Genomic DNA, 72,089 nt, shown 5'->3' with positions numbered 1-72,089 from the left:
GCTGTATTAAACAGGAACACAGGCCGCAATTGGCCCGCGGGCCGGACTTTGGACATGCCTGATTTATATAATCACACCTCGGATTCCTTCCCAGTCCTGGCATGAGCTGTATTTACATATCAACAGTTAACAGTTAATTATCTTGCAGAGCTAAACAATTGGAGTGAGCACACCCACCCCCAGAGCAACTCCCTTTTTTTAGCTGGCTGATAACAAGCAGTAGTTCAGCCTCTGCTTACATTTATATAGCTGTTAACAGTTATTTCTTCTGTCTCATAAATCTGTTCTCTTGAGTAACAGCCAATTAAATCATCCTCCCAAACATTTGAGACAAAGTCCCCCTGAATTGATGTTATCACATCATTATGTGGGTTCTTGCCAGTGCATGTGATACTTATTCTATGTGATACTTGTTCTTCACAAATCAGAGGAGAGAATCAATTTACATCTAAGCAAATACTGCAAACTATCCTAGCTCTGGTGGTTTTACAGCCCTTTTCTATGCAAAAGTCTATTGCTGTTTTTCATTTTCTCTCTGTTTTTGTTATTAGAAATGAGTCACCCTTCCTCATACAGAACATATATACACAAGGGCTGTCCAGATCTTTCAGCTATCTTGGAGTGAAATCTCAAGAAAATGCCTGTTCTTAGAAGAATTTAGCATAATCCCAACTGAAAAGAGAAGGATATGAAAAAAAAAGCAGGCGATTATATATTGCCACTGACCTGTATGTAGATGAAATGGGGATTGGTCGTAGTTGGGATTTAGAAATCTATCTGCTTTATTCAGAAGTGGGATGCAGGACCTATTCATAACTCGCTACAGCCACTGTTTCAGCTAACATGTTAAAGTAAAGGCCAAAACCCCTCCATGCCTCTTTTCCAATTTGGTAGGTCACAACTTCTATGGAAACATGGACCTGTGAGCTTCCCAAAGACTTCTCCAGTGCTTTCTCTGTGCCTTCCTAACTGATGTCACAGCAAAAACCCATTTTCTGATTCTCTGGGGTAGCAGAAGCCTCCCTCATAGACTCATAGACTTTAAGGTCAGAAGGGACCATTATGATCATCTAGTCTGACCCCCCTGCACAGTGTAGACCACAGAATCTCACCCACCCCTCCCAGAATAATCCTCTCACCTATATCTCAGATATTGAAGCCTTCAAATACTTTGAAGACCCCAAGATGCAGAGAATCCTCTAGCTGTGATCTGTACCCCATGCTACAGAGGAAGGCGAAAAACCTCCAGGGCCTCTGCCAATCTACCCTGGAGGAAAATTCCTTCCCGACCCCAAATATGGCGATCAGCTAAACCCTGAGCATGTGGGCAAGACTCATCAGCCAGACACCCAGAAAGTTCTCTATAGTAACTCCTATCATCCCTCCATTGACCTATTCCCACTGATAATGAATGGTCAATTAGTTACCAAGATCATGTTCTCTCATCAAACCATCCCCTTCATAAACCCATCTAGTTTAATCTTGAAACCAGATAGATCTTTTGCCCCCACTACTTCCCTTGAAAGGCCGTTCCAGAACCTCACTCCTCTAATGGTTAGAAACCTTCGTCTAATCTCAAGTCTAAATGTCCTACTAGCCAGCTTATATCCATTTGTTCTTGTGTCCACATTGGTATTAAGCTTAAATAATTCCTCTCCCTCCCTGGTATTTATCCCTCTAATATATTTAAAAAGTGCAATCATGTCCTGCCTCAGCCTTCTTTTGGTTAAGGTAAACAAGCCAAGCTCCTTGAGTCTCCTTTCATAAGACAGGTTTTCCATTCCTCGGATCATCCCAGTGGCCCTTCTTTGTACCTGTTCCAGTTTAAATTCATCCTTCTTAAACATGAGAGACCAGAACTGCACACAGTATTCCAAATGGGGTCTCACCAATGCCTTGTATAATGGCACTAACACCTCCTTATCCCTACTGGAAATACCTCGCCTAATACATCCCAATACCTCACCTAATACATCCCTCCCTCAGATAGCAGCTCCATTATAGAGCTACAACGCAAAGCTTAAGTGTATCCACAATAGAGTGAATACGACCCTATGTGCTCAGTTGCCTGTGACTGGGATGAATATATTCCCATGATCCAACAGGATGGTAATAGCCACTTACTTTTGTTAGCTCTATACTGGCTTGGAGAAGTACAACACAGACAAGTACAGAAAATATAAATTGTACTACGTGTGGGTAAGGAAAAAATGCAAAATCCAATGATTTGGCGTAAGTTTGTCTTGTTCTTCATTGCTAGAACCTGGATTCATTTTTCTTCCGAGACTCAACATTGGCTATATCCTGAGCTAGCACACTGTACGTCCAGCAGAATATCAATTACTGTATCTTTTAAATGGGGATTTCAGTAAGTCACAGTGCTACCATGTTCATAATGAAATATTAGATACGGGCCAAATATGCAAGTTCAATACTTACTTAGGCATAATTCATTTTCACATACTTACTTAAATTAGTATTTTACCTGATTAAAGAATTTAAAATTCAACCTTCTGGTTTTAAAAATCAGTGAGAGCCTGATTTCTCATTAACTCGTACCCAGTGAGATAGAAAATGGGTGAAAAGTGCTGTGATTCAAAATTCTGATGGAGTTCATGTTTCATTCTGGTTCCTACTTAAATCTCACAGAAATTTTCATAAGCAAGGGATGACAGTCAGCTCTGAAAGTATCATTTTGCCTTTAAAGTGCACCAGATAGGAAACATTTATTAAACATTTGTCTACACAGCTCCTTTTTGCGCAAAAGCCTCTTGCGCAAAAAGGGCTGATAATTAATTATGCAAATGAAGCATGGTGATATTCCACTCTGTGCTTCATTTGCATAAGCTTTCCCACAAGAAGGCTACAGTGTAGACATAGCCTAATTATCAGGGCTCGACAAATAATGCAATCTACTCGCCTGTGGCAAGTAGATTGCAACCTGGACGGGCCGGGTTTGGGCGATCTGCGCATGCGCAGATTGCCAGACAGAGCGGCTGGCGAGTGGGGCTCGCCGTGGTTCAGAGAGCCCTGCTAATTATACACCCACACAGGGATGGGCACTTCTGTGCCTTTTGAGGTACAATCTTCTATCTCCAAATTATAAACCTATTCCCTCTCTCCTACCATTGCCCGAAGTATGTCACCAGGGTGTGTCCAACCAAACATCTTTTAAAAACCCCTCAGCGAGGCATTATTTCTGCATTTATGTTTGGTAAAAAAAGGAAACAGATGACACAGATGATGAACTCTGTCCTTATAAATGGCCATTCCATGGTAATGATAGAAAGAAATACAGAATTACAAATGTTACACCTGAAAACATGGACTTTGAAACCTCCATGCAGGAGCTGAAGAAGTGTATGAGGATTTATCTGCATTTCTATGATACAACTGTGGAAATCTCCCTCAAAATTCTCTATCCCTTGTAACTAGCCTGCAAGTACAAATTTCTGCCTTCTGAGCAAGAGGTATATAGCTATATATGTATATCCCCTCATGCTACATAGAGACATACCCTCAGATCCTGTATGGGGGTAAGCCCTTATTTTGGGAAACCCAGAAGGGTTGCACTGAATATTATGAAATAAGAGAGCATGAAACAACAATATCTAGGAGCAGGAAAACTCTGATTTCAATACAAGCAGGCCACATTTATTAAGTTTAGAGAACAAATAGACTAGGGTGGAACTGCTGCTATCTGTCCCTAGCAGGTTCTGACATGGCATTCCCATGAGTCAGATGGGGTGGATGGACCTTAGAAACCATTACATCCTAAACCCACTTGTTATGGAAACAGTACAGCAAACTGAACCAAACTGATTTACATGGATTATGATCAAGGTGTATCAGGCCTAACAAATAGATATGATCATAGATTTCAGGTAACAGCTAAACACATTATATGTATTACAAACTGAAAGGTTAGAATTCTATTTGCTTCATACCAGACTAAACAAGTAGCTGAGGAATTAGAGAAGTTATTTTCCCTTGCTGCCATACAAGAGACAGATTGATTGGGTACAGGAGAGTTGATGGATGGAAGTTACAATTTCTTTTATTCTAGACATTCAAGTGAACAAGCAAAGCATAGAGTTGGGGTTGCTATAGCAATATGCAAGACAACAGTTACTTCAATGAACAGCTGGAAACTGATGTCTGAATAGGTTATCATAGCAAATTTTACTGCTGCCTATAATAAAGTATGTACAACTGATCTGTTTTCTGTACCAACACAAGCAGCAGAATAGGAAGGACAAATTTTATCCATATCTGGATGACAGATGAGATTCCTGAACATGATGGAACTCTGATAATGGGAAATGTGGTCAGAAGTCACCAGTGTGATGTCCAGACAGGTATCTTGCTCTGTCAAATTATGGTTCAGCTGCACACATGTGTCCCCCTGAGAGATTCCCAAAGACCCAAATCTGGATATGACGCAAAGGTATCAGGTATTGTTTATTATCAAACAAAGCACCATCTCCAGCTCCCTGGATAAGATGTCTACAGTTCTGCTAGTAAATGAGTGCCCCCTGACAATGGACTCAGGTCAGTCAGTAGTGGGATTTTCAACTGCTCTGTAGGCTGGGCAGATCCCCTCTGATACATCTTTATACTAGATACCACACATTACCTTGTACATGGTGGTTCAATCAAAACATCACTATCCATTATGCTGTCACCTTCACTCTATCCTGAACTTCGGTCAGTATGTTTCTGTATCCATGGGGAGTGTATTGCTACCAAGATTTTTCCTAACAATATGTTCTGGTACAACTCCTTTGGAAGGCATTTACAACTTGTGCCTAGTACCTATTAGGTAGGTCTGTTTCTACAATATCAGCCCTGTTCTTTCTTGATTCTCTGAGCAGGGCCTATGATGTACGGGCTTATGTTTTCAGACCTCTTCTTACTACAGGAGATACAAATACAAAGGTTGATAGTAAACATGCTAAGCAAATGAATAGTGTTGGACCACACTGAAGTGGGATGGCAAACAATAATAGAGAAAGGTTAAGAAATTTATGCCCCAGTCTGATTATTGGTGGTACTTTGTTTCCTCACAAAGACATGTGTGAGATTATAAAGACTCGACAAAAAGTCATATCAAAGACTAGATTAACTAGATCATCATCAGAAGCTTGATTAATGCTAAAGGTTCCATCAAAGATGAGGATGAAAAGAGTTGGGCCTTAGCTGCAAGAGCTGCACAGAAACTGATGAAACTATGGACTGAAAAACATTATATATAGTACCAAGGTGAAAATGTATCAAACCTGCATAATAACAGTATTACTCTCTTCTCTGGAAGCAGCTGCATCAAATCAAAGAGATATTAAAATGCTGGAGGAAGTAGAGATGAGAGTTCTGAAAGATGGCTAATGTAAAATGGAATGATCTAAAGATAAATGAAGAAAAAACAGGATGTAAAATGAGAGTGTGGGACTGGCAACAATCAAAAAGATTGCAATGGTGGAGATACTGCAGAAGACAAACAGATGATAGGATGCCAAGTTCTGTCTGATCTAAAGGCTGATCACCAGCTAGATGATAGGATTTTGTATGCAGAGACATGATCAGGCTAGAATTTTATGGAAGGAGGTACAAGTCATGAAGAGGAATGAATGCTGATACTGTACCGCTCAGAATGTCTGCAGAGGTGCACTGGGATGACAGAAATATTTAAAAATACGAATCTATTTTTAAGCAATTTACCTAGCCTGCTATAAGTAGATATAAAATCCTTGCCGTTTCTTCATTGGATCTTTGTCCTTTTTAGAACAATACTCAAGCCCCAAACCCTCCTTGAAATTCTGAAGTATCCAGATAAGATTTTTCTTTTCCAGCATCTAACTGGGACTGAGTTCCTTTCTGGGTATTCTGAAAGGTTGATGCACAGTAATTTTTCAGTTCAGTAGCAGGAATATTTTAGTTCCAATAAAAACTGAAGTAAACAAGTGACTGTATCATGACAGTAAAATATTCCAGAATATAAACAAAAAGGTGGTCATGTGCATAATATGAATAAAAAACCCCAAATACTATTTTCCTTGGAGTTTTATTTGAAGGGGCTCAGTTCTGCTTTCACAAATTCATTTTACACTCCTATGTCTTCTGTTCATATCAGTGAAATTATTACTTATCAATGTGTCCCAAAGCCTGCAGGTAACATTGTGATTAGCAGCAAAGATTACATACACAAAACAAAAAGACACACAACAAAATTTGCTCTTCCACACATATATGCATGCACACACACACACACACTCTTATTAACCAGCAGGAAATGAATTTGTATGGTGAAGAGGTAATTCTGACCATCCTAGCAGAAGTGTGTTTAAAATACTACAATTTGGAGAGAGTTGGTATTTTAAAACTAACACCATCAATTTCCTTAATACCAAGTATGGGACACATTTTTATTTAATTAAAACAACCCTATCAGGCAAGATGATATGTCTACAATTTTTAACATAATTGTTCCTCAATATAAACATCAAATACAGTGTTGAGGAAGTCAAAAATAAATAAAGCCTCAACCACAGCAGCATTTTATTGTTCATTGTAACAGTATATATGGATGATGATAGGAGTTATTAAATCCTCACAAAGCAATCAGTAGCATTGCTAGGTATGCTAGGTTCATATTCATAAAACTTGTGGCATGGAAATAAGGTACTTGAAAACCTCTACTTAAAAAAGACAGTATTTTAATCCATTTAAGTGTTTTGCCAATATCAACGAGGGACTTGTTTTCTGGCTGGTGTCTTGTGTGTGTTGTCATTTCATGCATGCTACAACTCAATCTTTATAGAAATGTTATTAAGGACATTATTAACCCACTGCTTAAAGACAGCACACAACTTGGTCAGATGAAAGAATGAGTAGGAATCATTCAAGCTGACCCATAGAAAGACTTTTTTTTGTCCAATATAATTTTAAAAAGAAAGTTAGGTTTGCTATTAGTGACTTTCCCTATCTCAAAAAATAGTCTTCTCACCAAAAAAGAGTTCAGCTACAAAGGGGCCCTAATTCTTCAGACTTTTCAAAAGACAGATGACATTTTTCTATCATATCTGCATATCACCACAACTAATGCTGTACTCAGGACTGCAGGAATGCAAAAGTAGATTGAAGTTTCCTTTACTGATGCTGAGCTCAATATATCTAGACTGGAGAACCCGTCCCTCCATTTACATTTTTCCTAAATATTCCAATAGGCACACTGATCTGCCACACACTGACATATTGTAAATAGGAATAATTCTAGTCATGCTAAAATATGTCCAGAAGCAGATTTTGGCTCAGAACAATTTGAAGATGAGAATGTAAATAGAGAATGTAAATCACAAAGTTGTGATTTGTCTTTTGCAAAATTATGTCTTTTCTAAATCTCTGATCAGACATCCAGTTTTGAAAGGAATGTATTGCTAGGCATAAAAGTACTTAGAAGTGTGTTTGTTGCTACAGTAACACTATAAAGTGTCACATTCACTGAACACATATGTCAATGGCAAATTTGGCCTCCAGAAGATATACACTATAAAAATAGACATTCAAGAATTCAATGAAAAAAATAAAAAATACAAGGCCAAGTTATCTAAAAGAGCACAAAAATCAGAAAGAGAACAACTTACTAAAGCACTCAAAGAATAACAAGAACATTGCCAGAGTTCTATGAATAGAATATTTCTGAATTAAATAAATTCTACAAACTAGAGGGAGAAGACACTTCGTAAAATCATTCCAAAGTCATAGTGAACAGGAAATCATAAACAGTTCTAGGCATTCTGAGTAGCTCTGTGGGAACAAAAATAGCATTAGGCGTAGAAGTAGAAATGTTAATTAATACTCTTTTAATATTGTAACTTCTTAAGCGCAGGAAGTAGAGAAATGAAGCCTTAGAAATGGCAAAGTCACTTTTTAAGCATCTTGGAGGACATCAAATCCCCTTTGTAATTTATCACATATATGTCAGGAGTTTCATACAAGTGCTGTTTCTATGAACATACTGTGTGCTAAATAGCTAAAAAGCTCCAAAAGTGTTAAATTATATTTCAGTGCATTACCTACCCGAATGAAGATAAAAATGGATTTTTTTAAAATGCAATTCTTCTGCTCCCTCTAGTGAGACCATGTACTTTATGTTGAGGACATCCAAGGACAGATATTATTGCTTCATTGGAGCAGAATTTTCTAGCATCATCCAAAAAAACACCCCTTTCATTAAATAATTTCCCACTTATTTTGCATTGTTATTCCTGCATTCTTAGGGAGAAAAGATGACTGTCATTCAAAGTGATATTAAGCCAAATGATTTCCTAAATCAATGACAACATATTGCAAGAAGAGAATTCTGTCACACTGTCACCAGTTTCTTTGTAAGACCAGACATTAGTGTACACAATAATTTCCATACCTTCCTCCCCTTCCACAATTTCCTTACATTATGCCACCAAAAGAGATATAAAGATCTTAGCCTGAGTCTATATACATAAATCTGTAGTAATGTTAAAAATGTCACTTGTAACAAGAGAGGGGAGAATGGTTCAGTTGCCATGAAAGATTCAATATTTACGCAGAGCTAAAATACAGTGGTATCAGAGATATTGCCATTAAAACTGAATTGATATCCTGTTTATGCTTATTTATTTTTCCATAACTGTTGTTCCATATGAGGCTAATAAAGGTCAGACAGTCCTTCATTGCGAGGTCTGCAGAGAAGTGTGTGTGTCTTGTACGGTACTAAGAACAGAGTCATTGCTCAAACGAAGGGTACGTCTAGACTACCGCGTTTTGTCGATGGAAGTTTTGTCGACAGATACTGTCGACAAAACTTCCGTCGACAAAGAGCGTCCAGACACATTGAGTTCTGTCGACAAAGCAAGCTGCTTTGTCGACAGAACTCCGTAGTCTGGACACAATGTTACAGGCAATAACACCTTCTGTCGACAGAGTTCTGTCGACAGAAGGTGTTATGCCTCGTAAAATGAGGTTTACCAGCGTCGACAAAACTGCTGAGTTCTGTCGACGTTATGTCGACAGAACTCAGCGGTAGTGTAGACGCTGGTATAGTTTTGTCAACAAAAGTCCACTTTTGTCGACAAAACTAGGTAGTCTAGACACACCCGAAGATAACATCAAAACCCCTTTTGGCTTCTAGCTAATCTACCATATTGATCTAGCACAGTAGTTCCCAGACTTTTTGGCATCACGCCCCTCCCCACGTCCCTCCCCAGACCCTCCCCACCCTACTTCTGCACCCAACCTCCCAGCTAGACCCTCCATTTCTACCCCTGCACCCATTTTGTCATCATGGGCATGTGGCTGGTGATGTGCAGTAAGGTCTGCGTTGAGCATAGCTGAGCCTCCCATTTTGAGTAATGGTAACAAGATAGTTAAAACTTAAGTACAGAGAACGCATATAACAGTTAGCCACTTAAGTTTGCCTTGTTTATTGGACTGCTACCAAATCAGTGTTAATGTAAAGCATAAACAGCAACAGCCAGCATTATATTATATTTGCGAATTGACCCTTATGCTTTTAAGTGCCTAGCTGTCTTTGTGGATCTGTATTATTCTTATTATTTCTTGGAGAGAGAGTTATTCTTTTTTGACATCGCTATCATAGTTTGTCTATTCCCAATTCTAATCTATGGTGACCCTTTCAGAGTGACTGACCTTTATTATCTTTCAGCTATAATTTCCTCTTTAGCGCAACTAAATATGAAAATGTAGTTGAAATTTACTGCAAATGGCATAAGGAGGTATGCATGCAGAAACAATCCATCCTAAGATTCCTCCTCCTATTAAGAATTTATTGGATTTTTTTTAAGATTCTAGGATTTCTATTAATGCATCACTTTCATGCTTAGTATCACTGATAATAGGTTTAGTCTAAGAAAGAAAAGCTGGATTCCTGTAAGACAAGGCTACCATCCCTGACATTTCATAATGAATTCATATTTAATATTGGCAACTGAGCAAATGAAACCCAGAACTGCATTACACATTTTTCATTTCATGCAGTAACTGATGTGGATGCCTGTAGCAGGAAGAGAGGAGAAATGGCTTGTTACTGCAGTTTCAATCATATTCAGTTGGTTGTGAGCCCTTTACATTTCAGGGAGACGGAGTGTGCAGAAGGATTTTTTGCACTAAAAACAGAATAGCTCAGTACTTGCAGCACATATTTGTACTGTTAGCTCTTTGCCTCACAGCCTTTGTTGAGGAAACAAACGTGGTAGAGGGGGATGTTAAAGGCCCTCAGAGGAGCCCCTTATTAAAATTCCACCACCCAATTGAAAGGTGAGATGGGATGATTTCTCTGTCTCCAATGCATGTCAGTTCACCCCCTCTTTGATGTTGCTAAATCATCCTCGTCAGCTTGCCAGAGATGAGTTATTCTTGGGAGTCATGAAAATACTTTAAAAGGAGCAAAATTTTTGCTTCTTGTCAAGAGAAGATTGCATCAAGTGACAAGAATTTCAAATAAGTTCACAGTGGAAGATATCCCTGGATTTCTATTCACTGTAGACATCCAGTTCACATCCTTTCAAATTATGCAAGTAGAAAACTGTGCAATCCTATCCATAAAATCCAGTTTTGAATAGCAGGAACACTTGGGTTATGTCTTCACTGCACAGCTATTTCACATCTACACAAGCTGCCCATTATTTCGAATTATTTTGTGAAATAACAGGCATGCTATTTTGGCATCTTGGTGACCGTCATTTCATGAGGGTTAAGAGGTGTCTTGAAATAGCACATTATTTTGAAATTTGGCACTGTAACAAATTTCAAAGTGAGCTATTTCAAAATAGATTTGAAATAAGATATGATATTTGTGTAGCGTAAATTGCGTATCTTGTTTCAAGTTTGGTTCTGTGTAGACACACCCTTGGTTACAGTTGATGTAAGAAAGTGACTCATTTTAATGAGACACCAAGAAATAGATTCTCAGTCACTCATCCCTATTCTGTGAAACTTATAATCCTCTAGGACACGGTGTTTATAGCAGGTTAGACAGTAGTGCATTGTGGGAGTCCCTTATTAAAATATTGACAGCATAGTAACAGGTAAAGAAACAACAGCTCCCCACCTTTACCTCTATTCCTCTCTGAGGGTACGTCTACACTGCATCCTTAGTTCGGACTAGGGATGCAAATGGAGACGACCGAAGTAGTTAATGAAACGGGGATTTAAATATCCCGTGCTTCATTAACATGATCTCGCTGGCACACTAGTTCGAATCACAGCTGATTCAAACCAGGAAGTGTGCGCCAGGACGCGTTAGTTCAGACTAAAGTCCTTATTAATGTTACTCCTCAAAAAATGAGGAGTAACTTTAGTTCAGACTAAGGGCTTTAGTCCGAATTAACGCGTCCTGGTGCACACTTCCTGGTTCAAATCAGCTGTGATTCGAACTAGCGCGCCGGCGAGATCATGTTAATGAAGCACGGGATATTTAAATCCCTGTTTCATTAACTACTTCGGTCGTCTCCATTTGCCTCCCTAGTCCGAACTTGGGATGCAGTATATACATACCCTGAAAGTGTCTCATTGGCAAAGTCCTTAAGCACAATTTTGATTCATCAAGATATTTTAGTCAGTGGAACTATTCAGATGTTGGAAGTTACATGATTGCTTAGGTACCTTGCTGATTAAGATCCAGAATGTAGACATAGTTTTCAAGTTATTAGAAAATTAGTATTTACATCCATTTTTCTGAAATGCAGTTTTTGATATTTTTAAGTGAAGTGTCAAAAATTGAAATAGATGCAATCTTTCAACTTGAGAAGTAGTTACAGTTTTGTTAGTTTACACAAATCATTGTGTTTACATAATTCTCTTTTATGAGAATTTGTGAAAATATATTAATTTGATGGGATATTTTCCATTTCTTTCCAGAGTTTCATTTATGTTTGACCAAATGCTTTTTCCTGGGTTTGTGGTGTGGAATCTGGATGTTTGACTAGGTTTACAACATTATTATCTCAGAGCACTATACCAGACATATTCAATGTACCTACTTATTCCTAACTCTTTTTATCCTAACTACTGAGCCACTTCAATGGAGATTTATACAAATGAAAAAAATCAAATTGCAATGAAAATTGAAATACAAGATTTAAACACAAAAGGAGGGGTCAAATAGCTCAATAATTCAAAAAAGCAATGAAAAATTCTAAAATCTTTCTTTTGAGAAAGAGAGTGTAATGATAATGGGAAATAGTTAACTTCCTTGGAAACTGATTTATAAACCATCAATTTACGTGAGTCACCTCTCTTTCTTGAGGCATGCTGCAGCACATCACCATCATTCACCAGGGAATAGTATTCCACTATTTAAAAATATAAATAAGAGGATAAAAATATATAATCTTCAAGCAAGATGAACAGTGGCTTGAGTGTTTTGTTGTCATAGAAGGTACTTAAACTTTGTTTTTGTCTTATGCAAGATAATATAATCATCTCACACAGGCACAGGTGTTTTTCAATGCATCTTCTTAACAACTCATAAGAACTCAGCTGCCACTATAACTTTAATCATTCCTTCTGACATTGAAGTCTCTTCTTTCATTCTGAATTGTTTTCCAAGGATGTTGAATATTTCTTAATACATCTGCCCTTGAACGTGAGATTTTTTGTAATAATCAGCCATTATTGTCAAGCAACATGTATGAAGCAACAGACAGGTAACTAATGCTAACTAACTAACTAATATGAAAAATGAAAATAAAAATATAGCAACAACTGTGTAAATGAAAAAAAAAACTTGGTACAAATTTCTCTTGATGACAACTAGTATCAGGCTAACTTTAGATGTCATCATCGGTTACTCCCTCATTCTCCAACAAAGTATATGGAGTATTATCTGCAAGGAGCCATGTGTTCAAAGATGTTACACATCAATTTGTTTAGGAAAAAGACTTATTGACTGATTTTGTTTTTTATAATGTACCAGAGGAGAAAAATAGGTTTAATATCAACAAATATGGTCTGTGGCTTTATGTATTGCCTATAAATAGAGTTTAAATAGAGTATGCAGCTGAAAATGTATTCCAGTAATTCCCGCAAATAGAGAAGCCATATGTTACATACTTTTAAAAGTTGTAGCTCTTGATTCATGTGAAAAAATGTGGATGAGTATGTGGCTCATAGCTTGGTTTTTACCTTTCTTTAACTGCTGAACAAGGTAACTCAGAATTAGCTGCTGTCTTCACCTTCACTTAAGAAAAAAATCCAAAGAAAGACTAATATCAAATATGTATTCTTGTCATGTAGTTCTATATGCACTGACTCTGCACTTCTTCAGTTTCAGCTATAATGAAAACTCATCAAGTTGTCATCTGGAACCATACAATACAAGTAAAAAAATATATTGCAGATTGCACTTTTGGAATACTGTATTTTTTAGTTTTTACTCTCTTGATTTCTGTTGCTTGATTCTGTTGTTTCTGAACAAAAAAAGTTAAATTTTCCACTCAAAATTTAACTTGAAGGAGAATACGTTCCCTATGTTTTTCACAGTTTCCCTAACACTGACAGCTTCATTGAGCTGTGTTTGCACACTTTTAGGAAAAAGTTTTTCACCAGTTATGATAATCCAGTGATATCTCAAATGCAGACAAAGCTCTGGTGACCTCTAGCATTCTTTAACTGTTTCAGCAACAAATAAGGTGGGGACAAAACCAAGCCACGAAATGGTCAGTAGCAAGCCTGATGAAATAAAGATGTTTTATATCATGTCCTAAAAGCAGCTATTAATGGTTGTATTCTAACCCTCAGCAGGAGGCTGCTGCAGCTAAAGCCTAGTTTTGACTGATTGTAGAGGTCAACCTTCTCTAGCCATTCCAAGCTATTAGGTAGATAATCCCCAAAATATAATATTGTTGACTACCAAAGGCCTACATCAGACAGATTATTACAAAGCTGTATTATACAAAGTTACTACAGTGATGCACAGAAGAATAGTATACTCAAATACAAGGCTATTATAGAACACCAAATAGCAGCAATAATAAAACCTAAAAGATTCATATACTAACAGATTTACTCTGCATTCCTCAGGTCTTCAATTAAGTATTTTTTTAAATAAAAGGAAAATATACACATTTTATGTAAATAATTGTATTTTGCAAAAAAGTGTTATATTTATTAAGTTAATCTTTATTTTGGATTTCTTAAAAAAGGGATTGTTAATATTTTTCCATTTATATTTTTTTTAGTATTTTTTTAAAATGAGAATTCCATCAAGTGTATTTTTCTTCATCCCTAAACCTCTGATCACTCACTATGTTTCAACAGAAAAGGGCTATAATCAATTTGGTTTCTAGCAACATTTTATTCTATTTTTCAAGCCATAAGCATTGAGTTAGCTGTGCTAAAACAGATCACTATTCCAGATTTCTTCATTTTATCCTTGTTCTGTAAGGTTTATTGAGAAGCAATCCTATTCAAGGCTCATCTTATTTTTTCTGGCTCATCTTGGTTCAGTCTTTTAACATTTTTGAGGACTGTACTTGATTTGGTGATTCTGTCTCCTTTCTGTTCAGTTTTATGAGAAGCAATACCGTTCCAGATGCAGCCTGTTTTCCTACCACAATCAAACCCTTACCAAGATGAACCAGAAAAAAAGATGAGCCTGGAATAGGATTACTTCTCAATAAACCTTATAGAACAAAGATATAATGAAGAAATTTGGAATAGTGCTCTGTTTTAGCACAGCTAACTCAAATACTTTCAGTTATAATAAGAGGGTGCAATGTACTGAATTTGACGGCCCTAGCTCTTACTGTTTAGGACATAAACTTAAAAAATAACAAATGGTCTGGTAGCACTTTATAGACTAACAAAACATATAGATTGTATCATGAGCTTTCGTGGGCACAGCTCACTTCTTCAGATAACTGGAGTTTTGAGTTTAGGATATGCAGACCCAAAATAGGTAGGGGAGAAGGGAGATCAAACAGATAAACTCTCTAAAATATATAGTAGATATTGAGATATTAGACAAATACGCCAGGTATAAATCCCATTTCTCATCTTTCTTAGACTTACTTGGCCAAATATTCTTTGGGAGGGGGTGAAGACAACTACTCAGAAGTCACTCTCTTTGACTTCTGTCATGTGTGGTAACTGCAAAGACCAAATAGGTGAGAATAGATAGATAATGCCTGTGATTTATATGTCAATGGTCTGATCCTGCAAACTTTTACTCATTGAAGCATTCCATCTTAGATTAATTTTAATTCCTGTTTTCCTCACTTATTTATTGAGCATGCCATGTTATAAATTATTGGATTTGTTTCCTCAGCTTCTACTCTACCCCAATTTAATGAGTCTCTCCACTAGCTGGAGGCTTTGTAGATTATGTTACATAATTTTCCATGTATTTCTCCATAATATTTTGTGTATTCTCTTTTTTAATAGATAAAGATTTTGTCCATAGCAGATTTTAAAAAGGTATAAGCTAAATTTAGAAATAAGGAAAGAACAGAGGTTAGACTTTACCTGAGGAATTTTTGCAACATGAAAAAGGTATTGCTTTGTCAAACCTTATTTTGAACAGCAGTGTCAAAAGATGATGCATAATTTCTGAAAAATCTTGTTCAAGTAAACCTGAAAACTGTCAAATAAAAGAGGAAGAGGTAATGGAGCTTGAAGGTAACCTCAACACTGGAATTGCTAATTCTTTCTTTTGTTTTTCCTCAGAGACATTTTCCCCAGAATATCTGAGTTAGTTTGTACTAGAGGATTCTCAGGCTATAGGAACTACCTAGAGAAGATGGACTAAAAATGTTACTACATATTTAATATATATTACTTATATAATAAAACATTATTGTGCAGTATTACACTCTTACCTAACTCAACTGAAGCCAAATATCTGTCCTACCACCTCAATTTATTCAGGCTCAGAAATACTATTTCAGATTTAAATAAATGTAGAAAGAGGTCACATTGGACCCAGGATACCACTGATTCAAAATTCACAGGAGCATTTCACAAAACAGGGAAACATATTTCACACACAGTAATCTGCTGGGAACCAACAAGATAACTAATGCAACCATTTCTGTTGATTTTAAATGTAAAAGCCAAAGAAGAATAACAGGATACCATTAATTTGTGGCAAAATCAGGTCCAAGCTGCATACAACAATACTAAGCAAAGTACAATGAAAGTCTGTTAGGGTGTGTCTAGACTACAGAGTTTTGTCGACAAAACTATACCTGCGTCCACACTACCGCTGAGTTCTGTCGACATAACGTTGACAGAACTCAGCAGTTTTGTCGACGTATGTAAACCTCATTTTACGAGGAATAACACCTTCTGTCGACAGAGTTTCTGTCGACAGAAGGTGTTATTGAATGGAAACTGTCCTTTGCGTCCAGACTACCATGTCGACAAAAGCAGCTTGCTTTGTCGACAGAACTCAATGTAGTCTGGACGCGCTTTGTCGACAGTATCTGTCGACAAAACTTCTGTCGACAGAAGCCTGTAGTCTAGACGTACCCTTAGACTTAGCTGAGAGAGAAAAAAACTTTTTTGGATAGTTGATTCCAACATGGTACAAAATAAAGCCTCAGTTGGACATCTTTATTCTTGTGGCTAATCTCAGTTTATATGGACATATTACCATGAGTTAGGGTTGTAGGATTAGAATCTTAAGCTCTACTTAATGGCATTCTAGAGTTTGAAGCTGGAAATAATTTTTAGGTGTATCCTGTCTGCAGAAAAACACATACACACACACCACTGTAATATCCCAAACCAATAATATATTCTCAGAGGGATGGCTTATTTTTCAGCCATTGTGTTTTCATGATACTGAGATCACTAAGTTTGAATTTTTTTAAAATAAGCCATTTAACAAAACACAACAGGTCTTGAAAAAATGTTTTATAACCATTAAAAACACCAGTCTGCATCTCAAAGCCTGAAAAAGAGCTAAATGAATTTTACTACACATCTGAAAACCAAGAGATAACCCTTGTTTGGGCTGAACACACAAAAAACCTAATTTCAGCAATATTTTTTTTCTTATTATATGTTCTAAGTGCCTGTAATGAGAGCTTATTTGAAACTGCCACCTGAGCCATAAAGAATAATGTTGCAAGAGAAACACTACAATAAGAGAGAGGTGTCTGAGACTACAGGAAAGGGTTATGATCTTAATCAATCACAAGTTCAAAGCTTTATTGTTTAATGAAGTCACCAGAATCCAGGTGTAATAATGTATAATACAGCCTTGTTTACAATTTTCTATTTCATTTGTAGAGAAAAAATCCACAGCATGCATATAAGCTTCTATTTCATTTCTCTGTCTCACTTGAACCTTACCCTGCTTCCCAAGGGTGGACTTTCAGTAAATTCATCTCAAATGGTGATATTTTTAAATGGATTAAGTTATTGAGTGAACTCTTCTCATTTCTCTAAAGTACACATTATATGATATAATGATAAACATGTAATCAGAACCACAGATTAGGAAGTTTGATTTGCATTTAAATAATGAAAAATATTTAAATAATGAAATATTTTATAGGTTTGTAGATACCGTGTATATTTTGGTCTAAAAAGTGTAATTATACCTATATGCAGATGTTACATGCATTCGCATGCTCAAACACAGGCAAATACAAGCAGTTTAATACTTTTGCAAGAAGCTAACAGTATTGTGAGGCTGTACGAACTTCTACATCATATGTTTCATATGCAGTAATAAAGGAGAGGTAACCCATACACAACATATCCCAGAGAGTATCATGGGGAGGGACTCTGTTGCTAGGACTGATTTATTTTTCTTGTATGTGATTGGGATCTATATCACTTTGAGGTCCTGTCTATCTTAGCAGTCTGACATCCCAAATCCTGTGTCCTAACAGCAGCCCACAGCAACATTGCCACTCAGTACGAGGCTAAAACCAGTGTTCCTGAAGCAGATTACTGGCAGAAAAAGGAAAGCCATTCAGCTCCTATTGGTTGGCTGTAGATTAAGCATTATTATCCCCTTAATACAAATGGGGAAACAGAGGCACTGAGGGATGAAGTAACTTTTGTACAAGATCATACAGCAAGACAGTGATGGTGCTGGGAATAGATTATAAAGCAAGAAGGGACCCTTTTGATCACCTAGTAAGACCAATTGCAATAACAGACCATACATTCCTGTTGGAACTAGAGCATATCTTTTAGAAAACATTCAAACTCCATTTAAAATAAAATCCAAGTTTCCTGCCTCCCAGTCTGGTACTCCCTCTATTCAATCACACAAGTTACTGAAATCACTTAATCACTTTAGATGCATTTGAATAAATAAAAAGCGCCCAATGAGAGTAGACGTCAGCATGTTAGTGTTGTGTAAATGTGTTTCCTTTCATTTAAACAGTGAATAAGTTGTCTCTTGAAAAATAAGTTGTTGTATTTCAGTCATCATAAGTCCACTTTAAGATGTGAGAACTCTATTTCAGTCTCTCCCTGATATTTCTATTAAAGTCAATAGAAAAGTGATATACAGTTGGAAATTCAGGATCCAAATTCCAACTGAAAGTGCTGAAGCAAACAGGACTGCTCATGTGAGAAAGAGCTAGCCACAAGAAGGAAAGTTTGCAGGAGTGGAGCCACTTTGGAATGTCTTGCAAATGTAACAAGAATCTCCTGCAATTTCTGAGAACACTGAGCACCGTATAGGAGTGGCCCAGCACTTCACTGGATTGGACTCTTTCTTTTCTCACGGGATTGCTTACTTCATGTATATTAACAGCAACAAAGGCATAACTGGGGCAGAGCAGGAAGTTATTTGAAAATAGCTCTGAGTACACAGTATTGACAAGGAAGAGGATCTAATTGTTCCAGAAGGAAATTGGGAGTTTGCAGATACATTCTATTCTTAGGGCTGGTCTACACTGTAAACTTACATCGGCACAGCATTGTCTTTCAAGGGCTTGAAAAGTCATTAGCCCTGAGCAACATCAATAAACCAGGGGAGAAGTGGATTAACTACAGCCATGCGAAAATCTGTCCTGTCACTGTAGTGAGTATCTTTACTGCAGTGCTGCAGATGTCCCACTGTAACATTTAAAGTGTAAATACAGCTCTGCTACATGCCATTGATGGAATTGCTGCCTCTCTGTGATACAGTTTCTCCATCTGCAAAATGGTGATGTCAATGCTTCCCTACCTCATGCAGTGTTATGAGGTTTAATAAATTGTCAAGAACTTTAAGATCTTCGGATCATAGAATCATAGAATAATAGGACTAGAAGGGACCTCGAGAGGTCATCGAGTCCAGCCCCCTGCCCTCAAGGCAGGACCAAGCTCTGTCTACACCATCCCTGACAGATGTCTATCTAACCTGTTCTTAAATATCTCCAGAGAGGGAGATTCCACCACCTCTCTTGGCAATTTATTCCAATATTTGACCACCCTGACAGTTAGGAATTTTTTCCTAATGTCCAATCTAAACCTCCCTTGCTGCACTTTAAGCCCATTACTCCTTGTCCTGTCCTCAGAAACCAAGAGGAACAAATTTTCTCCTTCCTCCTTGTGACACCCTTTTAGATATTTGAAAACCGCTATCATGTCCCCCCTTAATCTTCTTTTTTCCAAACTAAACAAGCCCAGTTCATGAAGCCTGGCTTCATAGGTCATGTTCTCTAAACCTTTAATCATTCTTGACACTCTTCTCTGTACCCTTTCCAATTTCTCCACATCTTTCTTGAAATGTGGCGCCCAGAACTGGACACAGTACTCCAGCTGAGGCCTAACTAGTGCAGAGTAGAACGGCAGAATGACTTCACGAGTTTTGCTTACAACACACCTGTTGATTCAACCTAGAATCATATTTGCTTTTTTTGCAACAGCATCACACTGTTGACTCATATTCAACTTGTGGTCCACTAAGACCCCTAGATCCCTTTCCGCCATGCTCCTTCCTAGACAGTCGCTTCCCATCTTGTATGTATGGAACTGATTGTTCCTCCCTAAGTGGAGCACTTTGCATTTCTCTTTATTAAAGATGAAGCTACACAACTAAAACTTAAAAATTGTAATGCTTAAGGATGGGGAAACTCTGTGACGGATAATAAAGGGAGATTCTTACAATAGATATTCTATGTTTGGTTTCCAAAGAATTCATAGGGAAATCCCTCAAAGGTCCATCTGGCCCAGTATCCTGTCTACCAACATTGGCCAATACCAGATGCCCCAGAGGGAAGAACCCAACAGGTAATCATCACATGATCCCTCTCCTGCAATCCGTCTCCAAACATCTCCCTCTCCATGCTCATAAGGCTGGTGCCAATATGAAATATTTACCTTGAACTTTTGCTGAAATGAGGTGGCAAATAGAATACCAAATATGCCTTTTGGTTGTGAACATTACCCAAACCAACCTCTGTAGCAAGGAAATAGGACAGGTGAAGGGACTTTGGAACAAAATCTCTGTTTCCAATTTTATGACAACTGATTACAAAGATTTCCATTTGCTTTTCTGAGTAACGATAGCACAAAAATTAAAATTAAAATTAAAATGCCAAGGACATATGTGAATTATCTGTTGAGGCACCACAAAAGCTGTTTGTTCATAAAAGTAAGAAAAACCAAAACCAAAAGTCATGCTTGTTTTGATTAATCATCTTCTAACAAAAAGGTTATGGAGGATGTTCTGTTTGAGACGATCTGGTACATCTTATGTTTTCTGAAATATTCTACATTTTTCCTGTTAATTTCATGAAACAGTGGTTCTTAGCTCTTTTTAATGTGACAAAATAGGTATAACGCCAACCCTTCACAGAATAAAAGAACCAGGATAACAAAATAGTCATTGAAATTACTCCTAGCGAACGAAAAAAATTGAGAGCTCAAAAGTTTTTCTTGTTTATTTTTATCTGTTTCATGAGAAGGACATAATCTGACACCAAGCCAGGTCCCTTGTTAATAAAATGTAAATAGTTTAGCCTTGGATTTACTCTTTTGAACTCATGTCCCTAAAATGATATGTCATGTTTTTTCTGAAGTTGCTCCAGCAAGCCAGACACATCCATTATTGTGTCATGAAATAAGTCTCTCAATGGACCCACCCAGGCAATACAATTGTTTCAGGTAAAAAACCCACAATGTTTCAATGTGGACATTTGACAGTCCAGCATGTGTCTAAATATAAAGTAAGCCAGAATTCCACATAATGTCTCCCTAAAGAATCACGACTAAAGATAAAAGTCCATGTTCAAAACCTCCTCTTTTATCTATTTCTATCGTAGCTAACAGATACCTCTGAAAATTTCACTGTGCTTAAGTTCCCTTAGCTTATTTCTCTGAAATCCACATCATAAGAAATACCTGCCGGTAATAAAAACTGAATTGTGATAAAATTCCCTTTTGGCTTGATGCTCCACATTGTGTGAGACAAGAAAGACCCCCGCAGAGACTAGACAGAGAGCTCTGATTTGGCTGCATTACTCCCTAAAGCAAGTGAACTGTCAAAGTAGGGCAACAAAACTAAAGTGTATATGCTGCAAAACAAGCATGAATAATCACTTGCATGTGCGCTTTCACATACAAAGTGTTTTGTACCAATAAATATAAACTGAATACATGATAGAAGTTCCTGATCCCGTAGGCTCTTGAACAGAGTAATCTGAACCTGAAGCTAGACATAATTTATGCTAAAGTCTTGCTCAGGGAATATAATTAGTCTAGAAAGTAGGTAACTAATATGTTTATTAAGAATAATAAAGGGGAATTATGTAATACATTGGAAAATAGTGACAATAGATTAAATGCATGAATTTTAAAATGTGTCAGTTTGAGACTCTGAAGTGACTAGAGGAGATGGGAGTACTTCTGAATATAAATACCATGTAAACAGGTTTAAACTAATCAATATACACACTGAGGTGTCTGTACTCCTGTTTCAGTATTGTGGAGCCAATTATTATAATTAAATAGGGAAACCATTTTTTAAATGTTTCATTTTTGTAAATATTAGGTTCAAAGCCAGAAGGTGCTTGATCTCCTGTGTAACACAGGCCATTGAATTTATCCAGTAAAGTCAAAGAAGTTATTCTTCCTACATGCATAATCATTTTGTGATGTTACCATCCCACCAGGCTTCTTGCTTCATACTCATTCTACCTGGATTGCTGGGTAAATTCAAACAGGACTACGTTAACTTGAATAGCTTTTATTTCATGTGCACAGTGTCTACATGGGGGCAGTAGAAGCATAATATGTAGCATAGAGCCCGTATCAGTTCACACTCCTCTATTTTGCACTTGCAATACTGTATTTTTTCCTCAATGCAGATGTGGCATACACAACCTGTTATGACCAGAACTTTCCTGGGGCCAGGTTTGTTTACAAGAGGATTTAAAAGAACATAAGCCCTAAATAATTTTAGTTCCTTGTGACCCCACCCTCTTTATGAAATAGACCCCAAGATCCTTATTTAGTTTTCTTTGCAAGCTATAAAAGCATGCTTGAGTAAGGACTTCATAAATATGAAGGGGAAAAAATAAAGAATATTACCCTACATTTGGGTTGCTTTATAACCATTTCATCAAGAGGATGGCCATGATTAGCCAAAATTGTGTTATATCCTGTTTTAAAATATTACCTAAATAGTTTTGTTTCAGTTCTTTTCAAGATGACTAAAGATGAAGGGAGTCGTCAGTTGGTACTATTTGTTAAAAGAGACTACAGTAGCTGACTGTCATTCCACTGTGCTAGAAAAAAGATGCCATCTTGAATGTTTGGGCCATTTCTTTTCCCGATGCAGATGTGGCATACACAACCTATCTTGACCAGAACTTTCCTTGGGCAAGGTTTGTTTACAAGGAGGTTTGAAAGTTCATAAACATGTCAGTTTTTGTTCTTTAATAAAGCTGCAGTTTTTCTAAAAACTTGTCATAGCTTTTACTGGTGATCTTGGAGGAACTATGCCTTTTAAAAATGATGAAATGAACATCGACAAGTTGAATGTGTTCTTTTAATAGATGTGGCAGAGCAGAAGTGATATAGAAATACAGATACAGAAATATATAACCTTGTAATTGTAGATCCCCTATAACACAAATAAGGAGCAAAACAATAAGAAAATAAAATGGGGATTGGAGAAAAGATAAATAAGATTTTGAGGTGTTTGGCAAATTTTGTCAATGCAGTGTTCAACACAACAAACTTTCAGCTCTTCAAAGATCTCAGAGAGATAGCTGAAAAGTTGGACAATAAGTACCACATCTATTTTTTTTAAGTCTCTATTAAAATTACGTGGAGTTCTGAACACTCCCTCTAGGAACATAAGTATTGGTGTCAAGTGTTTCTCAGTTGCTTATATGTCCTTCAGTGGGATATGACCAAAGTCACAGCAGATATATTTCATCTGGTTTATAGATCACACTTAACTTGCAAGACAGAGCATAGATACGTCTGCTCAGACACTTCTCAGCTCATTTCTCAGAGAGACAAAATGATGTCATATAGTCTGAGTTTCTCAGATTAAATTTAGTAAAGAAAAAAATCTCTTTGCTCTGAAACAAATCATCTTTTTCCTCCTAGCTACATCCTTAAGCCCCTCTTTCCTGTGACTGAAATGCAAGAAATGCAATTAAGGTTCACACTGGGCACTAAGTTTCTGGTTTGTAATCGGCTCTTTAGAGTCACATATTTGGTTCAGTGGGCAAATAATACTTATTAAGTAATGTAGGTATTTGATGGCAAGGACTGCTTATTTGGAAGGCATAACATCTTTTCAAATGGAACCGGTATCTCTAGATTAAGACGAAGTCCTCAGACATAAACATTTCAATATCTTTTCTATTTGAAAACTGACTTCCCACTCTGTGAATTAAATATCCATATGTTCTTATTAGCCACTGAGTTTTCCTCTCTTCTCTTTCTTAAAGGGAAGCAGTTTCTATTATCAGTAATACAGAATAGATTTTTTTCATCCATTTTATCTTTGTACAATAGTAATGTATTTTCTATGGCTTCAACATTCTGCTCTATAGCTTATGCTTTAGCACAGCAATGTCTTAATAGGGTCCTGAATCTATAGGGTTGTATCTTGGATTCTAGTTCATTGATAATATTAGTTCTAGCATTCTAGGCTGCTGCAAAGGCCCATAGTGTACAAGTTCAGTGAAGAAGGTTATAGTAGGCTGTTCAAACTACAGCCATCTATCATAGAATCATAGGACTGAAAGGAACCTCAAGAAGTCATCAAGTCCAGTCCCTTGCACTCGTTACATGACCAAGCACCATTATGACTACCTTTGCCTTTCTCAGTTTTGTGCAGTCTCATCTTGACTAGAACTGAGAATTAGGGGCCATGGGATTTTGCCACTCCCTTGGGTAGAAGAAGAGAAAAGGAACTCCATGTGCTTTGTCTTTCATTTGCAGGGCTAGATTGAAGTTAGTTCTAGAAGGCAAGGAAATCATGAATAAATGAACAGACTTGAGTTGCAAAGAATAAATATTGCCACATACAGGGAGTTAGTCAGAGGATGTCTCCGGGATAATTCTGTCTTTTTGCTATTTGCTAGTTTTGAAGAGTAAGAAGAAAGCACTTTCTGTACTGGGAACTTTCATCCAATTTGTTAGGAATCTGGGCTGGTTTGCAGTGTTTGAAGTCTAGGCTCAATTGCTCACTATCTGGACAAGATTCCCCCTAAGCTAGGTGGATTAGCCAAATTTCAATCAGGGCTCTTTGAAGTGAGACCAGTACAGGTTTTCTGAATAATTAGAGGTGGCTGAGTAAGAGGGGATAAGTCACCCATTCCAGTTGTGTGAGTGTCCCAAGCTTTAAGAAGCATATGCGATTCCAGAGGCTGATATGAATGTTGCTGAAGAGATAAAAGCAGCTGAGCAATTTAGGCTGTGTCTAGACTTCAAGCTTTTTTTGGAAGAAGCTTTTCTAGAAGAGATCTTCCTGAAAAGCTTATTTCAAAAGAGAGCATCCACACTGCAAAAGCACAAGAAAAAAGAGAGATGCTTTTCTGAAAGATAGTGACCACATTGATTGAATGCTATCTCACATTTAAGTTGTAATTAGTATGGACAGAGTGGCCAACAAGGCACCTGTATTATTTCCTGAAGGCTTCTTCTTGCAAAAGAACTCCATCTTCTGCATCCACACGCCTTTTTCCAAAATAGCTTTTTTGGAAAAAGTCCTCTCTCTCTTAGAAAGAGGTTTCCCGCTGTTTGAAAAAACCCTGCATTCTTTCGACTTTCTGTTGAAGAACGCAATAGCAGTGTGGATGTAAGTATAGTTTTTCTGGAAAAACACTGCATTGTAGGCTTACCCTGAGAGAGAGAGCCAGCTCAGGAAAGGAAGGTTGGGATTTTTCAACAACTTGAATGAATTCTAGAGTCCACACTGTGAGGAAAATAGCATATCACCAACACCACTACTAGCTCTGCTTGTGTCTGTATCTGTGAGGACCCAGCCCAGACAGACATCCTTATTTTGACCACCCAGGCCAGCCTAACTTTGATACTTGGAAAGATATTGTCACAAATTAACTATCAATTTGTAAACATTTAGAGGATAATAGTGTTATAAGTAATATTCTATATGAATTTGTCATGGCAAACACTGAATTTCCTTCTTTGACAGGGTTACTGGCCTACTGATCAAGGTAGAGCAATAGTTGTGGTTTATCTTGATTTTAGCAAGGCTGTTGACAGCACTACACGATACTCTCATACACAAACCAGAGAAATGTGGTCTAAATGAAAGTATTATAATAGTTGGGAGCACAACTGTTTGAAAAACAGTATGCAGATAGCTAATTAAAGACTCACTGCCAAACAGGGAGGACATGCCTACAAAGGTCCTGCAGGGTCTGTCCTGGATCTGGAACTATTTAAGCACTGGAATAAATTGCCTAGGAAATTCCTGGAATCGCCATCACTGGAGCTATTTAAGAGCAGGGTAGACAGACATCTATCAGGGATGATCTAGATGGTGCTTGGTCCTGCTGTGTGGACAAGACTGGACTTGATGACTTCCCGAGGTCCCTAATAGTCAACAATGTGATGCAATTGTGGGAAAAAATTGCATATTGTGGCATATATTAACACAAGCGTTGTATATAAGCCATGGAGGTAAATTTTCCTGGTGAGGCCTCAACTAGAATATTATGTCCAGTTTTGGGTGCCACAAAGAAAAATGTGAACAAACTGGAGATTCCAAAGGAAAGCAACAAAACTGATTTGATGTTTTAAAAACTAGTCAGACTGTAAACAAGTCAAATACAAGACTATGTAGCACTTTAAAGACTAACAAGATGGTTTATTAGATGATGAGCTTTCGTGGGCCAGACCCACTTCCTCAGATCAAATGGGTCTGGCCCATGAAACCTCATCATCTAATAAACCATCTTGTTAGTCTTTGAAGTGCTACATTGTCTTGTATTTTGCTTCAGCTACACCAGACTAACACGGCTACATTTCTATCACTGTAAACAAGTCAGTCCTTATTCTTCTCTTTGTTAATGTAATAGATTGTCTTGTAGTGACAGATTCAAGAAACTCAGTTTTGTGATCCTCTATTCATTATCGTGTATCTTCTCTGAACTCTCTCCAATTTATCAACAGGCTTCTTGAAATGTAGACCAGACTTAGACTCAGTGCCAAATATGGAGGCAAAATAATCTCTCTATACTCCAGCTCTGTATTCTCCTGTTTATGCATCCCAGGATCACATTATCCCTTTGGGCCACAGCTTCACAGTGGAAGCTCACATTCAGCTAGTTAGCCACCGTTAACCCCATAACTTTTTAGTCACTGCTTCCCAGACTAGACTCCCCCTATCCTGTAAACGGGGTCAACATTCTTTGTTCCTCAATGACATTCAGCCATTTCAAAACTCTGTTTGCTTGTGCTCAGTTCACCAAGCAGTACAAACCCCCAGACCTGTCATCTTCATAATTTACCTCTCCTCCAGTTTTGGGTTGTCTGAATATTTTATGGTTTCTTCTAGGTCAGTGCTTAAAACTGACTAAGAACCAATCCCAGGAAGCTCCCAATATGAACATACCCTTCTAGTGATGATTTCCCATTTATAAGTACATTTTGACTCCTATCAGCCCAGGTTTTAATCCATTTAACATAGTAGATGTAATATATTTTCACTTCAGAAAAGCTTTTGATATCACATTTTACAAAAATGTGCTCCCCATATTAACTCTAATTGGCTTAGATAATAATGCTATGTATATTCTATATTATATAGTATCATGAGCTTTCATGGGCAAAGTCCACTTCCTCAGTTGACCTTGAGTAGAAAAAAATTAAAAAGAAAAGAAAAAGTTAGTCTGTATCATAAGAATAAATTTTATTATAATAATGCTTATATAGACATTTTACTTTGATATCATTTGAGGGTTATATCTCTAACTCTTCTGACTCTAGAAGAGGTCTCCTTCCAGAAAGAAATCTTTATGCCTTCCTGTCTTATGCATCTCAAAGTTGTTAGAATTTATAATCATTGGCATTTCAAATTCTTGATTGGTTTAGTGTCCATAACTTGATATTTAATAATATTCTAATAATCAATTTTCATGTGTCATTTCAGAACATGGACGAGCAGACCCTACCTATCCAAGAACATGGATGACACAGCAGGACCAGGAAGCAGTAGGAGAGTACTAAAGGAGGGCTATATAAACCCTGGGCTAATTAAGGTGTGATTCCCAATAGACTAATTGAAGCACCTGCAGTCAGTTAAGGCCCTGTCAAGAATTTAATGTGATGCAGCAGGCTAATTAAGGTATGGATTCCTCTAGTGTAATTGAAGTACCTGTAGCCAATTAAGCTCCTCCCCTCCCCCTTCCACTTCAAGTAGATAGGATAGAGTAAGGAGAGAGGAGTGGATTTTGGAGGTGTGTTGCTGAGGTTTGAGAGACTCCTAGCATCAAGGACTGAGGACAACCCTACACAATGGGGTGGGAGAGGATGAGGGTAAGAGAGGGGATGAGGCTCAGAACCCTCCCTACCATCATCCTGAGCCACTGGTGTAACCTTTGGTGCCCCAAAAGCAGGGGCAAAGATTAATGTCCTAGCCCCTGCCAAGGAAAGTATGGAATCCACCATAACGATATTGGCTATTTTGCTGCATGTGAAAAGAAATTATTTGTTTTCCCAGTGTTCTTTATGTATGAACATGAGAGTACTATAAAATTTGATAGTAATCTAGAACTGTTTGCAGACAGTTTAATGATTTCTTCTTCCATGTGGGAACTTGGTACTTGTTTTGTAATCCTCTAAGTAGTGCCTGAGAGGGAATTTGAACAATTGTTCTGCTCCTGCTTCCATTCAGTAAGAAAAAGTGCTGCCCTCAGAGCTCCATATGCTGGATAGATGGAACTGTGATATGTTGAGATCAGGGAATTCTAAGGGAACAGAAATCCATGAAGACTGCAGAAAGGACTTTTTCTTACACTTCCCTTATTTTGAACCTGGCCTTTGACTAAGAGGCTACACTAGCTACTCGTCAGCTCACTATCTACTCCACCTGGAGTACAGAAGTACTTAACAGTTGCTAATACCCAACTGAGATTAAAATTTGAAAGAATTCTCAGTAAAATATGAAAGACACAGAACACAAAGTTAAGTGTATACACACACACACCCATATACCTCTCACAATAACACTGCTATAAATGCCTGTAGATAGGATAAGAAGTTTATTGTTTAAATACAGAATACCACCTAAAGTCACCCATAAAAAGTTGTTTGGTATGGTATTTTTGTTTTGTTTTGAGGTTTTTTGCCACGCACGTAACTTCTCATCTGATCAGAGACCCTAGACTTCAAACCAAACCAACTTTCACACCAAAAGAAGTTCTCCTTTGCCCAATTTTATCACACTGGGTTCTATGTTTGAGTTTCTAGACACAACTCAGAGCTTCACAGAGTAGCTCTGTGACTATGTGTAGACTGCCGCTTTTTTATTGGCAAAAGGTACACAAATTGCGCTCTGCAATGTGCGTACCTTTTTCCTATAGTTTTTTCGAAAGAGGCTTTTCCAAAATTTGGTCCATCTACACTGGGACAAATTTTGGAAAAATCTCCTCTTTTGGAAGAACCCTTCTACCTCATGAAATGAGAAAGATTGGGCTTCTGAAAGAGTGTGTCTGCTTTTCCGCAAAAAGTGTCAGAAGAACAGACGCGTTCCCTGGACGTTTTCTAGACATAGTCTGTGACATTATCTGCTTATTGATAGTTCTCTGCTTACTGTTATTTCTTGCTTTGTATATTTTCTGGTCTTATTCCAAGTTTGGCTTTAAGGAATCTGGAATCCTTAGAATGGGGTTATGTCTTCAAAAGTACAAGAATCGCACTTGGAAAATGCAAGCATAAATTATTCATGGTTTAATGAAAAATATGAAAGGGTCATGCCTGGCTAAGAAAACTTGCATTCTTGTATTATGTACACATGTATTCATGTGTAAATAATGCAAAGTTTCACTATTGCTCATATATTCATCTTTGGGCCAGGTTCAACTTAGATGAAGTTAAACCAAAGGTAGTATTCTACACACTCAGTTGCCTCAACCTCCACTTAACCTATGCATGCAATGTGGCAGAAGAAAATCCTAAATACAGACTAGACAGATAAATAGAGAAACAAAATTTAAATGGTGATGCACTTAAAATTGGAGGTGACAATGCATTAATCTGGATCACCCTGACTCAGAAGCTATTTTCCCCCTCAAATTTCCCCTGTATTACTCTGGATTTCCATTAATTGCTTTAGTTCCCACAGATTTTTTGGACCATTTCTATTAGTTTCATGATGTCTTTTGAAAACCACCACCACAAGATATTCAAAGGGAAATTAAAGACAATGACAGCTTCTCTTCAAAGCTTTGTTTCTTTCCAGTGTTATAACACATGCTAACTGTCCTTCTCTAGGTTATAAAGGCTTCTCAAAACAAGATGACCAATTTCTCTTGCCCAACTATATTCTGCATTCTGGGTAATCAAAACTACTTCTAACAGTTAACGTGAGTGTGCACTTGACTTGCAGAGCTAAGTCTTCAAAGGAATCTCAATCTAAACATAATTTGTACATGCACATTTATGCAAATTATTTACACATGCAGGTCACACAAAACAAATTGGCTGCTCTCAATTTGCATGCACAAATTGGGTTTAAATATTATGCATACAGAAATGATAATATAAATTATTTACAGTGTTGTTGTAGCCATGTTGATCCTAGGATATTAGAGTTACAGTGCACATAAGGAGTTGGGTTTTTTTTTTTTTCAATTTCTGTTGGGCACAGAGATAAGCTTTGGAACTATACAAATGTAATCAGATCTGGGGAAAGAAATCAGAATGTCTGAGCTAAACACAAGTTGTGGCAGATAGCTAAGCATAAGGCTGAACAAATATTGTATGTCACTTGAGATAAGTGGGCAATAAGGGCTAGACTGTTAAGCAAAGGAGTTTTGAAGTGGACCATTAAGAGTTAGCAAGCAGGTGTGTAGATCGATATAATGAGCCTTGATATCAGTGTTCCTGTTAAGCGCATGGCTTATAACATCCAGCAGCATCCTTATGAATTTAAGTTCTAGGCTCACTTCTCAAAGGTATAGTGTAAATATCCTTTGAGAATGAGGACTTAGTGATAGTTTTCTGAAAACAGTTCATCTGAAGGTAACAAGGTTTTTTTGTTTTTCATCAGTTTTCAGTGAACAAAGCCTTATACAATTGTTGGTGCTTTTATGCACTGAATGAGGTACACAACATGTTATAAAGCTTCAGAAGGGTAGCAGGGTACAGAGTTAGTCTGTAACTGGAAAAACTTGAAAAACAATGAATGGTCTAACAGCACCTTAAAGATAAGCAAAACATGTAGATCAGGGCTACTCAACTCTGGAAGCCCCAGGGGCCACAATGATATGCCAAGGTCCCCAACTTAAGTGCAAATATATGCAAATAGCTTCTTTCACACAGCATTTCCAGCACCTCCTCCCTGGGGGCTAGAAACGCCAACAACCTGTACTCATCTGTTCCAGCCAGCCCATCTGCTTGCGTCTTTCAGTGTTCACCCTGCCTGGGAGATACCTCGCCATTGTGGAGCATGTGCCCAGTGGAGGCCATGTTCAAAGGATCCCATCCGTGGGCTGCATGTTGAGCTCCATGTAAACCCAAACCACACCATGGGCTGCAAACAAACTGGCCGTGGGCTGCCCACATGTTGAGTAGCGCTGATATAGATGGTATCATGTGGCAGTAGTCATGGCACTTGATGCCTATGTGGTAAAAATCAAACACACACATTTAGTTGGATTCACACAGAATTTCGGCCACAGCATAACAAAAACCAGTGAGATATGCTGCTTGTTTCTTACATTCACTGAAAAATCCTGCTCTGGACTCCCTCCATGGGGTGTGGTTAATTTTCATGGAGAGGAATGAACTGTATTTCATGGTAATTATTCCACTGGGCAAAGAAGATTGTCCCCATGGATCGCCTAGATTCTTGTGGATCTCAATTTTCCCCAGATCCACGTGAAACACAGGGAATCCCCACTAGAGTCAAGGAACCACTGACAGATGCTTTTCTGGAGTGTTGTGGCCCCTGGATAGCACAGCTCCTATTGCTGCCAGACGGTCTTGGGAGCCCACTTTGGAACTTGGCAGGTTCCAGTGCAGAGAGAGAGAAGGAGTATCAGTTGTTGCTGTCTACAATAATTTGGCACTGGGGTTTCCCTTATGGGTTTGGGGCAGAGGATTCTGCAAAGCTCTTCTAAACTTCCAACCTCTCCCACCCATTTTGCTTGCTCCCATTCTAGGCTGAAAGAGCTCCAAAGAACATTCTTTTACAGGGATGGTGGCAAGCCCCATCACCTTATCCTTCCCATATGAGGGGTTGGGATCAGGGTCTTCCCTTCACTTACAGAAAAGAAAGAAGCCTATGTTTTTTAAATTTTATTTATTTTATTTTATTTATTTTAAAAGGTTGTATTTTATAACAAACATCATTGCTATGTCTACACTGGTGCGATCTTGCACCAGAGATATGCTAAGTGTAGAATATCGTCGAGCCTCATTTGCATATCTAATGAGCCGCCATTTTGCGAAAGAGGCTCTTGCACCAGAAGGAGCTGTCTATACTGCCCCTTCTTGCACAAGAAAAGCTCTCTTGTGCAATGCCGCTATGCTGATTATTTTCAGGAATAACGGTATTGCGCAAGAGGGTTTTTCTTGCGCAAGAAGGGGCAGTGTAGACGCTCCTTCTGGTGCAAGAGCCTCTTCTGCAAAATGGCGGCTCATTAGATATGCAAATGAGGCTCGGCGATATGCCACACAGCCTCATTTGCATATATCTGGTGCAAGATCGTGCCAGTGTAGACATAGCCCACATGATGGATTTCTTCTTAACCTGTCAACCTTTAGTGATCAGAGATGTAAAGATTCACTTCACCACTTCTGGTGAGGTCAGTGCTCCAAGACTGACTCAGATGTTCAAGATGAGGCCACTGAGACACTGTTCCTGAGAAGTTGCTCTAATTTCCCCTTCTTGACTAGTTCACCTTCTTTAAAGATTCCCCACTACCATCTTTCCCTCATCCAGTACATCCAAACAACTGACCAGTTGTCACTTCTGCCACTTTTCTCATGTCTTCATATTGACTTTTGTCATGTTCCATTCTATGTTTATTCTGTACAGCTCTGTATGTCCTACTACACTGAGCTTAAGAAAACAGAGACTTGTAATTAGTGGGAGGGTATATTTCATTCTTAGTACAGAACCATGAACAATGAGAACCTTTCTCTATAGAACTACAGTTTGCCTCAACAATAAAAACCCAGTTAGAATTTAAGCTATAACAGTTTGTGAATGCATATACCTATGTGAACATAAACATACAAGTGCACATGCAGTAGGAGAGTTCTTTCTTCCTGTCTCTAACAAAATTGAGTTTTTCCATTTCATTTAAATAAGCATGTTAGATTTTCAAGTAAATCTATTATTTATTTAAAGGAATCTGATTTATTCTGAGGATTTACTGAGTTGTTGTTGGCTTTCTAAACAAAGCTTGTGGAATCTTTTGTGTTGAAGAGGCTGCTGTGAAAAATACTATCACAAGTACATAAATTGTTTTCCCTTTCTAATTTCTCATGTCACCCCTTCATACATCACAATGCAGAAGCCATAAAATGCCACCCATAAACATGTCTGTTTTCCAAATTTTATCAAATGAATGACAGATGTTTACAAATTGTTATTAAATGAAAGTCGCTTTCACAGTTTCCTTTTCGAGTATTATATCTGCAGTCTCTTATGTTAATGGAGTTTGTAGTTAAAATGCTAAAAGATATATGTATCCATCAAGATTAAAAATGGTCTCAAGTGCTTCCTTACCTAATGATTTATTGCTTCTTTGGAATCTCTTAGACAGTTATATGGTATTTTTGTTAAGGAACTCTTACAAGTTTTAATATGAATGTACAAAAATACAGTAATGTTGTGTGCAAAGATACCAAGATACTTCTATCATTTTAAATATATTGTTTAAATAACAGCTATCATTGGAGATCGTAAATCATCAATGACTAATTTTGTTGTTTAAGAAGAAGAGAAAAATAATGGGATTTTCAATTAAGCATCATTTCAGCTAGTGTCTGGTTTAAACAAACTTTAACAATATTAAGACCCAGGAAATTTTCTTTTTGATTTAGAACTTTTCTTCTACTTATTAAAAAAAACTCAGCAAGAATTCTTTAAAATTGTTATTGTCAATTCAAACATTTTATGGGAACTAAGATACTTATGTTTTAAAGGATTTTAAAGTTATGTGGTAGGAACTTTAACAAATGTACAGAGTACTAATTACTGCTGTTCCATATCTTGTACTGTACCTGTGCATTGGCTCCAAACACATTAACAGAATCCCAACAGCTCTGAGTTTTACTTCTTACATGCCATGTTGTGTGGCAATGGAAGGACTATAGGGTATGTCTATACTAGCCCCTCTAGTTCAAACTAGAGAGGCTAATGTAGGCATTCGAATCAAGCCCAGGATTTAAATATCCTGGGCTTGATTTGCATCTTCCCGGCCAGTCGCCATTTTTGAAATTTACAAGTTCAGACTAACTGCCCACGTCTATATGCGGCAGAGACCCGGTAGTTCAAAATAAAGACCTAAATCGAACTACCTATTAAACCTCATTCCAGGAGGAATGACAGGTAGTTCGAACTAGGAGGCTAGTATAGACATACCCATAGTTTTTTGTACCATATAGTGACATGGATGCAATTGACATTAACACTACTAATACATGACAAATGCGTAGTCTCTGTTCATATTTGATAGACACTGAAAGAAATCCTTTAAGTATTTTCAGTTTCTGTTTCCCCATCTATAGTAAAGCCTCTTTTAAACTGATTGTAAGCAGTCTTGTTATATTCATTTAACTCTTTGCAAAGAAGGAAGGAGGAAACTATTGTATTTTATTTTCATTATACCTGGTGGGGTAGGATACAATATTATGTTGAACTCCAGCATCCATTCCAACAACACACAGTTTTATCACAATAACTCCTTTGGGGAAAATATTTTTCATGTGTTTCATTTCATCTGAAAAGAAAATGTTTGGGAAATGTGATTGATTTGTGTGTATGTGTGCATTTGAGGCCATGTAGAGTTTGAAGTGATTTTCATTTGAGGTGATTATCTGACTAACAGATGCTATTGATACTTGCTGATATGTTCACAATGAGAAAGATGACAGAGAACTTTTGTCTGGTGTGCCAGCAATGTTTTCACTTCATATAGGCCATTCCGTAGAAATGGATCAAGTTATTCTTCCTCCACTCCTTCAGCTAGCTATACCAATTTATTATCTTCACTTTTAATTAGTTAGACATATAGTTGCTTCAATTGTTGATATTCTAGGTGTTTTGCTAAATGTCATTTGGAAGGACTGTATCCTTACAGCAAAGATCTGACACCTTCTCCAAGCAATATCTTTTTTCCTTCCTCCTCCAGGAAAATTCTTTAGTCTCTTCATTTATTTGAAATTTGCCCTCTTCCTGAATTGGTAACTGGCTAGCTCATGAAGCAGTAATTCATAATCATTGGTGGTAATTGAAGGTGCTGTCTAGATGCTGCTTTCTCTTTCAAAGACAATGAATATTGGCTTTGCAACCTGCAGCTCTGGTAAGTTTCCTCTTTTTAAGGTGTCCTGCGGTTAGATAAGGGAGTACAAGAGTTTATGGCTGGCTAAAGAACAATAACAGAGAGGAAGCCCTTCGCTTGTTCTGCACCTTAAAGGGTGTAGATGCCAAAAATTAACTTGTGTGCTAACCAGAGTAATTGACTGGGTATTAGGGATGTGAACATATACCTGGGCTCATGGGTTAACCCTTATGGTTACACACAGCCCCCGTCTCATCCCCTCCCCACTGCTTGTGGAGCTAACCCCCTCCCCCCACCTCCACACACACTGCTGCCTCCCACAGAAACAGTAGCACAGGGGAAGTGGTGGGAGTTGGCTTAAAAGGACCTGGCTCCTGCTTTCTCCCCTTTTTCCCCTCCCCCCCGATATGGGGTGGAGGGGAGCAAATAGTCGACTTGACTACCTGATAAGACTAGACTTATTGTGTAGTTGACTACTTGACTAGCCACTTACATCCCCAGCCTCAACCCCTCTCTTACTACTTCTATAAAACTTCAGACAAATGCCTGCTAAGACAGACTTTCAAAAGTGGTTTCTAATTTTTTCACCATTTTTGGGTGCCCAGGCTGAGTTGCCTTTAGCCCCATTTTTTTTGTTTTGTTTTTTGTTTTTAGAGTATGGAGCATCCACAGCTTTGGCACACTTGAAGTGTTCTGCATTCTGTATCTATGTTGAGACTTTGAGGCTGCTTTAGATGGGCACTTGAAATCAGACCTCCAACAGAGGTGACTCCTACAGCACCATATGTCTGGCAGAGCTGGTTGGATTCTGCTCCTTGCCCCGGTATTCCTATCTGCTGCCAGGAGACACAGCACTACTCAGGTTTGGCCCAGCCATTCCTCTGTCAGTGACAGGCTGCTGGGGGGGGAGGGAGCTAAATTTGAGTGAGTGGTCCTGTGATCTCTGAGGTCACAACACTGGATTTGGTTAAACACTGGAATAAATTGCCCAAGGAAGTTGTGGAATCTCCATCTCTAGAGCCATTTAAGAACAGGTTAGATAAATGTCTATCAGAGATGGTCTAGACAGTACTTGGTCCTGCCATGAGGGCAGGGAACTGGACTCAATGACCTCTCGAGGTCCCTTCCAGTCCTAGTAGTCTATGATTATATGCTTTTGATACTTCACTTGTATACTTGTAAATTAAGCAGAATTATCCAGGTGTTTATCAATTTGGTAAGTTTATTTTAAAAAAATGTGAATGCAAATGCAACAGAGCAGGAAGTCCTCACATCGAGACAACACTTTCAAATCAATCTTTCCAGGACATGTTTTCGCCCTCCTTTCTCTCTCACACACAAAATGCTGCAATTGTGTCACACTGTAAGCCTGTTATTTGCTCTGTAAAGAATCCAAATCTTTCAATGCTATTTTCATTTTTGATTATCCTTATATTATAGGCAATATTATGGACAGCAAAATTACTTTCTCCTTTCAGTGAATCCATAGATCAGGATTCATCATAATAAACTTAAATTTCTTTGAAGTGTGTTATGGAAAAAGCAGCAACAGCTGATGCTGATATTGTTAAAGAATGCAGATTTTGTGGTACAATGGTACTGCTTGCCAGCGTTCTGAATTATGGATTTTGCTTGATTTTGACAGAGAAAAACATTAAATGAGTCAACAACAATCTTAGATATTTCTTCAAGTATTCCAACATCCCCTTGGCTTTTAAATAGAACAAATTAGTGTATAATTTTCAGTATCTGTTTGATTATTTCTTATGTCAATGAAGATTGTTCAACACTTGGAGGAGTGGAAGCAGTGCATAAAATTGAAAGAAATTGTTTTTGATAACCATATCTTGCAGACAAGATATGATGCAATATAAACAGAGAAGCAACTCAGATCAGTCTACCAAAGAAAATTACTCTATTCCCTTGAAGCTAAGCCATAAGTGTGGGAATCTATGAATCTTTGACAAAGAAACTAGTCATGCAGCTCATTTAAAGCCAGCATGAGTGATGAGCTGCTCACAAAATTTTAGATATTTTGCTTTTCAATAACTTTACCCAAAATAAAAACAGCTTTTGTAGAAATGATCTATTTGCACTAACAATATTAGATATTTACAAGACTTTATATATAATTATTGGAGGAAATATACCATTTCAGAAAGAGGAGATTATGCATTCGAGTGAGAAAGACAGGCAGCTTAGAAATACCTGGTGAAATCACAGAAAATTTAACTTATTTAAGAAGGTAATAAACTAATACTATGCAATTATGGGATTATTGATATGTCATTTTCACTGAAGGAGCATGCCAAAACACCTACTTGCATCAGCAATGCCAAAATAGCAGGCAATTATTTTTGTTCAGTTTCTATGACAGAAGTGGCTGTAAGTACATTTATTGTATGTTTGGTATATGAATATTTACTATGACACCTGCTAGTAAACAGATTGAATGTAAGAGTTCCTTTATATTCCAATCTACAAACAACAGGACTCAAACTGCAACAGAATGAATCATTCAGAGCTGAGACTTGGGCTATGGTGACCTAAGTTCAAGTGAATGTAATAAGCACCAGGCTGTTGACTATTCTGGGATGAATGACTCTCTAATTCCATATATGAAACAGTTCATGGTAACTGCACCTGTATTTCTCTCTCAGGGGCAGCCTGGACAAGGTTTCCAGCTCCCATCTTTTGAGCAAAGATCCACATATCTTTCTCTCTCCTGATTAGGTACTCCTCATCAAGCCAGGCTGCTGAGACAGGACAGTTTGTGTTCTTTGCTACCTCTTCCAGAAGCTAGGGACAGTGAATTTTCCAATAGTTACCACGGCAAGCATGTTTATTTTTAAGGTGAAAGCATTACAGAAAAATATTAAAAACCAATTAAAAAAACTAAAAAAATACTATAAAGTGTACCAGAGATCACCTACAGCAAGAGCTCGGGTAGGTGAGGGTCCTTCAAAGCTCAGAAATAGTTCCTCTCTCTGCGTACAAGTTAATAAATGTTTCAGATTCAAAACCAAATCCCCAAATGAGCAGTTTAGCTATTTCTTTATACAGCAGGATCTTTGAAAACAGGCAGACTATGACCCACTCTTCAGGGCATAGTTTCAGAGAGCTTCAAATAGCCTTTAAGTATGTGTTAGGGTAGCACTTGAGATCCTACTTAGGTGTGAACTTTATAATCAGAGCACAAAACAAAAATCCCATCTGTTTAAATTTTTACTGAAGATCAAGTTCTAAAACTCATATTTCCCTGGCATTTCAACATATTATTCCACAGAGATTTAGGGTGCAGGCTTAGATAGATAGATAGATAGATAGATAGATAGATAGATAGATAGATAGATAGATAGATAGATAGATAGATAGATAGATAGATAGATACCAAACATAGGAAATTTCTGTTTTGGTGGCGGGTAATAAACAAATAGGATTAGACATGTTTGAACAATCATCACTAGGGCTGTGTCTACACTGGCGCGATCTTGCGCCAAAGCGACCGCTCTTGCGCAAAAACTTGCTGCCTGTCTACGCTGGCCGTGTGTTCTTGCACAAGTAAACTGACGTTCTACCCTACAAAATCAGGGCTTCTTGTGCAAGAACTATGATGCTCCCACTTAGGAATAAGCCCTCTTGTGCAACTGTTCTTGCGCAAGAGGCCAGTGTAGACAGGCAACATGAATTTCTTGTGCAAGAAAGCCCTATGGTTAAAATGGCCATCAGAGCTTTCTTGCGCAAGAGAGTGTCTACACTGGCATGGATGCTCTTGCGCAAAAGCACATCTCTTGTGCAAAAGCACAGGCCAGTGTAGATGCTCTCTTCTGGAAAAGATTTTGCACAAGAACTCTTCCGTAAAAGAGTTCTTGCGCAAGAAGCTGCCAGTGTAGATGTAGCCTAGGGCAATTGTTTTCACCCCCATTAAGGAAGGAAGGAAGGAAGGAACTAGGTATCCCTGGTGTCTCAAGTAAAGGGTTAGATAAACTGTATACTGTAGGCCCCTTAACTACTGAGGGTTACTTACCAGTTTAAGATCTCAAACCAGAGGGGAACCCCTGCACTCTGTTTCTGCAAAAACAATAAGGAGTCCTGTGGCACATGAAAGACTATTAGAGCGTAAGCTTTCATGGGCTGCAGCTCATTCATCTGATGAAGTCAGCTGATGCCCACAAAAGCTTATACCCTAAAAAATAGTCTTTCAGGTGCCACAGGGCTCCTCGTTTTTACTGTCAAATAGTTACTTTTGATATACTTTGGTGTAACTAAGCAAAAATTGGCCTTTTGACATCCAAGCCGTCAAATCAGCATCTTTTATGAGCATTATTTTTGAAATTGTCTGCCTACATTTAAGGGACTAAACTGTAACATGAAATTTTATCAGACCAGATGCAGCATCCAATAATAGCTGAGCTAAGTCAAGCTGTAGGTATTTAAGGCATCATTTCAGTTTCTATCAAGAATTGTTGAATTTCACATTGCCTACAGTGGATGGCTTTTCACCAGCTAAGCTTCAAAGAATTGCCATTAACAGATGATGTCAAGTGTAAGAAATGTTCAGTAGTTGCTAGTTTCTTATACCTGTCAAACACATGCCTAAGGAACCTATTACAACCATTACTGAATTTTCTCAAGCTCTATAAACTGTTCAGGGCAAATGCACTTGTTTGCTTAACAAATCCAGTATGCCAGCCTTTCTTGGCAAAAATCTTAACACTAAAGAGAGCAATTTTGTCCCCAGGGACTATTCATTCAAGGTAGCTTTCCCCTCACAGTCAACTAACTAGAAAATAATAATCTGGAGTTAGATTGGGACATTATATTTTATGGATCAGTTTAAAATTGGGTCTTATAGTGTTTCAGCATCAAACATCAAAATCAATCAATTTCCCATTGGGCTTTTTGTTAGTATGGTACTTTGCAGCTTTCTCCCTCCCCTGAAATGTGAGAAAGGAAAAAAGTTTATTTCAAGGGAAAACTTTATATCAATGCATGCTTATGGGACTAGTCTCATCTGATTAAAGTTAAGTATGAGTGTAAGAATTTGCACAACTGGAGCCTTAATATGATGTAACCAATTATTTAAAACAAGATGAGAGAAATGCTAACATGTTTGTCAGTTGTTTGATTTGATATATTAATAATTCAGTTTCTTTAAATCACAGACTGTAGTTTGGTAAAAGTTATCTTAAAATAGTTGGATTAGTAAATAGTCGTAAAATAGTTGGATTAGTAAATAGTCTTAGTTTCTTTCTAGTGTCTTATTACACTCTGTCATCACTCTTTTTGAGTAATCAAAGGATTACTGAGCTTCTGTGAAACACTATTGTTGGAATTTTGGAACAGTGAAAGGTGAAATCCCTTTTATCATTTTGCTTTAATATGTATTGTCTTTATTCCAAATCAGCATTCTCTCTTCTCATCTGAATACAAACTTTTAAATGTAAAGTTCAGAACTTTTGTGTCAGGCGCATAGAGAAAAAAAGCTAAATACCACAGTCAGAGGGCATGATCACTCTGCATCACACTTGAGACTCCAGGGAAGTGAATTGCGGTGTGCAAAGTATGTGCTGCAATTCACAGATTGAGGGTCCAAACTGTGTGACAGCATATTCAGGTCATGGACATGCATCTGTCTTCCTGTTAGAAGAGATACAACTACAACATAAGCATTTCTAGTGGTGCGTTCTAGTGGTGCGTCTGGTTGAAAGCTGGATTCATTCGGTATGCAGGAAAATTCCATCAATTAAAATAGCTTAAAAGTGTTATAAATAAGGTATGAAAAATGTAATTAAAATAAATAAATGTATCTAAAGCAAATTTCCTTCTGCCTTTCAATGATAAACACAAATAGTGTTCTGTGCATGAATACAGCAATAGGGTTTAAAGCAAGAAAATTAAAGAATTAAAACAGGAATTTCTGTGATATGGTCTACATTTGGCAAAAAATTAACAGTTCAGATAAGCAACGAGTCGCATTCTGTTTGAGCTGTATAGATGAAACAAAGCCAATTACTCAAATGCTCAGCTGTCATGTACAAGCCAAGCAGTTCAGTAAGAAGATCACAACAGTGTTTCCTGCTGTGTCTTGATAGAATGAATGTAATCTACCTATAATGAAAGTTCTTTTCCATTGCTTTGGGGAAGTCAGATGCAAAAACTCACTACATTCTGTAGAGAAAATTAAAATGACACTTTTTTGACTGCAGTACCCCAGAGTAAGCAGCATTGTCATGCAGAAATTGTTTCTATTGGAAGTTCAACTGCATCAATGCTTTTATGCATACAAAGAGACTTGAACTCTTATAGTCAAATCAAATTTAGGAGAGGGGTTTCACAATTTGATACGGCTTGCCATATCAGTTTGTTGTGGTTTCAAAATGACTTGTTTTTCCCTATGGCAGTTTTTTTAAGTGATATAGTCAGCATCTCAACAATTGTAAGGCACATGTTTGTAATTAAAGGAGGTACAATGAGAATTCCTCCACTAATAAAAGTGGTCAAAATGCGGGTGGGGGAGTCAATTTTGAGCCTGGTTTGAAGCTATTAAAAGTTTTTCTTATTAGCTCTATTAAATAAACGTACTGTTTAAATGTATGTTGTGATTTATATAAAATGTGTTCATCCAAGACTCTGGACATGATGTGTTCTCTTTCAGGCAATACTGACCAATTATCAATCTAAGATTTCTGCTGTAAAGCTTAATGGGTGTAAAGATGTACCAGGATGCAAATAAGAATCATGCAAATTAATATTATGCAATATAACTGCATAATATTAAAAGTTTATTCAGAATAATTCTTTGATGCTCTGGTTTCCCAGCAGCGGTCAGATGTGTGTGCTATTAGATTAATTAGTATCATGGGTCAGCTTAGAATAAACCAATATAAAAGCTATTCCATTCAATAAATCCCTAGCTAGTGTAGTCTTATCAATAGTGTATATAAATACTAAGTTAATTAAAGAAAGCTTATCAAGAAGTGCAGGGTAGCAAATATCCATAGGCATATTGGGTGCTGTGTCAGAATATTAATTTCATAGGGGTAGCCGAGTTAGTCTGTAACAGGAAAAACTTAAAAAACAATAACTAGTCTGGTAGCACCTTAAAGACTAACAAAACATGTAGATGGTATTATGAGCTTTCATGGGCAAAACCCACTTCTTCACATGACCGCATATGGTAAGATCTCCTTTCCTTGCCTTTTATTGCTCAGCTATTCCCGAAAAGTCAATATTCTATGAATTTTCATAACAAAAAACCCCAGGTACTCATGCATGGTTTGTTAACTAATGAAGTCAGAGGGTAACTAAATCCCTGAATTTGAAGAATAAAATAATTTCTTTCACTTATGATGCCTAATCTCAAAGGTCCCCGTAATTTAAAATGCATAGTACACAATTCATCACTGAACGGCAATTACCTTCAATGAAACATAGCAATTTGCTTAATACATAGTATTACTATTTCACTTTTCAATAGGAAGGGCTTAATCCTGCCTAGTGCTGAACACTCTTAACACTCATTGAGTCAACTGGCTTTTAGAAAGCTCACCACTTCACAGGATTGGGCCCAAAGTAAAACTCCTACAGAAATCAAGGAGGCTAAAAATTGTTTGAGATGGAATTTAGCCAGCACATTGGTGAGTAGGATGTGAAAAGCATCTTGGGGCATGGAAAAGGGTTGCATTCACCTCTCACAAGCACTCCCTGGCCAAATATATATGCTTGAACTGTCTTTTCAACCCTTCCGGCCGAGTCACATACAGTCTGGGTACAAAATAAAGCAAACCTCTTCAGGGGTAGAAGTGAAATGGGGCCTCCCTTGGTGTTCTTTTTAATGTCTCTGTTTGTTCTCAAATCTGGGACAGAGCAGTGCCCCCAGGTCTCCACTCCTGGAGACAATGTCTTTCCCTCCCAGGGCCCTTTGGGCACAGGTTGGGTCACTATAGTGCAATCCCCTCCCCAGGATACCTCAAGATTCAAACCACTTCCCCCCATAGCTAATGTGAAGTTGGGTAGTCCCACCCTCTACTCCAGCCCCCAGACCGGGGACCCTGAAGATATCAGTTGTCTGCTATGTCCATTCCACTGCTGCTCTAACTCCCTGGGACACTTCTCCACAACCATATGGGGTCTTTGCCCTTACCTCAGGTCTCTGTCTTATTTGCTGTGAGCTCTCTACAATGAGCTATCTATTGCATTGCTACTCTTCCATCCAATTGGTCAACCTTCACTCCTTGAGCTCCACAGAACAACTAACTGCTGCTCTGTTCTGCAACTCCTTTTATATGGCATTCATGGCCTCTAATTGGCTGCTTGCCCTGCAGCCACTCTAGCATGCTTGAAAGACCTGCTTGACCTTTTAATGGGCAGGATGTGATAGAAACTCAAGGCCTCTAGCAGGGAGCCCCAGGGCCTAATCCATCATGTCCTACTGGGTTCCAGTAAGTGGGCAGACATAAGCCCACTCAGCTAAAGTCAGTTTAGTTACATATAAATTTTCTCTAATTCATTTTCTCAAATGGGGCAAGGGACTTGTATGTGCTCGGAGTTAAGCCAGAAAAAAAGTTTGTTTGTTTTTTAAACTAATCAATGACTATTCTACATTATTTCTCCAAATCATTCACAAACATGAACAACAACAAAACAATATTTAGGAGAGAGTGGCCTTGCTCAATAGCCCACAACTGATGCACAACTTTGGCATAGAGTTTGACAGAATTTAGGCTGGAGTTCGTACATTTTTTTTTCTATTTCATCCTCTATCTAATAAAAATCGATTATTTGAGGACACTGGAATCCTGGGGATACACCTGCTGCCAAAACCATAACTACAGTAAGGATTAAATCTAGAGCAAAGAACTTGCTTCCTTTACTCCACCCTTATCCCATATAATCTGAGCCATTGATCAGTAAAGAACTTTAACCTCTGACTGCATAGTGGAAACACAGACCTATCTTTCCCACTCAGCAGCCACTGATTTGCCCATTCCCATAAGCACCTTTTTTTAAAGGGGTGTCCACTTTGAAAAGGTCTGACAGCTGCTTCCCTCCTTCTCCTGCCTTTCTTTTAGCAAAAGAGAATACAGCATCCACATTCATTTATGGGGAACATCATTTTGAAGGCACGTAGGTGACAGGTAAATTTCTAATACATAATGTGATGAATTTGCTTGTCTGATTGAGGTTTAATGGTACAGGTTCCTCCATTATTTTAAATGCTCATTTCATTTACATGACCATTTGTGTTTTCAAAACTGGAGATCCAGTGGAATATCATTTATATTTATGCAAGATGTTTTGGTTTATGAGCTTGTAAAGCATGAGTAATATGCTATATTACCTATTGAAAGCATTTTGAATTTAACTTTATACTAAATTTGGTGTAACCAGATTACATCTTTGTAATTTTTACATCATAACTAAATAGGACAGTATTTTGTTCAAAGTGCATAGTACTTTGAATATGTAAGAACATCAGAATGGCCATACTGGGTCAAACCAAAGGTCCATCTAGACACTATCCTGTCTTCCAACAGTGGCCAATCCCAGATTCCCCAGAGGGAGTGAACAGAACAGGTAATCATCACGTGATCCCACTCCTGTCATCCATTTCCAGTCTCTTACAACAGAGGCTAGAGACACCATCCCTACCCATTCTGGCTAACAGCCATTGATGAACCTAACCTTCATGAATATATCAAGTTATTTTTTGAACCCTGTTAAATTCCTGATCTTCACAACATCCTCTAGGAAGGAGTTTTACAGGTTAATTGTGGCTGCATGAAAAAAAAACTTACTTGTGTTTGTTTTAAACCTGCTCCCTATTAATTTCATTTGGTGACCCTAGTTCTTATATTATGGGAACAAGTAAATAATTTTTCTTTATTCACTTTTTCTACATCAGTCATCATTTTATAGATCTCTGTCATGCCCCCCTAACCTTAATCTCCTCTTTTCTAAGATGAAAACTCCCAGTCTCTATTCTTTCTTCATATGGAACATGTTCCAAATCCCTAAACATTTTTGTTGCCCTTTTCTGAATCTTTTCCAATGCCAATATATCCTTTTTGAGATAAGGCAACCACATCTGCATGCAGTATTCAAGATGTGGGAGTACCATGGTTTTATATAGAGGCAATAAGGGTATGTCTACACTACCACCCTAGTTCAAACTAGGGTGGTAATGTAGGCAACCGGAGTTGCAAATGAAGCCCGGGATTTGAATTTCCCGGGCTTCATTTGCATAAAGCCGGGTGCTGCCATTTTTAAATGTCCACTAGTGCGGACTCTGTGCCGCGCGGCTACACGCGGCATGGACTAGGTAGTTCGGACTAGGCTTCCTAGTCCGAACTACCATTACTCCTCATGAAATGCGCGGCACGGAGTCCGCACTAGCGGACATTTAAAAATGGCGGCGCCCGGCTTTATGCAAATGAAGCCTGGGAAATTCAAATCCCGGGCTTCATTTGCAACTCCGGTTGCCTACATTGCCACCCTAGTTCGAACTAGGGTGGTAGTGTCGACATACCCAAAGATATTATCTATCTTATTCTCTATCCCTTTTTAAATGTTGCTTAACGTTTGATTTTTTGACTGTTGCTGCACAGTGAGTGGATGTTTTTAGAGAAGTATCCACAATGACTCCAAGATCTCTCTCAAGTAATTGTAGCTAAATTAGTCCCCATCATATTGTACGTATAGTTGGGATTATTTTTTCCAATGTGCATTACTTTACATTTATCAACATTAATTTAATTTGCCATTTTGTTGCCCAATCACTTTAGAGATCTTTCTGAAGCTCTTCAAAGTCTGCTTTGGTCTTACCTATCTTGAGAAGTTTAGTATCATCTGCAAATTTTGCCACCTCACTGTTTACCCTTTTCTCCAGACCATTTATATATAGGTTGAATAGGATCGATCCCCATACAGTCCCTTGTGGGACACCACTAGTTACCTGTATTATGTTTGAAAGCCAGAAAATTTCAAAAGTTTTTTATTAGATGTGTCAAATATAATTAATAGTCCATTGCATTACAGCACTTCTAAATAAATATATTTATGATTAGCACTAGTATTTCAGTAATGCCAAAGCAGACCCTTGCTATAACATACTTACAATTTAAATAGACAACATAAAAAGTGTGAGATGAAAAACAGGCACAATGAAATGAAGTGACTCATCCAAGGTCTCACAGCAGGACACCAGCAGTTAGGAAGAGAATCCAGACCACTTTCTCTTAGTTCAGCACCTTTTTCACTAGAAAACACATTCAGATAATATTGGTTTTCCATATGTCTAATGTGCTTGCTAGATTTTTCCACTGAATTTACCATTGGTAATCCAGGAATGCAAATACCCTAGTTAAACTAAAAATAGCAATAAGTGCTACTTTTATCAAGTTTTTGTCCATTTATATACCTACTCTACAAGTCAATAAGGTTTTATATATGTAGTAAAGACAAATGTGAACCAAAATTATATTTCATTATTACAAATCAAATTAGTAAGGATACACTAGGGAAAAATGAGATATAGAGGAAGGTGTGTATTACACATTCTCTTTATAGAGCTGATGTTATTTTAAAGGATTTATAGTCATTATAATGGGCAAATTTCCCTCCAGAGGACAATCATCTATGTTTTATGCCACTGTACTTGATAGATATTACAATTCTGTTTTCACTGAGCTGTGAAAGTGTCAACCATTCATAGAGGGGTTGAGCTGAAAGGGTCATGAATGTAAATTACACCATGCATGTGCCCAAAGTTAAACATTTGCTCAAGGACATTGCTGGATAGAGCACCAAATTATTCAGCATTGTGAAGAGCGCATCATCGACTGCAGTGGGCATGGGGTTTTAGTAGAAGCTCTTGAAATATGCGAAGTTCTAATCACAGTTGCCAACTTGACAAATGAGACTGAAGAAAGAACAGACCCTATGGATAGGAATTAATTGAGGCTTCCTAATAAGACATTTGCTGTAATTACAATGTCATTCTTGATAGATTGACTGTTACTTCTCATGTTATATGCCATATAGTGTATTCCCTGGAGAAAGACAACCAAACTTATTCTTTGGTTCTTATTAGTTTGGCGGGTTGTTTTCTGCCCCCGACTCCCAATAGTTCTTACCATACATTTAAGTAATAATTTTAAGAGATAAGAGGAAAAGTCCTTTCATGAGCAGCTGATTAAAAGACAAGGAAACAAAGGGTAGTAATAGGCAGTTTTCAGAATGGTGGTGCGCCAGAGGGATCTGTATTGGAAACAGTATTATTCAATGTATTCATAAATGATCTGGAAAAGGAATAAAACAGTGAGGTGGCAAAATCTGAAAATGATACTCAGTGTAATCCCTCTTTCCTTCTCAGGTTACTTGGGAGCAGGCAACTCTCACCTGTTGCCTGGGTCATTTACATCATTAAGGCTATGTCTACACTACAGGGTTTTTGCACAGAAAGCAAAAACCTGTGGAGCGTCCATACCTTTTGCACCCTTTTGCATAAGAAAATCTACAGTCAATCGACAGAATGGAGGGCCTTTTGCAGTGTAGGTATACCTCCTTCTATGAGGCATAACTCTTTTTGTGCAAGAGTTCTTGCGCAAAAAGGTGTGTGTGGAAGCTCAACAGAAAAAGCACTTTTGTGATGTGCTTTTGAGGTATGGATGCACTTTTGAGCAAGATGCAAAAAGCAGCTTGCGCAAAAACCCTGTAGGGTAGACAAAGTCTAAGGATAATGGAAATCCTAGGGGACACAGCTGAGAGGGAAATTATGGGGGTATCCTCTACACCTCTGCACTAGTACTCTTGCTCCTAGGAATATCTGTGGCTGGTAGGGCCTCTATCTGGGCAGACAATATATACGTAAGCAGGTGTACTTCAATTGCTTCCAGGATTAAGTTATAAATAATTAATCATAAGCAGGCAATAAACATCCACAATAAAACCAACACATTTTGCTGATTTTAACAATAGAAAATACAGCAGACTAAGTTATGTCCATAACAGATCAGTAGCTGATGCTGCAATAGCTCAACTAATGTTTGCAGCTTTCAACAGGAAATTGTTATATCAATCTAATCAACACTCTTGCCATTATATACAGACCCTCCAATCCCTGAACATCCAGTCTCCCTTACTTCTACAGTCCTGGGCCCCTCTTTTGCATTGGCATACTGCATAAGCAAGAGTTCTGACCAGCATTTGTGAGTTCTACAAAGACAGTCTACAGGGTTGAGGCAGTTTGGCGTTGCTACCAGTGCTAGATTGCAGTATAGGTTGAACCTCTGAAATCTGGCACTCTGGTCCAGTCAGACCACAGATATTTCTGGACCAGAGATCCTAGCTGAGAGAGGGGGCCAGCCAGGATCAGGAGCAAAGTCCTGGCCAGCAGCAGGAAGTCTGGCAGCTGGGAGCACAGCTCATGCTGGGGCTGGTGGCAGTGAGGCCAGCACAGCAGGGAACACGACCCTGACCAAGGCTGAGAACAGATTCCAGTGGCCAAGGCTATGAGTAATTACCAGTGGCTGGAGCTGGCAGCCAGGACAGGAGCTTTGACCTCCCCAGTCTGGTAAACTCCCTGGTTTGAGCGCGCTCAGGTCTCGAGGGTACCAGACCAGGGATGTCTAACCTCCAACAGTTTTTACTCCCAGAATATTGCTTTTAATGTAACTTACGCTTTCCTCAGTTGTCTGCAAGCCAGATTCTGATTTGTTGCCCAACTGACAGGCTCTATCTTCCGCTCTTGTTGCTTAGCTGTGGAGAAGATGTTCACTATGACCTAGGGCTCAGTACCAACAAGTTGTCAACACTAGCATAGTCTATGGTTTCCCACTCTCTCATTGCCCCTTCCTTGAGGCGCCACTCTCTACTTACTCACTATGTTCCCCCTCCTTTGGTGGCTCACTATCCCCCATGCACACTTCCACATGATAGAAAGTACTACTTCACACACTGCACAGTCATCCTGGAGAATTTGTTGCCAGTGAATGTTGTGAAGGCCAAAAATATAACTGGGTTTAAAAAAATTAGATAAGTTCATGGAGGATAGGTCCATTAATGGCTATTAGCCAGGATGGTCAGGGCCAGGTTTAGGGACGGTCAGATATACCTAAACCTCTGATTGCCAGAAGCTGGGACCAGATGACATAGGAAGAACCACTCGGTAATAGCCCTGTTCACTTCATTCTATCAAGTATCTGGCACTTCCCACTGTTGAAAAACAGGATCCTGGTCTGACCATTGGTCTGACTCAGTATGGCTATTCTGATAAAATTTGCAAATATTTTCAGATGGTTAGAGCTCTAGTTTATAAGGAGATATTTTTCTACACAACAAGTGGCATAGGCACATCTGACTGTTTGCGTCCTTTAACCAGCTATTTCTTGCCATCAGTGAAGTTAGAAATGCAGCCATAATTGAACTGCATATGAAAAAAAGTGGGTATTTATTGCACTTGGAAAATGTTTCCCCTTGGAAAAACGTTCTCATTCATGTGTGCTGAATATCCTTTATAGTATCCCTTTTACAGGCACAGCACAAGGGCACAATCTCAAAGTTCTTATTCAGGCAAAAAAAAAATCCATTGACTTCTTGACAATAACTTAACATAGGCTTATTTCAGTTACCAAATACTCAGTTGTATCTATCAGTTCCAACTAATATAAATCAATATCTGTGTGGCCTATTATTCCTGTCCAAGGTTTGGGTACTGATTCATCTCCCCCCCCCCCCCCCCCCCCCCAGCCACCCCCAATTTACATTGATTTTAGACTGGTATAACCAAGAGGAAAGCCAGGTGGCTGTAATTCAAATACAGTTATGATTTCATTTTAAGATATTTTTTCATCGGTATGCCAAACTGATCACTGCTTTTCTAAATTGCTGCCTTTTCTATCTCAAAATGTAAGAAAGACAGACAAAATATTTTAATTATTTTGATGGAAAAAACAATCTGTGATAAACTGTTCTAAGACTGTATCCTCTGTTAGGGTACATCTGCACTACAGAGGAAGATTGAAGCTGCTCCTGTCAATCTCCCAGGGTTCGAATTAGTGGTCCGGTTAAGACAGCTAATTCAAAGTGAGGGGGCACTCTGGTCGATGCTGATAGTCCAGCTTTCATGAGGAGTAAGGGAAGTTGAAGGAAGAGTGGGTCAGTTTAGCCCCAATTAGGACACATTCAACTTTTTAAACAGGTAACCTTTTACAGACATAGTTTAGCAGGGGCCTTACTTTCCATTCTTTCTGTAACCAAGTCCCCATACAATGGAAGCTGTGATTAACATAAAACCAGTATTAGGCCCAGTTTTGCATTTACAGTCTGAAATATTTTTTCTAACTTGACTTTTCTTTCCTCACAAAATTAAAATACTGTGGACTGTACAGTTACCATAAAAGTGCTAAGCTTGGATATTTCACTAGTTTGCTTAGGTAACAATGTTGGAAGTGACTACTACAGCATTAGAAATGTAAACTTTCAAGCATTTTATCCTCCATGCTTTTGTACAAAACCAATGATTTAGAGAATATAAGATACACAACCATGGTATGAAACAATATGACTTGCTATACTTTGGTTCTCTTTTTTAAAAGAAAATATTTGGGACAGACCATAGAATTAACCTTGAACAGTGAAAAGTAAGTGAGCTCACAAACAAGATATATTTGGGATTATAAATGCAAAATCTTTACCAGATGAGATCATTTAAAATATGAAAAGTAATATATTAGGAAGTCAACAATTTCAGTACTTGATCTGCATATACTGTGACTGGAGGAAATATGTCTGTTCCAGTAGTTATATACATTGATAAACTGCTAACTAACATCTGTCTGCTCTATTCTTTCTTGTAGTTTCTCTGTAGTTTCTTGTAGTATCAGCTCCAATGTACTGTAGGCTGTTTACAACTAATTATGAACCAATTAGGCTGCATGCTTTGCACAGACTGAGACAAAAACAAAGACTTTAAAGTTTTAAAAAGTCTATCTTGAAAAAAGGTGCTTTTCAATTAAAATTACTCAGTATGCTCTAATATTTTTTCTAAAATACACCATTATCTTAACTTTGATCAGCCAGTCAACTCTAGTTTTTATGATGAAAAAAATACATAAATTAATCTCACTCAGCTCTTTTGAGCATCATGATCTCACAAGGCTAGAGTCCTCTGATGTTATGTTGTGTTGCCAGAGAGTTCTGTTTACTTACTGGTGTTACTTTGCATAATAAGCTAAACTCTTTTCCCACTCCCATCCTTCCATTGAACAGGTTTCCTTTGCCTGCCTCTTCTCTCCCCTAGGTGAGCAAAGGAAAACAGCCAGATCTTCATAACATAAACTTAAGGAGTACTCAATAGCTTGAAAAAATAAGTACTACTAAGACATCACCTTGTTACTCCTGTCTAAGAGTAGGGCATCGAACCCTATCTGAGTGCATCGCAATCTTTAGTGTATTTATGCTCACAACTCTCTTGGGAAGTAGGAAAGAGTTATCTCTATTTTATCGATGAGGAATGCAGGCAGAGACTAAGGTTACATCCACACTTATGATAGCATGTAGAGTGCATACACTACACACACCTAGCATGGGTGAAAATAGCCTAGACATTGAGGCACTGCTTAAGCTAGAAAACACTCTCCATAACTTTAGATCATATACATTACATGGCTTTCCTCATGCACAAACACTGCCTTTTTTTTTTAAGCAAAAGTTAGGAGTCCACTGCCAGAGATTTTGTCAACAATTGGCAAAGTACCAAGGAAAGGTTCTGGCAACTCTCCACCTTCCAGGAGTTTCTGCTGCCTTCCCCAACCACAGCCTTTCACTATAATATGTAACTTCACACAGCTGTGTGGACTCAGTCTGCTTTTTAATGCAGCATGAAGCTTCATGTACTGTACATGCCACTGCCATTGTACACAAGGTCTGAGTATCTTGCCTAAAATTAAATAGGAAAGCCTGTTGCAGACCAAGCAATTGAACCAATGTATCAAAGTTCCAGATTGGCATCCTGAGCACTACACTATCTCTTCTGAGTACTAGCTGAAGGGAGAACTTTAAAACACTTTGTTAAGTCTAGATCACAAACCACCATTCACCACACTATTCCCAGAATCAAAAGTCTCATCTTAAGATGCATTGTATTGACTCTTAGGCCTTCTAGGTGCCTTCTATTTCTAGCCACATTTTTTACCTGGCCTCAGAATTTTCTTAACTCATCCACAACTTTTCACCTCCTTTACTAATCCTGTGTTTCAGTTTTGATAAGCCTTTCAGTAATAGATTTTAAGCTTTTTCATTCAAAATGAGACACAAACTTCCATTCTCCTTCCCCAAAAAATTTGTATAAAACTTCAGATCCCTTCAAAGCACCCTCTTCATTAAGGAAAGGTGGAGTATTACACATTCCAGTAATTTGTTCTGCGAATGAAAAATTACCATCAATTGTATTGTAGTCACTATTAAATGGTCAGTGTCAATTACTACTAGACAGTAGTGAGAGAGAGAGAGAGAAAGAGAGAGAGAAATTTTTCCTATAGTTTGACCAGAAATGGATAATGAATGACATTGGGAAATGCTGACCTTCACAGAAAAACAAACTCTACTGTCTGAATTACAGTTAAATTGAACTTTTACTAGTTTACAACCATGGCCTGGAAAATAAAACCAAATAAAGCCACAATATTATTTCCAGTTTAATTTCTTGAGGAAGAGTGAATAAGAGACAGTTTAAGACAGACCATTAATTTCAAAGAGACAGTTGCACATTTATTACTGCTTAGCTAAGCTCCCTGCCAATATGTTCTTTGCTAATGACAGCTGATTAGAAGATCAATGTTGTTGTATTTTAATTCTTCAGTGTCACGAGTTGGTCCTAAATATATTAGTCTAGCACTAGGTTTATTATCCCAGAACATTGACACTGACATAAGCTTTTGCTTATTCATCTGATTCCAGCATTAGAAACATTATGTACGATGCAATGGATAAGGAGAATTTGGGTCATGCTGTCTTTTCCTCTTTTAAGGAATAAAAATAATTATTTTTATAACTGTTTCTAAATAGAATAAGTTATTTCTGTTTCACAGGAAATTTCAATGTGATGTTTTATTATTATTTGGAATTAAAAAGTTAGAAATTATGGAATTTCTTAAAAGAATTTCAATTCCTAATCAACTCTAATCAGCTACTGGCAACCTGTTAGAGATTGTCAAGAAGCGTAGCCAAAGTTATCTTGGCTCTGTTGGAAGAAGAGGAATGATTCTGGTGGAATCATTGTTATCTGAAGAATTCTCATGACTTCTTGTTGCATTTTTTCTAGCTGGCAGCACCAGGACAATGTTCCAAAGTTCACAGTGACATGGGTAGACATCTGGAGGATATATTGGTAGTAACTACTATGTAAGCTGGTTATTTTTCTACTTGCTTGCAGCTGATTCAGAGATAGCCCTCTCCCACTTGGCAAACCAGCAAGTGAATTTTGTAATTCACAGCTGAAATCAGGGTTAGAAAACCCACCTGGAATGCCAATCAACTTACTATAAAGCTAAATGCTTTTCAGCATATACAAATAGATAGCGCACTGCACAGATACAAATTTATACTGGTGAATGCAAATAACCACAGATATAAATTGGTATCCACCAAACCATCAGTTCCCAGGGCTCTCCTGGGAACTGCAGCTGCAAAAAGAGCAGATGCCCTGCACCAGCAGCTCTTCCTGGCTCAGCTGTAGCACCCTCAGCCCTTCTCATCCCTTCCACACAGCTCTCTGTTTCCTACCTGGGGGCATGCACAGTGCTGGAACTGAAAAGCGTGACCAGCAACAGCTGCCAGTGAGCCTGGTGCCTATCCGAGTGGGCAGGGATGAAAGCAGTATAGTTGTACTGGAGGAGTTGCCAGCATGGTGGGCTGACTCCTGGGAGCAGCAGCCCCACATTCTGCTCCTTTTCCCACTGCAATTCTGTGGATATCTGCATCCACATGTACAAATTTGTATCTGTGCAGGGAGATCTACAAATAGATGAAAAAAAACTGTCCAGAGATAGAGACCTGATACAAGATGTATGTATATAAAGCTCACAGCTATACACGCACACACCTACAATTTCCACAATTTTCAGAAACCTTCATGCTTTGAAGGAAATTATAAGGGTAGATGCAGTATTCAGAGGAAGTTACCTACTGTAGAAAAAAATAATATTCACAGGCAGATACACTTGTTTTTATATCATCTTATTTCTAAATTGCTAGATTCCCTGCTAAGCTGTCTGTAGTAAAGATTACCAGACATTTGTACCTGTCTATTTATCAGATAGGCCTTTCAGATTTTAACATTTCTGTCTTAAAGACCTTCACCTGGTATTATTGGATAGAAACTTACCAGTAAGCTCAAAACAACTGCCAAATGTTTGGGCTAGAATTAAAAAAAAAATCTTATTGCCCACTTGTAACAGTAACATACAATTCATACCTGATGTGCTAGTTAACAGCAGAAATTCAAATATGGTGCTTTGCTTTTAAAGTAGTTACCACACCAAGTAGTACCAAGCATTTCAGCAGCAGCATTTGGTGTTAACACCAAAGCTCTAACTATGAAAAAGATGAAGTGAAATCACTAGGTTGTATAAAGAAAAGTAGGGGAGCTGATTGTTGCTTGAGCTGAGCTATGAGCTTCCTTCTCTGATGGTGAGTTTAGTATTTTCCCTGCCAAATCACTCCACATCCATGCAACATGACTATTAATGTATCATCAGTAATAGATTGAACATCACATAAAGGGTGCCTAATTTTTGAATACCATTACCAATAATATATTCAGGTAGGACTGGTAAGGTAAGTGTTTACTAATTTTGAAGTGGCAAGATCACGTCAGGGTTCAAATATTAATTCATGAAGAATTACATTTCATTCAGTATTCTTCAGAGCTATTCAAGATATAAAAAATCCCACAAAGATGCAATCAAATATTATGTCCTCCCTGAACAAACATTTTTATTCTGTACTCACATTAGCCTGAATGTCTGTATGCAGGACTGTACACATTGTTCAGATTAGCAGGCAGAGACCAGTCGTAGCTAGAAATTACTGGTATGTAAAAGCAGGTAGACAAAATTAATATTAAATTTACAGTAACTAGTAAAGATTGTAAGGCAAAGTCTGCAATGTATCTAAGTACTATTCTATACCCTGAAACAGAATAATCTATTATGAGGACCTTTCAGTGTCTGAAATCTGTGGCCTGATCCATCCCTTCAATCCTGTTTAATACATTTATATGGATTCTTAGACACTTCTATTCTTTTGTAGAATGGTAGATTAGGTTGGCCTGTTCCTCCCACAATCACACTAATCATACCATAAAAGTGTGATTACTTGCTTAATATTATTCTTTCCTATTTCTGCAATAGTCCCCAGACTATATTGTGTTTACTACCTTTCATAGTTAAATAAGAGGGTCAAGCAATGGATGTCTGCTTACACTGCATATGCAATTATGATAGTCTTTAATTACAAGATCACATATTATTTTTTCCACACAAGTCCTGCATTGCTCAGTGCAGAGAAAGGTCAGTGTGTTTTTTGATGGTGAAGTACTTCACAAATATTAATTTGTTTTCAAAATACCCATGTGAAGTGAAAGAGTATTATCCCCATTTTACAATCAGGCAGCTCAGGCACCAATTTTGGGGTGTCTAGTTTAAGACTCCTAGGACTTAATTTTGCAGAATTTAGCTTTATATAGAACTTGGTTGGTCCACAGCTATCATTGAGTACAGTTGTGTCTCAGTGCTCAGTGTCTATGAAAGTCAGACCAGGTGGTCTCAAACAGGAACTAGAAAATAAGTAATATGTAACTACTGTCCACCTGTGAAAAGCTTGGTTTGGATGACATCCATAGGAATGCTAAGGCAGATTCAAAGAGAATAAAACTTGTATCTAAAGGGGAAGGGAAAGATGTTATGAGCATATGGTTTCTACAATTCAAGACGGATGTGGATGAATTGGAGAGGGTTCAGAGAAGAGCAATGAGAACAGTTAAAGGGCTAGAAAACATACTGTATTAAAATGAAATAAATAGCTTGACCTTCTTGAATATTAGAACAATCAAGAGTTATGACTAATTCTCTGTCACTAAATTTTTAAATCAAGGTTGGATGTTTCTCTAAAAAATCTGCTGTAGGAATTATTTGGGGGAAGTTCTATTGCCTTTGTTATATAGATCAGACTAAATCACAATGGTTTCTTCTGGCCTTAACACTTACGATTTTACAAAGGCTATCCCTTGTTAATTTCAAAACTCCAAAGAACAAAGGCATCAAAGCATCTAGGAAAAAAAGTAGTCACCAACATCTTTTTTCTCTAGCTCTTTTCCTGGAAAGAACTGAACTATTTTGCTGATTGACATTCCCCAGGGTACATTCTGCACTGTTGAACAGCTGTGTCCCTTCACTTCTCTAGTCTGGTGTGCCTTTTATACTGCTTTGCTGTCTAAACATTCACTACTGGTCTGCTAACATAGCCTTTAGCATGGAAATTCACTCCCACCTTAATACATGAGCACTCAGACCAGTCATTCATGAATTACATACAGAATAATATCTGCAAATTCTTAGTCACAGGGCTATCTCCCCAGAAAAGTGTGTTTTATACTGTTTATAACACTATTAAACACTGCAAGCTCATAAAAAGTCAGCCATTCATCAAAGGGAAATGGTATATGCATCAGCCTTGCTTATCCCAAGTGGAGTATCCTCACACACTTTATTAATCCAAAAACAGTGGTTAAGAAAAATAAGATAAGTATATAGACTACAGAAGGGCTGCATCTAGACTGGCAAGTTTTTCCATAAAAGCAACTGCTTTTGCGGAAAAACTTGCCAGCTGTCTACACTGGCTGCTTGAATTTCCGCAAGAACAGACGATCTCATGTAAGATTGCAGTGTTCTTGTGGAAATACTATGCTGCTCCCATTCGGGCAAAGGCCCTCTTGAGCAAATGCTTTTGTGCAAGAGGGCCAGTGTAAACAATGCGGTACTGTTTTGTGCAAAAAAGCCCCAATCGCGAAAATGGCGATCGGGGGTTTCTTGCACAAAACCACGTCAAGATTGGCATGGACGCTTTTCCGCAAAAAGTGCTTTTGCGGTAAAGAGTCCATGCCAATCTAGATGCTCTTTTCCGCAAATGCTTTTAACGGAGAAACGTTTCCGTTAAAAGCATTTGCGGAAAATCATGCCAGTCTAGACGAAGGAGTTCCAGTGATTACACATATTGATTCATAGAAGCAGGATTGGTTACAGAAGAAAATAAAAGAGCAATACACAAGCAAACACCTAAATTAACAAGCCAAGTGAATTTAAAAGCAACATTTTTCCTCACATTATGCTGAAATAAAGTTCACAAACTGTCTCCTTTCAGCCTGGGACCATTCCCAGTTTACTTCAGTTCTCTGAGAATTAATGTCATGAACAGAGAGATGGGAGGAGTAACGGTGAACTGGAGGTCACTGCCTCTCATTCTTACCGAAAGTGTGTAGGCAACAAAAAAATTTTAATTGTCCTCAATTTGAGGTTTGAATTGTCCTGTAATTAATTGTAAATTTCTTGTTTATATCTTCCCATTGCTAAAGAAAGTCTGAGTTTTACTCATGTAAGATCATGACCTAATAAATTTGTTCATCTCTAAGGGCATCTCTACACTAGGAAATTATTTCAAAATAACTTAAAATAATAACACCCAAAATAACTATTTTTGAAATAATGTGTCAACACTACAGGGAAGCTACAAAATTAGCCCAAGGCATGTTCCCTTAATGTGGACATGCTATCTCGACTTAGAGCCCCAGGAAGCATGGCGGAAGGTGGGGGAGGAGTAATTACTTTGAATTACTCTGGGGAATAGTTCTTTCGAAATAGCAGCTGTGGAGCATCCATGCTGCCGATATTTTGAAATAATGATTTTGAAATAGGCATTAAAACAGAAGTTTTTATTTTGAAGTAACCAGCCTCTTATTTCAAAATAATGGGTTTGATAATGTGGATGCTCCACTTGTTATTTCAAAATAAGGGGAGTTATTTCGAGATAACTCCCTAGTGTAGACCAGGGCTAAGGTGCCACAATACTGCTCATTGTTTTTAAAGTTACAGACTAACACAACTACCTCTCTGGAACTGCTTAAACCCGTGATAGCTCTAGAACCGGGCTACAGTGCCAGTGAGTCTGTCTCTGGAAATAAAAATAGTTTGCACCTGCTTTTCTTTACTCTGTAAAATGGCATACTGCAGACACATATACTTTTACATTTACAATGTTTATACAAATGTTATCAGTACAATACTCAGATTATAACTTTTCAAATGATACCTCACAAAGCATACTTTATATAAAATGTATCATAGTCTTGTAAAACAGTGAGCATAATAGTACAGGAGCTTCAGGGGGTAGCTCAGTTAGTCTGTTACAGAAAAAAAACAAATGGTCTGGTAGCACTTAATAGACTAACAAAACATGTAGCTGGTATCATGAGCTTTAGTGGGCACAGCCCACTTCTTCAGATGACTAGAGTTATGAGTAGGGGATCTGAAAACTCAAAATAAATAGGACTGTCATACTGACATTTAAAAACCACACACACTACATACTTCAGTCTGAGGCAGACACACTGAATGGAAAGTTTCAGTCAAAACAACTAGACCCAGGAAGACCTGAACCTGAGTCTAAAAAAAATGTTTTATGGTAGACTAATGGCAATTAGACAGGAGAAAGTGAAAACCATTTAGAGACACTTGATCTTAGTCAAGACGGAAGAATTAGGTGCAATGGCTGGCCAAATTATTTCAGAAAAAAGCTAAAAAAGGTAGGGGGAAGACTCAAATTACTTAATCCAAAATCTCTTCAACACCAACCAGATTCTAGTGGATTGAAGTTGAGGCAGGAGCCATAATCTAGATTTACAAAGAGATTTGGGTACCTAACTACTACTTAAGGTACCACTGGCGTTCTGAAGATTACCCATTCACCTGAGGCATTTAGGCTGAGTTACCTAAATTTTCACAATAAAAGATGCCCTACAATGCTGTTTTTCAGTGGCTGAGCATGTCACAACTTGAACCCCTTTTCACTTTCACAGATCAGATTGTTCTTGGCAGAACAGTCCATGGGAATGATTTAATGACATGTGAAATCCATCAAAACTCAGAATCACATAATCATTTTAGCCATATTTTAATCTGTCATTATAAGGCAACAGGCTGCGTCTAGACTGGCATGATTTTGCGCAAATACTTTTAACGGAAAAGTTTCTCAGTTAAAAGTATTTGTGCAAGAGAGCATCTATACTGGCATGTGCCTTTGCGCAAAATCATCCATGCCAGTGTAGATGCTCTCTTGCGCAAGAAAGCGCCAATGGCCATTTTAGCCATCGTGATTTCTTGCGCAAGAAATTAACTTGCCTGTCTACACTGGCCCTCTTGCACAAGAATACTTGCACAAGAGGGCTTATCCCTGAGTGGGATTGTCGAAGTATTTATGCAAGAACCACTGATTTTGTACAGTACAAAGTCAGTGTTCTTGCGCAAATACTCACGGCCAGTATAGACAGGCGGCAAGATTTTGCACAAAAGCAGTCACTTTTGTGCAACATCTTGCCAGTCTAGATGCACCCACAAAGTACTATAGTATTCTACAACAGTGGTTCAAAGAACTACACAAGTGATATTGCTACGTTGTGCAATGTTTCCCTTCCCTTCATGAATTATTGCCATGTTTCGGTACAGCACAACCCTTAGTATGTACCATATTGGTCAAGTAATGGAAAAAGAAATATCCCTTGCGTTTTCACTGTATCTCCAGATTTCTAAAAAGGGATGCAAAGGTAGAGAAGGTTTATTAACAGATAAAAGCTTGTGCACTATTTTTTCTGAAATATCTAGAGGAGCTGCCAACTGTCTCTCTTCCCATTCCTCTGGGGCATTAAGTAATTTAATAATTCCAAGGCCTTACAGAGTTATATTTATAATTAAATAGGCTACCAAAATCAAAATAAACAAATGGTGAGTATGCTAGCCTTATTTGTGATATAGTATCATCAAGTCAGAATACTACATTAGATTTTAACAAATGAATATATCCTCAACAGCTATAAACCAATCAGAAAGTTGTATTAAACCAAAAGTTCTTCCCTCTTCCACACAATAAACATCCCCTGAGGAAGCTGTATTTATCTAGAAGTTCATTTTTAACAAAGAGTACTTTCCGGGTCAATGACAAAATAGTTCTGAATCTAGAAATCCCTCTATTTAGTACTAGACAGAGTTGGACAGGGGACCCACAGACTCAGAACAGTAGGCTCTGAGATTTCTGCTCCTGAAACTGGAGAAAATTCAGCAAAAGGAACCTCATGATGTTTTCCTTCCACAAAACCCTGTCATGGATTTTTCAGCAGGATGGGACAATATTATAGCCTGTTTTAGGTTGCCTTTCAAATTTTCTTTATCCTGTGTAATATTGTATTAATCCTCACTTTAAAGTCACATTAGCCATTTCTTGGTTCTTGCATCATTTTTCTTCAAAAGAAGTACAATCTTTTGTCCCTTATTTACAGTACGTTGTAGTATTCCTACAACCTTTTCCTGATGTTTTAATACTTTCTCCCAATGTCATCATTGGGAGGGCTTTTTTTTTTCTTCCCTCTGAGTAAATTCTGAATAATCAATTCAGGAGTTTGCCCCACATGTTATGAATTCCTCAAATTTTCTTCCCTAACACACTAACTTGCTGCATTCTGTGAATCCATCTGCTATATTCAAGACATTTGTATCCTCTTCTTCTAATCTCTTTACATTTTCTGGCAGTCATCTTTAGTAGTTATTGTTTCCTTTGATTTTGCCTCTGACTGGAGTTTCTCTTGTTTGAATCAGAACAATCTTCTACATGAACAATGTATTTCTGGCTGTATTTGTTAACCAACAGTTATTAAGAACAAAAGCGAAAGTTCCCTTTGAGTACACAGTCTAGACACTTACAGTAATTTTAGTGTAGATCCAAGGATTTTTCTATCTTACTCTGCTCGGGTCCTGGTGGTCTGTATCAAATAGCTCTGCTGGGTTCTCCTTTGTATCTGTAAACAAACAAACAAAAGCTCTTAACTACAATATTACTCATTGGGTTATAGCTTGGTGGCTTTGTAAATATTTTATCATACAATGCCACCTCACCACTTCTTGTTATATCTTGTAATAAATACATAAAAGAGAAAAAACATATCAGTTTTGCTCTTCCCATAGGTCTTCAGTTTCAAATGATAATGCCATTTTCCATAGTTCAATAGATCCATTCTGATAGGCACTTATCTTTAAAAGTTTCAGAGTTTCAGACACTTGGTTTGTGGCAAGTTAATACTATTTTAATCTAATCAGCAAACAAAATTGAAACAAGATGAAAACATTGTATATACATTTTCAAAAACATTTTCTTTGGTTTATGGACTGAAAGACCACCAGAGAGTTACCTAGATCCATGTTCCAAGATGTAAGATCTTACATACAAGCATCAGATGTGTAAAATCAATTATATCCACTGACCATGCATCTGAGAACTCTCAAGACCAGATGTTATTTCAGGAAAGGTGAAAAATACCAAATTTGAAACATTTCCAAAATTTGGAAATGGGGTGAGAGTAAAATAGTGTAAGGGGACTGTTACCCCTTACTAAAACTGCCAGCTCCCAGTTTCAGAAGGGGAAGGGAAATTTGGAAATGGGGTGAGAGTAAAATAGTGTAAGGGGACTGTTACCCCTTACTAAAACTGCCAGCTCCCAGTTTCAGAAGGGGAAGGGTTCATGAGACTGACAGACCCCAGAGACAATGGAAAGCAGCCAACACTCCAGCTCAGCCTGATTGACAGGTTGGACAGGCCAGTGAGGAAGGGGAGAGGCCAGGCCCCATCCTCCCTGTGAGCTGGGATTGTTCTGGCTCTCTCTGAGCAAACAGAGAGCTGAGAGACTGCCCAAGGAGTGCAAGCTGTGTGCAGAAGAAGTCCTGCAAAAACAGGGAGCTGAGAGACAGCCCAAGGAGTGCAAGCTGTGTGCAGGAGAAGTCCTGCAAAAGGAACAGAGAGCTGAGAGACAGCCCAAGGAGTGCAAGCTGTGTGCTGAGGGGCAGTTTTTGCAGCAGCTGAGCCTGACACACACAGCTCAAGAAGCATAGACCCTGTGTTGAGCAGCAGACTGGCAGTGCTCAGAGAGCCAAAAGGAACAGAGAAGCAACGCAAGAAGCTAGAGACTGGCCAAGCAGCACCCTGCAGCTGGATATGGTGAGCAGCTGGGAACTGCAAAGTGTGGGGAGAGGCTCTGGACTGGGAGAGGGGTCTGGCCACTTAGAGCTTGAGGCTGTGTGGTCACTGCCAGAGAAAGCGTGTCCAGCCTGCAGCCCCCCCACCCCCTTCAGCACATGCAAGGCCTCTAAGGGGCCTCTAAGGAAGAGACTGTGGACTGTCCTTATACTCTGCAGGCTGCTGTTTTGATGTCCCTGTGCTACAGAGCAGGGCTGTGTGTTCTCATTTAACCATTCTCATTTTTTTCTTATTCTATTCTCTTTAATCAGTTGATGTTTAATAAGTTGTATTTGCTTTGAACCTTATGAAGTGATCACTGGGCCAATTAGGCCTGCAGTATAGAGAGAGCACCTCGGAGTGGGGACACCCTAACTCCTGCACCTAGTGACTACAAGGTCGGGGATTAAGCCCCAGGAAACCTGGGCCCAGCCTTGTTGGGGTTTCAAGGGCTCTGCTACTCAGGAGAGTGGAGGGGGAGCCCTCAGGATCAGGGAGGCCGTGGGGTAAAGGACGTGGGAGTGGGGACTCAGATCCTTTCGCTGGTCCATTTCACCAGGGTGGTATAGAATCCAGGAAAATTCCCCACTATAGCGGGACCATTCTCCCGCTTACATAGGGAAAAATACAACTAAGGTGGGAAAGGGATAAAATGGAAGAAGAATGAAAAAATATAAACAAATATGCACAAATACTGTAACAATACCAACACTATTTTAAATGATCTTTTTTCTAGCACTATTTTCATCTGCATTTTCCCCACATGCAGAATGAGATGTAACTCAGGCCAACTGGTTGGTACCTGAAATCTAGTTGCTGCCCCGATACCTATTTCTGCAGATACAAAAATGTGGATACAAATGGCTTAGTTGCAATGTTTTGAAAATTCACCCTATTCGAACTTACATTTCTGTTTGCAATGCTCCATTTACAATGGAAGATTAGACCCATGTTTAAAAACAAAAATTATTCATACTGTGATACACACAAGGAGAAATACATGGAAATGAAGAGAAATGAATGAAGTTTAAAATTTACTCTCTGTATTACTCCTACATAGTGTGATAAACTATAACTTCCAGATAGTACTTTTGTAGTAGTATCATTTATCAAGTTATTCCCCATTTTGTAGTTACATGTTTGATTTTTCCTGTCTTTGATGAATTTCTTCTTGTTGATTTCAGATCATTTCTCCAAAATATTGACTAGTTTTGGACCAAGGATAGACCCTTTCAATGTCCCATTAAGTATGTCTTCCTATTTGATAGTGAAATATCTTACTGTTCTTCATATCATTTCTTCATATTGGAATATTTGTTGTTGTCCCTTTTAATATTACCTCTGAGAAACTGCCAGCTCCTCTGAACTCCCTTTTCCCTTAGATCAGTGGTCCCCTGGCGCGCAGCGCATTCATGGTGCCGGTCCTGGGTGCGCTGTGCATGTGCAGCGCCAGTCCTGGGTGCATGAGTGGCCCCGCCTCCGGGCACGCAGTGAATGGGCAGCCCCACGCCTGGGCGTGCGGTGCATGGGGTCGCAGGCCCCGGGCATGTGGTGCATTGGGGGTCCCGCCCCCTGGGCACGTGGCCCATACGCAGCCTCACCCCTGGGTGCTCAGCAGTTCCAAAAGGTTGGGGACCACTGCCTTTGATTTTCTAAATGTATTGTTATTGTTCTTAGTCTCTGGTTTCTATTCATTTCTTTCTTTAGGTTACATCTACACAACAGTGTTATTTCGGAATAACTGACATTATTCTGAAATAACATAATCCGCTTCTATACTACAAGCAGTTATTTTGACAATGTCAAAATAGTGTCGAGCTGGAGGATTTCTTACTCCAACTCCTACAATCCTCATTTTAGAAGGAGTAAGGAATGTCAAAGGAAGAGTGCTCTTTCTTAGACTTCCTCCTGTGTAGACAGAGCCAAATGCCGAATTAAGCTATTTTGACTTACATTATACAATTGACGTAGCTCAAATTGCGTAGCTTATTTTGGCTTGACCCCTACTGCATAGATGTGCCCTTAGAATCATGAATCAGCTTTCATTTCACTTTCAACCTATTTGACTTCCACCTTCAGATTCACAACCAACTCCTCCTTGCTAATCAGAATCAAGTCTAAAATTGTTGCTTCTTAGTACACCTTTTGAAATAAGAAGTGGTCTTCAACACATCAAGAATTTATTGAATATTTTGCCATATTATTTTTCCAATAGATATCTGTCCCTTGCTATGTGTCCCTGATAATTTATTCCTGGTCCCACCATCTCACTTAATAACACAATTTAGGACTCTGTGAAGACAACCGTGAAATGCACAAAGTTGGAAATCCATCTTTTCAGGGTAATGGAGCAAATTATAATTTCCTTAACCTCAAAAATAATAGAGACACCCTTTAAATAAAGACCTACTTCAGAGACTTAAAATTCATCTTTAACAATAACATCTAGTTTTCAGTATACATACAGGAGGTAATATGCACTCTTTTTATTTAATCAGAAAACACACAGACTAGATTTATCTGAGCTGTATTCTCAGACCCTGACTGATCTTAACCTTTATTGTTGTTTTCTTCAGATTCCACATTACTGCACATAACTTACATGGCCTTGCCCTCCAATATGTGACAATCTTAGCTTTACTTTTAGTGATTTAATCATTTTAATTTCCAGGGAAGTAAAAACTGAATGTGAATCTCAAGTACAAAATAAGTCAAATAATGCAATAGTACCTTTCTTGTTCCTACTGCTTCAACCATTATACAGAAAATCTTTGGAAAAAAATAGTTCATGACTCTGCTGCTTTTCAGTGCTACAAGCTATTCTCTCCTATTAGATCTTAAGGATTAATTTATTTCCAGGACCCAGCCACATCTTTTGCAGACACATCGTTCTATTCTTTAGATTGAGAAAGATTCTCTCTCTAAATTTCCCTCTTCCAGAAAGAAGTAGCCAATTCTGCCAGATCTGAGTAGAAGACCAGAAGGTATATCTGCTCCACTGTGATTACATCTGTTGCCATATTCTGCTTTCAGAATGCACACCTGACATATTCATTGTGACCAGTTGATGTATGCTTTTTAAAGCTATCATACTTCCATTCCTGAAATATGATCAGCTCCAGTGACTTGTCAAAAGGCAGTACAAATGACCCTCCCATAATAAACCTTAATGATGGAAAAGAGGGGAACTATAACACTCAGTTGACTTTTTTTGTAAAATTTAAAACCTTTTGTTTTATTTAATAAAATACAAATGGAAGCAATCCCTGGAATTATTCTGAAATGATCAGGGTCCAAAGTATTTGAAGCAGGTACTGTGTTTTACTTTGTGTTCTTTCAGAAATCTTAATCTTGATTGAAGATGTTAGCATAATCCAAATAGATAATAAATTAACACAACAAAATTAACCAGGCTGGCTACTAGGTTTCAAAGTGTTTCCTTAAATAACATAGATCAATAAAGGCACAGAACTCAGGAAAGTTTTGCAACTATATTCCCAAAGTGAACATTCACAAGTTAAATAGTTGTTGTTGGAAAAGAAGCAGATGGTCTGATAATTTCACTGTTAAGATGTAAGGATGCATTATTGTTTACTCTTGTAGCATAACAATTTGGAGATGAGAAATAAACCAACACAGCATTTTATTAAATTTAGCTTCCAGGGAATTGAGGGCCATGTGACAAAAGCCAACAGCTTGGAGGTAAACGGCATGAGTATCACCACCTTCCTCCATAAGCCACTTCAGGAGTGTCTCATCAGGTCTTAGGACTTCTGCCACCTCCTGTATCTAGACAGGGAGTGGGACAAGGGCTGTCCAGTCCCTTCTCACCCAAGGTTTCACCCCGCCTTATACTCTAACATGACCAGCAAGCTGATCTGCGGAATGACCAGTGCAGGTGCATTGTTTTCTCACCAAGGCCTTTGATAGACATAATTTACCATTAATCCATCTGTTCTTCCTAGGCAATTACATTTATTCTTAAGTTTAAAGCATTACAAAGAAAACAATATAAACAATATGCAAATTTAAACACACACTTTACACACCTGAAATCATCCATTGGCCTAGTAGGTCCAAGTCCTTCCCACTCTTTATCAGGATTAGGGCCCACTGATAAAATGACGTATGCTTGCTGATCAGAAAGAATACTAATTGGCTATGTCTACACTGCAGGATTCTTGCACAAGAACTGCTTTGCACAAGAGTTCTTGTGCAAAAGATCTTGCGCAAGAATGTGTCCACAGTGCCATGTGCTTTTGCGCAAGAGATGTGCTTTTGCGCAAGCGCGTTCATGGCAGTGTGGACACTCTCTTGCACAAGAAAGCTCTGATGGTCATTTTAGCCATAGGGGTTTCTTGTGCAAGAAACCCCTGTTGCCCATCCACATTGCCCTCTTGTGCAAGAGCTCTTGTGCAAGAGGGCTTATTCCTCGTGGGGAGAGGAATAATTTTTGTGCAAGAAGCCCTCTCTTCTGATGCTTTACTGTAAATTTACTTGCACAAGAACGCACATACAGTGTAGACGCTCCTCAAGTTTTTGCACAAGAACAGCCATTCTTGCGCAAGAAGCCTGCAGTTTAGACATAATCTTCCAGTTTAAATTCAATCCTTATATCAAAAGTCCCTTTCTTTGTTTGAGTCTGTGAAAAGTCTCATTTGAACCAATGTATAAAAGCCTCCCCAATGCCTTTCCAGAACTGGGCAGTCTCAATTACTCACCTGAATCATTGCCCACTGTTTTCAGTTCCTAAAGGAATCTTTTCCTGTAGCATAGAAAACAATCATTCATAACCATTCATAAAATGAATATAGTGGTCCCCAAAGAGACTGAATGGGATTTATGTCACAAGAATAAAAATGGACAGCTGGAATTAGTGATGGAAATGGAAAATTACAGTAGAGTTGTAGGAGCAACAACAGATCGGCTCAACATGTTAGATTCTGTGTACAGGAATGAACAGGAAGAAATGTATAGTACACAAGCATAGTGATGACCCACCTGGTATCACAAAGACTAGGAGGGGGTAAATCTCATAAGGAGAATATTGGCATGGGGTTCAGAAAGGGCAGGAAAGGATAAAAGGGAATAGGTTGCATGGTGCAATACACAGTAAGAAGGCATGTGGGTTGGAGGGAAAGGAAAAAGGCAACATTAAGGAACAGAAGTTCTATAACTACCAAATCAGGAGGAGGGAGATAAGGCATTTTTAGAACAAATAACAGAACTATCCAAAACACAAAACCTGTTGGTAATGGGAAATTTTAACCAGATATCAGCTAGAAAATTAATATGGAAAAACACAAAAAGTCTAATAAATTCTTGAATGTGTTGGGGATAACGTCTAGTTTCAAACGATAGAGGAAAAGAATGGGAAGGCAGCCATTTTATATTAGAGTCTATAGAGATATATTGGCTGTGAATCTGAAGATGGAAAGCAACTTAAGCAGGAGTGATCATGAAATTATAAGCTTAATGATTTTAAGGAAAAGAAGTGAACAGATTAAGGGAAACTGATTTTATAAAAATAAACTTTAATATACTCAGAGATCTAGTAAGTGAGGATCCATTGGAAAATACTCAAAGGGGAAAAGACACTAGAAAACAAACAACCTGATTCAGAGCACGTCTACACATCAGGGCTAAGTCTAATTAATCTACACACAACTTGAGCTATGTCAACTGTCTAGCTTAAGTCAAAATAGCTTATTTTGGCTTTTGGCACTGTCTACACAGCAGGAATTTGAAGGAAGAACACTCTTCCTTTGACTTCCCTTATTCCTTGTGAAATGAGGGTTACCATGAGTCAGAAGTCCTCCAGCTCAACATTTTGTCAAAATAAAGACTTATAGTACAGACACACTCTTTGTTATTTTGGAATAACTCAAGTTATTCTGAAATAATTCTGCTCACAAAGCAGCGTTGCAAAATAACGTACCATCAAAGATTATGTTTTGTGATCTTAACATTTGAAAGCTCTGAACCAGAATGAAGAGGTCAGGACCTTATGAATTGTTTAATGTAATTTCTTATGGCCAGAAACATTATTAAAAGAGGACATGCTCTTTTGTTTGTGGGCACTGGCTTTTTTTTTTTTTTTTTTTTTTTTTACCTAGTGTTATTAAAGTGAACCTATTGCAACTAAAAGTTGGAGAAATTAAGAGGAGGCACACCTAAGTGCCGCATCTGGCTGAAATGAAGCAGGGGGAGTGACCCATACCTTTAAAGTGGCAAACAGCCAAATCATATTTTGCTTTTCAATTCAATCCAACATTAAGGGAGAAAGATTTCCCTCACTATTTTCTGTGCTCTAATAGCATACGGTGGATGGTGTTTGTTTTGAGTTTTGAGTTTCATTGAGGAGGGTAAATTGGAGAAGAGGAGACAAACTGCATCTATTCCAAGACATCACATTTTTAATTCAGGTGAACATCTTCTCTTCCTGATGAACCTACCGTACAGGGTGGAACTTGAGAGAAAAAAAAGAGCCATGCCTACAAGAGGTGAAAATCCTATATTCCCTTATTTGACATTGTGTTCTGACACCAGAGTGGTGAGCTCAGTGAAGTATACTGATGTGTCTGTCTCAGTGTTTTCCTAGCAGCTGCACACACTTGAAGATTCAGAATTATTTTTCTTAATTGGATGCCACATCAGGTTTTCTTTCATCACCTGTACTACTGATTTTCTTTTTCTGGTATTCTTCAACAACCATATACTGCAGCTTTGAAAGTATCCTGTTACAATTCAGAGCTGAACACGAATAGATTGACTCAAAAATCCAACACACAAGCAGACTTCTCAGAATCAGCATCACTCACTTGATTGGATATAGAGCTTATGTTTTTCTCATGTGTTAAGTGGCAGTGTAAAAGCATCCAGCTGCTGAGGTGCACGTAAAGCCCCAATAGCTGCTGTCATAACAGAAATACAAGCATCAGAGTTGATCTTCTGAACTGATTTCTCAAAGGACTAAACAAAAATCCATCATATACTCTGTCAAGCTCCAATGTACTGAAATTGGCACCTGAATTTTTAACTTCTCAGACAAATACTGTTTGCATTCCACCAGGCTTTGTTTTGTGAGATATAATACTGTACATTGAGTTCTGTCTCAATATTGAATCATGGTTTGTGTTAAGGCCAATTTGTAATTGGTATAATTTGGAGAAGACAGAGACTGTTCAAAATAACAGACCAACTTCCCACTGATCCCGAGATTTTGCACAGGGGCATCACATAACAAGGGACTATTGATGCAGAGCTGTGATGTGTAAGCAAAGCATGCTGAAAGTACACATTACATTGACTAAATGCTTTTCCTATCTGCAAAGAATTATGCTGAAGACTTGCTTGCTGCATTTGGCAATCTGCCATTTCTCAAATATGCATTAAAGGACTTACATACATTCAAGGTTAGTTGATGTCAGTCACTCCAAGTGGAATGATACCCCCACAGGACTTCTCTTTATGACTCAAGCACAGTCCCATATAGATAAGGATGAAACCATAGGCAGATTACCTTACTGTCCATTTTCTGCACAGAGAGGATGTAAATGATGTGATCATGAGAGTTTGATGGAAAAACCATAAATAGTTAATTACGGAAATACTATTTTAACCCAAAATTTAAAATGCATTGAAACAATGTCATCATCATTCATCTAATAAATCTGTATGTCACTGCTTACAGGACCAGATCAATCTCCAGTAAGACAGGCAGCTTTGAAACCTAATAGTCGTTATAGCCATAGAGTGACTGATTTTTAAGATAGTTTTACTTCTCCTGTCTCACTTTTCTGTTTTATGATTTGGGGACTTCTGCTGGTTTTATAAAAAACTGGACCCTGCATTTCTGTACTAAATAAAGCCTTGTAGGAAGCAGGTGACTCATGGATTTCATAAGCATAAAAACAGGAGTATTTGATATAGGTTTCTAAACAACTGGAAAGCAATCAAACTCTGAATAAGACAGTAAGTGTCCAAATGGAATGAAAGCACTTAAAGACAAAACAATGCTTCTCAGTCCAGCTCTCAGACTAGTAACTTGACTAGTAACTTGACTAGTAGCTGGGAGTGGGGTGTCATACCCACTAATGCTGAGGAAAAGTCATATACAGAATAATGTATTCAAACAAAACTTATTTTCTTGTATAAAGTCAGCATGAACTTCTTGATTAAGCTTCTTGTATTTAACACAAAATTATTTTAATAAAATGTCACATAAAACTCTATCACAACAGCAACCATCACCTGGTGTTCTTTACAGCTCAAAATATGACCTTCCAGAATGGAGGATGGCTTTTAGTTACTGCAGCCACAAAATAGCAGTTACTCTATACAGCCAGGACTGCTTTTTCCAGGGTTCGATGAAAGAAACCTCGATGGGAACTCAAATATTTTCTTCCATTCCTGTGCACTGGAATTTCTCCCCTCTCCCAGGGCTGTATAAGGGCTGTGATATGGAGAAAAGGTTCCCCAAATCCTCTAAATACCTTGGCCCCCACACATGAAGATCCACATATGTAATGGCCAGGGAGAATTTCTAATATAGAATCATTCCACAGAGTTTTCAAACCCTTCAATAAATTCAGTAGCTAGAATTTAATATAGAATTATAGATCTGTATTTCAGAATGATTTCTATAGGACCCTATTGGACTTAAGCCCTTTTAAATTCTGTAGGACTTTTCTATAAAGGATTGTCACTGACTTGAAGCAGGATTTGTTCTTTTCTTTATATGAGACTCTAGTTAAGTTCCAAATTTAACAGCATGCAATTGCCAATCCCAGCAGGGAATCTAAATGGAGGGACGCACACCTCTGCGACCTCAATGACATGGAGCCTCTGCCCCATTGTAAAAAGGAAGGTTCCTGACTGGAGTAAGGAGACATATTTAGACCACACAAGGTAACAGAGCAAGCCAAATTTATCTGTTGGCTTTCAGCTCCCTGTGAACATGAAGCAAACAGGTAAAATTGCTAGTGAATTTGCATAACTACATTAATCAGCTTTGCTTTCAGTGCAAAGTTTTATGCAAATCTCTACTAGTTACCGGGTCACATTCTAAGCACCACTTCCTGTACTTCAAGAAGTAATTTTCTCACAGTGAGATCAATTATCTCCCAAAGGAAGAGATGAGAGCTCTGTCACTTAAATCATTTCCAGCTAGATGTGAGAGAGCAGTCAAAACCAAGTGTACATTAGGGAACAGCCTGGCATTGGCAGGAAGCAGACAAAGTGACCTAAGAGTCCTTTTCATTGCTAATTTGTGTGGTTCCATGAAAGTGGAAGCTGTCCTAGTTTAGTCTACAAAGATTTCAATACTTCTGATCCACCACCCATGCCTCCCTACCTGCTGTACAAAACATTTATATCCTGCACTCTGCATTGCAATGGTGAACCTTAAAGCACTTTACATGTAGGTCTCTAAAGTATAGGACCACAGCTCTAACTACTGACTACAGATTATCAGAGAAGTAGCCATGCTAGACTGTACCTGCAAAACAGTGAGGACTCCTGTGGCACCTTATGACTAATAGAATTATTTGGGCATAAACTTTCAGGGGCAAACCCCCACTT

Source organism: Pelodiscus sinensis, chromosome 6 (genome assembly GCF_049634645.1).
Source record: "Pelodiscus sinensis isolate JC-2024 chromosome 6, ASM4963464v1, whole genome shotgun sequence".
In the NCBI taxonomy this organism is placed as follows: Eukaryota; Metazoa; Chordata; order Testudines; family Trionychidae; genus Pelodiscus; species Pelodiscus sinensis.
The sequence above is the reverse complement of the archived record's forward strand: the minus strand, read 5'-3'. Positions refer to the sequence as shown.